Source organism: Panthera leo, chromosome D2, assembly GCF_018350215.1.
Source record: "Panthera leo isolate Ple1 chromosome D2, P.leo_Ple1_pat1.1, whole genome shotgun sequence".
NCBI classification, from domain to species: Eukaryota; Metazoa; Chordata; class Mammalia; order Carnivora; family Felidae; genus Panthera; species Panthera leo.
Window position 1 is genome coordinate 29,568,477 of NC_056689.1, and position 72,089 is coordinate 29,640,565.

General features: G+C 40.2%; 1 protein-coding gene and 1 pseudogene across 1 annotated transcript; both read left to right on the forward strand.

Annotated features, from left to right (window-relative positions):
• Positions 1 to 2,307: 2,307 nt before the first annotated feature.
• Positions 2,308 to 37,183, forward strand: LOC122202439 (kinesin family binding protein). The gene is made up of 7 exons (XM_042908805.1): positions 2,308 to 2,907; positions 13,257 to 13,355; positions 20,591 to 20,670; positions 20,992 to 21,175; positions 23,830 to 23,911; positions 30,790 to 30,905; positions 35,759 to 37,183. Exons 1-7 carry the CDS (start codon positions 2,482 to 2,484, stop codon positions 36,632 to 36,634), a joined length of 1,863 nt encoding a protein of 620 aa, XP_042764739.1. The 5' UTR covers positions 2,308 to 2,481; the 3' UTR covers positions 36,635 to 37,183.
• LOC122202440 lies at positions 14,998 to 15,505 on the forward strand (annotated as a pseudogene).
• Positions 37,184 to 72,089: the final 34,906 nt, after the last annotated feature.

Here is a 72,089-nt window from a genome sequence, read left to right on the forward strand (position 1 = left end):
GGAGGGGTGCCTGGGTAGGTCAGTTGGTCAAGTGTCCCATGCTTCACCTCAGTTCTTGATCTCAGAGTTAGAATTAGGAGTTCTAGCCCCTGTTGGGCTCTGCGCTAGGTGTGGTACCTACTTAAAGGAGTATTGGAGGGAGCATGGCCTTCCCAACCCCTTGATTTTAAGGGGCACCTGGGTGGCTTAGTGGGTTAAGCATCCGACTTTTGATTTCAGCTCAGGTCATGACCTCAGGGTTGTGAGGTCAAGCCCCGCCCTGGGTGTGGAACCTGCTTACAATTCTATGTACCCACCCCTCTCCCACTGGTTCCTGTGTGCTTGCTATCTCTCTCTCTTAAAAAAAAAAAAAAAAAATAAGTGTGGGCTCTGGAGCAAAACTGCCTACTTATATATATGGTAAGTTATTACCTATCTATCTATATATATTTGGTAAATTATTAATCTCTTGGGCCTCGAGTCTTACTTTGCAGGATGGGAATAATAATAGTATCTCACAGAGTTGTTCTGAGGATTAGATGATTTGTTTTCCAGTTTTTATTTAAATTCCAGGTAGTTAACATACAGTGCAATATTAGTTTTGAGGATTAGATGATTTTAATATATAGAATGCTATTTGGCTCATAGGGAGTGATTAGCTACTATTATTAACCATGCCAATTGCTTTCCTTTTTTTTTTTTTTTTAATGTTGATTTTTGAGAGAGGAAGTGTGCGAGTGCAAGTGGGGAAGGGACAGAAAGGGAAGGAGACAGAGGATCCAAGCATGCTCCAAGCTGTCAGCGCAGAGTCTGATGTGGGGCTCGAACTCATGATCTGTGAGGTCATGACCTGAGCCGAAGTCCAATGCTTGATTGATTGAACTACCCAGGTGCCCCTCCAATCACTTTCCTATTCATGAACAGATAGGTACTGAGCACCTACTATGATTATTACAGTAGTTTCTTCACCAGTCTCCCTGCTTTTTCTCTGTTCCCCCTTCAGTTGTCTTGAGAATAATCCTCTAGGGTGCTGGGTGGCTCAGTTGTTGAGCATTGGACTCTTAATTTTGGCTCAGGTCATGATCTCACAGTTTGTGAAATCAAGCTCCAAGGTGGGCTCAACGCTGACAGTTTGGAGCCTTAGGATTCTCTCTCTCTCTGTCCCTCCCCCACTCATGCTCGCACTCTCTCTCAAAATAAATATTTAAAAAGAATAATCCCATAAATCAGATTTTGTCTGTCACTCCTTCAAAAGCATCCAATGGCTCCCACCTCACTCAAAATATCCAAAGTCCCTATAAATGGCCTTACCAACCCTAAATAATAGGGCCCACATTACTTCTCTGATTTCCTCTCCTACTGCCCTCTCCATTCTCTGTTCCAGGCAAGAGGTCTCCTTGTTCCTTGAACAACCCAGGCGTCCCTAGTGGAACATTTAGGTGTGGTGGTTCCAGTTGGGAGATGGATATTACAGTCTGGAGCTCCAGAGGGTCATCTGGCCTGGAGACCAAGTTTTGGAAGTAAACAGGACATGTGATAGAAACGGTGGAAATGCATAAGATCTCCCTGGGACAACGTTTAGGAAGGAGTCCCGGGGGAACACTAACATTCTTCCTTAGGATAATTCTGTAGAGCTAAGTAATATTATTATAACTTATGTTTTACTGTGAGAAACCTGAAGCTTAGAAAAGTTAACTTATCAATTAGAAGATCTGAGAATCAAATTATGTCTATGAGCTTCTAAAATCGGTCCTCCTTTATATATCTCAAAGCGCACATAGCTATCAAGCGCCTAATAGTTAAAACCTCTGTCCCGCCCTTTCAACCCACCCTTCGCATTTGACTTCATAATTTACGAAGGTGTGTAATGGAAAAAGCCACGCCTCAGGTGGTTTGTCACAGCTCTGGGACTTCTGTGTTACTTTGGGAAGTTGCACACATACCTCCAGCCTGTACTTCAGGGCTGAAGGGAAAATATTGGTCGATCATTGAGTTCTTTTTACATAGTGAAAGCTATCTTTCACTCAAGAAGCTATACGTTAATAATAAACGAATCCTTGTTACATTTTCGTCCAGTCATGGGTTGGGTTATACACTAATATCAAAAGGTTTCTGTCATTCAGTGTACACCAACTAACGAGAGTAGTTAGCTATGTTTCTAAACACTATTTCCATGTGTCATGTTAAAGTCAGCCGATACTTACATGCAGGTAGAACTTCACGGCGTCACGCGAGAGAATCCACCACCGCAGAGGGTAGGGCTGGAGGTGTGGCTGCCCTCATTGACAGCTTCGTTTCTACGACAACGGTTGCTGTGGTGCCTACTATGCCTTTCCGTTGGTCACTGCAGAGCATATTGCGGTTCCTCTGGAGGACCTCATTGGTTACGGTTCTGCTGTGTCGGATCTGTCGGGGGCCGTAAGTGAAGTGTCGCAAAGCAGAAAGAAGGCGGGAGTCCGATTGCAAACATCCATCGAGGACGCCCAGGCCGTAGAGGCCGCTATGGCGAGTGCTCCGTGGGCCGAGATTCGTGAGAAATTCCAGGCCGCGCTGGCTTTGTCGCGGGTGGAATTGCATAAAAACCCCGAGAAGGAACCGTACAAGTCCAAATACGGCGCCCGAGCACTGCTGGAAGAGGTCAAGGCGCTGTTGGGCCCCGCGCCTGAGGACGAGGATGAGCGGCCTCAGACCGATGACGGCGTGGGCGCAGGGGACCACGCCCTGGGGCTGCCAGCTGAAGCGGTGGAGGCCGAGGGGCCCATCGCGCAGGGGGCAGTGAGGCTGGCGGTGATTGAGTTCCATCTCGGGGTGAACCACATCGACACCGAGGAGCTGTCGGCGGGGGAGGAGCATCTGGTGAAATGCCTGAGGCTGCTGCGCAAGTACCGGCTGTCGCACGACTGCGTCTCCCTCTACATACAGGCTCAGGTGAGAGCGAGCCGGGCCCGCTGTTGTCGGCCAGAGGCGAGGGATGGAGAGGGCCCCACTCTCGCCAAGGCCAAAGGCAACTGTTATGAGGCACGGTTTGGCCCCGTGTTTTGAAGCTTTGGAATAAACAGCTTGCAAACTCCGACATCACTTGCTGCTTCGCTTAGTCGTGGTCAACACATTGGTTTCCTGAGACCCTACTACATCATAAATGCCCTTTCCAACTCTTCTCCACCAGTCCAAATCTTGTTCATTCTATTAAGAAGAAATGCAGAGTAATTTAAAATCTTAATTTAAGGTCTCAAGGAAATGACAACGAATGACCCGAGTGCATGCTTAATTTAAAACAAATTGTTTAAAAATCTTAGCAAAAAAATATATATTGCAAATATATATACTTGCAATATATATAGCAAAAATATATATTACATATATATATTTGCAATGTATATATTGCAAATATACATATATTGCAAATATATATTTGCAAATATACATATTGAAAATACATATGTTTGCAATATATTTGCAATGTATATGTATATTGCAAAAATAGAAACTGAAGATTTTTAAACAATTTGTTTTAAATTAAGCATGCACTCGGGTCATTCTTTGTCGTTTCTTTGAGACCTTAAATTAAGATTTTAAATTACTTTGGTCTCTCTCTCTCTCTCTCTCTCTCTCTCTCTATATCTCTCTCTCTCTCTCTCTCTCTCTCTCTCTCTATATATATATATATATATATATTCCTTTGCTTCCCAGGGAATTCCTGCCCATTCTTCCAAACCCATCTCAAAACAAATCTCATACTTGAGTAACTTTCTTTGAGCATTTTGTTCGAACTTGTATCTTTGAGTTCTTATGATACTCACTGTTTCCCATTTATATGGCACTTGGTTTATTAAGAAATAAATCTGACATTCTCTTCAGGAACCTAACACTGCAAAATACAAATATGTATGAACTCTTTGTATGTGCCAGGAACTTGGGGTAAGCTCACAAACCAGTTCTTAATACATGTGATCCAGGAACATTTACCAAAAATGATGATGTGACAAGTGGGCCACAAAGAAAAACCTCAGAATTAAAAAGGAAATTGTATATGTCATTTTCTTTTATCATGGCCCAATAAATTTAAAAGCTACATAATCACAGGAACTATATATCTTTTTGCACACTATTTATAACTTAGTACCTCCCTCCTAGTAGGCCATTCTAAATATTTGTCCATTGGATTAATGATCTAATGAAATTCATAAGAGATTAAACTCAAAACCTCAATTATTTGAAATTTTCTTTAACCAGATGGCTGCCTGAGATCTTCATAAACATTAAACAATTTCAACATAGCAAGAAGAGAATTAGAAACCTTCCTAAATGTAATATATAGTGCCCAGTATTTACTGTATTTTTATTCTTTTTTTTTAAGTGTTTATTTATTTTGAGAGAGAGAGAGAGAGTACGAGCAGGGGAGAGGCAGAGAGAGAGAATCCCAAGCAGGCTCTGTGCTATCAGCACAGAGCCAAAAATGGAGCTTAATCTCATGAACCATGAGATCATGACCTGAGCTGAAATCAAGAGTCTGTTGCTTAACTAATTGAGCCACCCAGGTGTTCCAGCTGTATTTTGACTTTAATATGCACACTGCTTCATATCTTAGTATGTCTAAAATCAGGATGCATCTTATAGCTGTGTCATAATTTACCTGGCAGTGTTTTCTTGTTGATAGATAAAATAATTGTGTCTTATAGATGTGACATCTTACATTCAATAAAATACAGTATTTCAAACAGCCAACCTTTTCTGAAGAGTGAATTATTTTAGGAATTCTTACTAAAATCAGGAACAAAACTTTGATTAGAACTTCTGGCCGTTGCAGTAATATAGAAAGCCATAAGAGTTATTAATTTTGGAAAAAATAATTTATCAAAGTAACCATTTGCATATAGGATCCTTGTATACCTAAAAACTAAAGTCATCAACTGAAAAACTATTAGAATGATCAGTTAAATAAAGTGGGGGGATATAAAGTAAATATATAATATCAATAGTGTTCCTGTATATAAGAAACAGTGGTTAAAAGATATTTTTAGAAATTGCATATTATCGGGTAGTAGAATTGATAATTCTAAAAGGAGAGATATACCAAGTCATTGGCTTGGTATGAACGTAATGGCTAAACACAATAGTCATTCTGATACTCATTTGTAGGTTTGTTAGTTTCTGCCAAAATCACAATAATTTTTGTCTTAGAGCTTGACAAAATGAATATGTTTATCTGAAAGAACAAAGAAGAGTGAACATAAAAATATAATAAGAAAAATAATGCACTAAAACTACCCTACCTGGTACTAAAACTATACAGCAGTAGTAATTTACTTAGATTCTCTTTGTGCTAATATGTTTCTGAACTCTACTGTTCAGTTGATCTGTTTATTCCAATAGCATTACCACACTTGAATTTTATTACATCTAGTATTTGCTATACATGATGAGAGATTTGATCTCACTAATAATAAAGCAAACTAAAAGAATGAAATAGAAAAAATTGTATCAGATTGCAGAGTTTATTAAAGATACAAACTAAAAGAATGAAATAGAAAAATTGTATCAGATTGCAGAGTTTATTAAAGATACAAACTAAAAGAATGAAATAGAAAAATTGTATCAGATTGCAGAGTCTATTAAAGATACCGCTTATACTTGTCATTGGAGAGACTATGAGGAAACAGATACTATCCATTAGCATTATTATTAGTGGAAATACAAATTCACAGAACTTTTCTGGAGATCAGTAGGTATTGAAATTCCGGAGTCAAGACTTTAACTTAAAAATTGCATATCAGTATCCTAAAATAATATTGGATCAGGCATGCAAAGGTGTGTCAAAGTGGATGTTCATCACACCATTGTCAATTAAAAAAAACAACAGCATTGTCAATTTTTAAAAAATGAATGAAATAAATATCAGTCAATAGATACATGGTTAAATAAATATGGATACATTCATCCAGAAGAACAGTGTACAGCCATTAAAAATAATGATTTATAGGGGCGCCTGGGTGGCTCAGTTGGTTAAGCGTCAGATCTTGATCTCAGCTCAGGTCATGGTCTTATGGTTCGTGGGATCTGGCCCCACTTGGGATTCTCTCTTTCCCTCTTCTCCCCCCCACCCCCCCACCACTTGTGCATGAGCTCTTTATCTTTCTCAGAATAAATAAACCTTAAAAAAAAATAATGATTTATCTTTGTTAACCAAAAATATCAATATTAAGAGGGAGAGGGAAGAGCATAGGCATGTTTGGAATTAGGTAGAATGATTCCATTTTGTAAAAGACTACATGTGTGTGTAGGAAAAATTTTGAAAGTAACACTTCATGGGAATTTATGATATTCTGACTGCTTTGTCTTAACCTGATATTTACTTCCTGGAAAACTACAAAAATACAAAACCTGGATCCACATTAGATTATTAAAAGAGACTATCCCTTTCTATCTTTGCTGAGTTCTGATGCCTTTAAGAATGATTTTTCTCCAGGTTTTCTTCTAGTTTAAAAAAAAATTAAGTTTATTTAATTTGGGAGAGAGAGAGCATGAACAGGGGAGGGGCAGAGAGAGGGAGAGACAGAATCCCAAGCAGGCTCTGTGCTCAAATCCACAAACCATGAGACCTGTGCCAAAACCAAGAGTCCGACACTCAAGTGACTGAGCCACCCAGGCGTCCCTGCAATTCTTGCTATCAGCAATATATACTTGCATTATCATGTTTTTTTTTTTTTTTAATTAAAAAAAATTTTTTTAAGTAGCCTCCACACCCAACGTGGGGCTTGAATTCATGACCCTTAGATGGAGAGTTGCGTACTCTTCCCACTGAGCCAGCCAGGTACTCCTCATCTTGAGTGAAATTTAACTACTTCACTTTGGTAAATTCCCTAACAAATTGGTAGATTATTCTCCCCCACTCCCAGGATATAGATGTATAAAGAACATGCTTGTGTGTGTGTGTGTGTGTGTGTGTGTGTGTGTGGCTTTATTGAGGTATAACTGACCTACAATAAACTGTACATATCTAAAGTGTACAATTTGATGAATTTTGACATATGTATATACCGATGAAACACTTGGTGTAATCAGCGTATTGACTATATCCACTATCACTACAGGTTTCCTGTGCTCCTGTGTGATCCCTCCCTGCCTCCTTTATTCTCTCTTTCCCTTCTCTTTGGTCCCTTCCCTACATTTTCTAGAATTTCATAATGGAATCATGGAGTGTATACTCTTCTTTTGGTCTGATTTCTTTCACTCTGCAGCATTATTTCATCCCTGTGTCTGAGACATTCATTTTTTTTTTTTTCTTTCTTTTTTAGTCTGTTAATATGGTGAATAACCTTGATTGATTTTCTGGTGTTAAAAACCAACCTTTCCTTCCTGTGATAAACTCCACTTGGAGTTTGTACCAAGTAAAACTTGGGTGAAGTATTACCCTTTTTATGTATTGGACTCAATTTGCTAAAATTTCAATAATTTTTTGTATCAGTGTTCATGAAGGATATCAGGCTATGGTTTTCTTGTTATGTCTTTGGCTTAATATGAGATGGGAAGCGTTCTTTCCTCTAGTCTTCTGGAAGAAGTTGTGTAGAGTTAGTATTATTTCTTCCTTACATGCTTGGTAGAATTTACCGGTAATACCTCTTTAGCTGTTTTTATTTTATATCTAACTTTTTTCCTACCTAGTCTGGTATCCTGAGGCAAGAACATGATGATGCTCTAAATGATATAATAGTTTCTTGTGTATTTTAGGATTTATATTATATTTAAACATAATTTATGTAGAATGTCAATAGTAATTATCTTTGTGGAATAAACATTTAAAAAAAACCCACTAACATGTGTCAGTTATATCTCAATAAAAAGAATTGCAAAACACTAACACTATTAATTTTGAAAAATCAGATCAATTCCAGATCTGTTGCATGGTCCTTCAAGATCTCAAGCAGGTTATAGTTGAAAAGAAAAACCTTAAAAAAGAAAAAAAAGAAAAGAAAAACCTTAGTCATTTCTAGACACACTCTAGGGTTCTCTTTATCACACACCAGAGTCACTGCTTTCTGTGGCACAGCCTACCATGCATCTAGCAGGTTAAATACATGACCATTCATCAGAATAGATGTGGCCAACTAGTTCTTGGTACTAGTAAATCTCTAGGTGAGATTTTTTTTTTTTTTTTTTTTTTTAAAAAATTTTTTTTTTTTTTTTTTTTTTTCAACGTTTTTATTTTTGGGACAGAGAGAGACAGAGCATGAACGGGGGAGGGGCAGAGAGAGAGGGAGACACAGAATCGGAAACAGGCTCCAGGCTCTGAGCCATCAGCCCAGAGCCTGACGCGGGGCTCGAACTCACGGACCGCGAGATCGTGACCTGGCTGAAGTCGGACGCTTAACCGACTGCGCCACCCAGGCGCCCCTCTAGGTGAGATTTGATGTCTAGGCAAGATATATAGTATGCTGGGGTTAGGCTTAGTGGTGTCATGGCTAAATGGAGTTTCTCGATGACTATTGTCAGGAAAAATAAGTTGAACTAGAGAATTAGACAAGGTGACTTGTGGATCCATTTCTAAGATGAGAGAATGAATATTAAGGGAGATTATATTCTCTGAGCCTGGGTGAGCAGAATAATCAGTAAAGTAAATAATCAGTGTGCCAGAGCCCTTCAGATTTCTCCAGTGTCCTGCAAAGGACTTTATAAGTAATAAAGAAGAGGGAACTGTCTAATCTCAGTACGTTATCCCTGTGACCTACAGTGTCAGATACTGAGGACTGATCACTTCACCTAAAAAAAAAAATTATAGAATACATACATTATATGAAGCCAGAAGACCAGAGGTCTGCTGTATTCCAGAGTAACGATCAAGTCACCTTTAAGCTGTAGGGTTTTTAAACAGTTTTTTGTGCCATGTGCCCCTTTTGCGGTCTAGTGAAATCTGTGTTTCATAAAACAGAATAATGATTTTTTAAAAAATTTTTTTTTAATGTTTATTTATTTTTGAGACAGAGAGAGACAGAGCATGAATGGGGGAGGGGCAGAGAGAGAGGGAGACACAGAATCGGAAGCAGGCTCCAGGCTCTGAGCGGTCAGCCCAGAGCCCGACGCGGGGCTCGAACTCACGGACCGCGAGATCGTGACCTGAGCTGAAGTCGGACGTTTAACTGACTGAGCCACCCAGGCGCCCCCAGAATAATGATTTTAAATGCATAGCATAAACTGTAAAGAGTATAAAAGAAACTGATAATATAGAAGTTTATTGAAATATTTTTTAAGAATGCATTATATATGTTTCTTTATTCCCACATTAAATATCTAATGAGTTATTTGATAACTCCCATAATTTTAATGTAGTAGAGAATGTAGATGGTATGTTTGAACTATCTGCACATGAAAAATTTTCAATTCTGTAGGTCACAAAATCTCAGGTATTATAATACTGTTGCATTTTGTTTCCTGCATTTATAATGAAAAGAAATGCCAAATTTTAGAACACAGTGAAATACATTTGTCGTGTTTTGCCATCCATGTTCATAGACTCTGAATTTTTCTTTCTTTTCTTTTTCTTTTTTTTTTTTTTTTTTTTTTTTCACGGAAGGAGTTATTCTAGATTCTGAACTTTTCTTCATGGATGGGCCCATGGGCCCCAGGTTAAGAATCTGCATTAAAATTTTATTTAAAAAAAAAACAAAACCACCCCTGCTTCTTTATACTTTTCTTATACATACTTTCCTATATATCCCTTTCCTAGGGTAGTAGCCAAAGGTGGTAGAAGTATCAGAAGTATTCCTTGTGTCTGAAGCCCCAAGGGATGAGACAGTATAACTCTTGTCTAAAGGGAAGCTAGGCATCCAGTCTTGAGTTCTGACTAATTGCCCTGTAGAAAGCCTGATAGTATAGTCATGTAGCAGGGGACACACTGGCTTTGTTTTCACAGTGTTATTTAAGATATAACCTGTGTCAGGGCGTCTGGGTGGCTCAGTCGGTTAAGCATACAACTCTAGATCTCAGCTTAAGGGCTTGATCTTAGGGTTGTGAGTTCAAGCCCCACATTGGGCTCTGTATTGGGTGTGAAGCCTACTTAAAAAAAAAAAAAAAAAAAAAGATATAACCTTGTATGTAATCAGTTTCTCCTTAGCACCTTCATGATTCCAGAAAGAAGTTGGTGCTATGGAAATCAAAAGGAAGTGCTCAACTCAAAAGGAAGTGATCAATACAAGAAAAGACACTATAAATGAGGCATCTTTGATTGGGTGGATATAATTATAAAGCTATATAATTACAAAAAATTTTTTTCTTTCCTTTTTATTTATTTTTATTTTTTAATTTACATTCCAGTTAGCATATAGTGCTCAGGAGTAGATTCCTTAATGCCCCTTACCCATTTAGCCCTTCCCCCCACTCCCACAACCCCTCCAGTAACCCTCTGTTTGTTCTCTATCTTTAAGAGTCTCTTATGTTTTGTCCCCTTCCCTGTGTTTATATTATTTTTGCTTCCCTTCCCTTATGTTCATCTGTTTTGTGTCTTAAATTCCTCATATGCATGAAGTCATATGATATTTGTCTTTCTCTGACTAATTTTGCTTAGCATAATACCCTCTAGTTCTATCCATGTAGTTGCAAAGGGCAAGATTTCATTTTCTTTGATTGCCATGTAATACTCCATTGTATATATATACCACATCTTCTTTATCCATTCATCCATCAGTAGGCATTTGGGCTCTTTCCATACTTTGGCTATTGTTGATAGTGCTGCTATATACACTGGGGTGCCCCTTCAAAACAGCACACCTGTGTCCCTTGGATAAATACCTAGTAGTGCAATTGCTCGGTCGTAGGGTAGTTCTATTTTTAATTTTTTGAGGTACCTCCATACTCTTTTCCAAAGTGGCTGCACCAGTTTGCATTCCCACCAGCAGTGCAAAAGAGATCCTCTTTCTCCGCATCCTTGCCAACATCTGTTGTTGCCTGAGTTGTTAATGTTAGCCATTGCCATTCTGACAGGTGTGAGGTGGTATGTCATTGTGGTTTTGATTTGTATTTTCCCCTGATGATGAGTGATGTTGAACATTTTTTCATGTGTTGCTTGGCCATCTGGATGTCTTCTTTGGAGAAGTGTCTATTAAAACAATTAAAGCAAGTGTCTTTTGCCCATTTCTTCACTGGATTATTTGTATTTTGGGTGTTGAGTTTGCTAAGTTCTTTATAGATTTTGGATACTAACCCTTTATTGGATAATGTTATTTGTAAATATCTTCTCCCATTCCGTCACTTGCCTTTTAGTTTTGCTGATTGTCTCCTTCACTGTGCAGAAGCTTTTTATTTTGATAAGGTCCCGAGAGTTCATTTTTGCTTTTGTTTCCCTTGCCTCCAGAGACGTGTTGAGTAAGAAGTTGCTGCGGCCAAGATCAAAGATGTTTTTGCCCGCTTTCTCCTCTAGGCTTTTGATGGCTTCCTGTTTTACGTTTAGGTCTTTCATCCATTTTGAGTTTATTTTTGTGTATGGTGTAAGAAAGTGTTCCAGGTTCATTTTTCTGCATGTTGCTGCCCAGTTTTCCCATTTGCTGAAGAGACTGTCTTTATTCCATTGGATATTCTTTCCTGCTTTGTCAAAGATTAGTTGGCTATATGTTTGTGGGTCCATTCTGGGTTCTCTATTCTGTTCCATTAATCTGAGTATCTGTTTTTGTGCCAGTACCATACTGTCTTCATGATTACAGCTTTGTAATACAGTTTGAAGTCTGGAATTGTGATGCCTCCTGCTTTGTTTCTCTTTTTCAACACTGCTGTGGCTATTTGGGGTCTTTTCTGGTTCCGTACAAATTTTGGGATTGTTTGTTCTAGCTCTGTGAAGAATGCTGGTGTTATTTTGATAGGGATTGCTTTAATTTTTTAAATGTTTATTTTTGAGAGAGAGAGAGAGAGAGAGAGAGAGAGCACACAAGCAGGGGAGGGGCAGAGAGAGAATGGGAGACACAGAATCTGAAGCAGGCTCCAGGCTCTGAGCTGTCAGCCCAGAGTCCAACGCGGGGCTCGAACCCACAAACTGCGAGGTCATGACCTGAGCCGAAGTCGGACGCTTAACTGATTGAGCCACTCAGGTGCCCCTATAAAGCTATGTAATTTTAAGAACTTTGGAAAATATAAACAAACATTTTGTTGTTTGAAATGGTAAACATTAGGAATGTTGACTTAACTAATAATGAAAGGTATAATAGCATCTTCAGATTTTCATACCATATAATTTTAATTGTTGGGATTTAAGAGCTCATCACTCTTGCTTCAGGCTTCGACCAACCAGTAATTGTTGGGATACTGCTTTTTAGAGAGGTCCGTGGAAGAGATTGTAGATATTTTGAAAGCATTTTATGTGTCTGGCTCATCTTTGTCTCTATGTATATTATTACCTAGGTAACATTTTACCCCCAAATTTAGCAGCTTGAAACAACAAACTTGTATCAGGAATCTAGGCATGGCTTTGCTGGTTTCCTCTGTGTAAGGTCTCTCATCAGATTATTTGCCTGCTGAAGCTGCACTTGAAGGCTCAGCTTGGGGAGGTCCACTTGTAAGCTCATTCACCTGGTTGTTGGTGTGATTCAGTTTCAGGTCCTTACAGATTGTTGGTCCGAAGACCTCAGTTCCTTGCTGGCTGTTGACCTCCCTCAGTTCTTGCCACATGCGTCTGTCCATAGGGTGGCTCACAACATGTGGTCGGCTTCCCTCAGAGAGAACAAGCAAGAGGGATAGAAGATAGAACCGTGATGCTTTGTAATCTAATCTTGGAATGGACTTCCATTTACTTTTGTTAGAAGAAAGCCACTAAATTCAGCCCATACCTAAGAGAAAGAGATTATATGAGGGCATGAATGTTAGGAGAATCATTGGGGATTCATCTTAGTGGCTGTCTACCACACTACATAGGACAGTATTATTATGAGTAATTAATTCATTGTTAATCTGACTCTAGTATTATTTGATAGGTAAATACTGACTTTGAAACTATGAAAGTTTGGGGCGCCTGGGTGGCTCAGTCGGTTAAGCATCCGACTTCAGCTCAGGTCACGATCTCGCGGTCCGTGAGTTCGAGCCCCACGTCGGGCTCTGGGCTGATGGCTCAGAGCCTGGAGCCTGCTTCGGATTCTGTGTCTCCCTCTCTCTGTGCCCCTCCCCTGTTCATGCTCTGTCTCTCTCTGTCTCAAAAGTAAATAAACGTTAAAAAAAAAAAAAAAAAAAAAAAAAGAAACTATGAAAGTTACTCTAATTGAAAGATTTATGTTGTCATTATTTCTCTTTTCTTTATTTTCCAGAATAACCTAGGTATCTTGTGGTCTGAAAGAGAAGAAATTGAAACTGCACAGGCTTACCTAGAATCATCAGAAGCACTGTATAACCAGTATATGAAAGAGGTATGTTGTATATCATAATTTTAAAAAATGTTTATTTTTATATATTTTTTAATGACATGTCTTCTTTTTAATGTTTATTTATTTTAAGAGAGAGAGAGATAGTGAGTAGGGGAGAGGCAAAGAGAGGGAGAGAGAGAATCCTAAGCTGGCAGCACAGAGCCTGATGCAGGGCTCAAACCCATGAACCGTGAGATCATGACCTGAGCCAAAACCGAGAGTGGGATGCTTAATTGACTGAGCCACCCAGATGCCCCTGTCACGTACATTTTAGATTTTTATAGGAACTAGTCAAGAATTGAAGGCTTTTATTCCTCACTTACATTATTAGTACATGATTGCAGTATACTCGAGGACCTCTGTATAGAGCTGTCTAGGTGGTCACCTAATAGCTGAAATTATTTTATATTAAAGACTTCAGGGTTCTTAAAAATAATCTTTAGTCAGGATCTAATGGCAGTCTTAATCCAAATATAATTGTACAGGAAATATTCTGATTTATCCTAAAATACTGATGTTGGCATATTTTTATTTATAATCTAAAAATTCTATTTTGATTTCCACTGAGAATAGGAGTGCTTAAAGGAAAGCAAACAACTACTTAAGTAAAGTATCTGAAATCTTTGTGGCACTGGTTTTCAGATTTCAGCATGCATCAGTGTGGAGGGCTCTGGAGGGCTGTTAAAAACAGAATACTCACTTCCAGACTTTTCAGTAGGTCTTGGTTGGGGCCTGAGAATTTGCATTTTTAACAAGGCCAGGTGATGTTGATGCCGCTGGTCAGGTACTGAACTTTGAGAACCACTGCTTCAGAGAAAGGTTTTCAGTGATTTTTTTTCCTACCTGTGAAACCCTTTTGAAATGCAATTTGTAAAAAAACTCTTGAGCCACTGTGGTAAGCAGGTCAGCAGTACCGTCAGCTCAGTCCATTACAGATACCTCCCTATCTCCCTACTGCGGTAGTACAAAAGAACTTCTAGGGCTCCAGGGAGCAGAGATGGAAAACTTTTACTGTAGAGGGTCACAGCCCTGAAGAGGGGGCAAATCATTGTGTTACCTTCCATTCCTTACCAAATTTTACCTACTAAAAATTGACATGTGTGCAGGCAAGGGAGTATATGGGGAATCTGTATCATCAGCTTAATTTTTCTGTGAACCTAAAACTGCTCTAAAAAATGCCTAAGTTTTTAAAATGTTGGCAGTCTTCCTTTTTAGAGAGAGAGAAAGAGCACGCGAGCGTGAGCTTAGGGGCAGAGGGAAAGAGAGAGAGTCGTAAGCAAGCTCCATGCTCAGTGTGGAGCCCATCTCAGGGCTCCATCCACAACCCTGGGATCATCACCTGAGCTGATCCCAAGAGTTGGACACTGAACTGACTGAGCCACCCAGGCACCCCTGAATGTTGGCAGTCTTCTAAAATTAAAATGGATTTTAGTTAATTTTGTTTTGAGAGTATGTGTAGCAGTCCTTTAAATAACCAGATATTTTGAGGTTTCTCACATTCAGAGTTAAGAGTTAATGTCTTTTTGGGGCATCTGGCTCAGTCAGTAGAGCATGTGACTCTTGATCTCTGGGCTGTGTGTTCGAGCCCAACATTGGGTGTAGAGATTACTTAAAAATAAAATCTTAACACTCGTGTGTGAGGTGAGCAGAGCCAGTGTCGAGACCAGAGGCCAAACTTGCGATCTGACAAGATGGTCGGGCTGCCCCACAGGATTATCAAGGAAACCCAGCGTTTGCTGGCGGAAACCGTCCCTGGCATTAGAGCAGAACGAGATGACAGCAGTGCTCGTTATTTTCATGTGGTCATTGCTGGCCCCCAGGGTTTTCCTTTTGAGGGAGGGACTTTTAAACTTGAACTATTCCTTCCAGAAGAATACCCATTGGCAGCCCCTAAAGTTTTAGTGTTTCGTGACCAAAATTTATCATCCTAATGTAGACAAATTGGAAGAATATGTTTAGATATTTTGAAAGATAAGTGGTCCCCTGTACTGCAGATCTGCACGGTTCTGCTGTTGATCTCGGCCTTGTTAAGTGCTCCCAATCCAGATGATGCATTAGCAAGGATGTAGCAGAGCAGTGGAAGACCAATGAAGCCCAAGCCATAGAAACAGCTAGAGCATGGACTAGGCTGTGTGCCATGAATAATATTTAAAATTGATCTGATCATCAAGTGTGCATCACTTCTCCTCTTCTGTCAAGACTTCTTCCTTTTTTGTTTGCATTTAATGTACACAGTCTTAGGAACATTACAGAATAAAAGCCCAGACATCTTTAGTCCTTTGGTGATTAAATGCACTTTAGTAAATCTGTGTTTTGTCCTGATTCACTGTTGTAAAACATGAATAGAAGCTAGAAGTATGATCTCAATTATTGTGAAACACTTAATAGCATTGGCCCCTTTCTGCTTTTATTCATTTCCCCTGTCGTGGTTTAAGTATAAAGCACTATGACTGAAGGTAGTTGTCTTGGTTAGCTGCAGGGGTGTGGGTGTTTTTATTATTATTATTTATTTTTTTTTTTTTTTGAGGGGAAGAAGTAGTTTTACTTCAATTTTATGGGCTCCTTTCCCCCTTTTATGGTGATCTACTTGCATTGGTTAAAAGCAGCTAACCAGTTCTTTAGAATATGCTCTCTAGCCAAGTAGATGGACAAACTTGATGGTTTGAAACAAAATGGGGACATTAAACAAACATCACAGCTCTCACTAATAACACTGACTTTGCTGTCAAGTGTAGAATCCTTCCTTCAAGAAAAAGCTTGTGACCATTTTGTATGGCTTATCTAGAAACTTCTGTAAATCTTACGTTTTAGTAAAATTTTTTTTGTTATTCTACTTTGCCTTTGTATAGTTTATTTTACTGTGTTTATTTCATTTTCCCAATGTGACAGTCATACTTAAAAATTACAACTGATGGGGGCACCTGGGTGGTTCAGTCCGTTAGACATCCAACTCTTAGTTTCTGCTCAGGCCATGGTTTGTGGGTTTGAGGCCTGTGTCAGGCTCTGCCTTGCTGGTGCAGAGCCTGCTTGGGGTTCTCTCTCTCCCTCTCTCTCTGTCCCTGCCCTGCTCATGCTCTCTCTCTCTCAAAATAAATAAACTTTAAAAAATCATTAAAAAAATAAAAATTACCATGTGACAAGTTGAATGGCAAGAAGTGGATTTTGCCAGTTTCTTTTCACAAATGCACATTTGTGCTAAGATTTCATTGAGTGGAGTATTTATAAGCCGTCCCTGAGCATGCATAAAGCATTGGTATCTGGTATTTTTTCAAAATTTCCTAGAAATTTGAAATAAATGTGTTTGTGTTGTCTGAAAAAAAGAAAAGAAAAAAAAAAGAATCAAGGTCTTACCAAGTTCACCAGTGCTTTATATGTTTCTAAAATTAGTGGTAAATTTTTAGTCCTCATCTTATTTCACCTATCAGTAGCATTTGATGTAGTTGATCAATCTAGCATTTGGCACAGTTAATTAGTCTCTCTTCCTTGAAACACTTTTTTTACCTACCTTTCACCTCTTTTTCTTCTCAGTCTTTGAGGCTTCCCCTTTATTTCCCCAGCTTCTACACTGGAGTACCCAGAGTGTAGTCTTTGAACATCTCCTCTTTCCATCTTCATCCATTCCCCCCTCCCTTTTTTTTTTTTTTTTTTTTAGTTTATTTATTTAATAAGAAAGAGAAAGAGCGCATAGCGAGTGGTACAGAGAGAAAGAGGGAGAGAGAGAATCTCAAGCAGGATCCGTGCTGTCAGCACACAGCCCGATGCAGGGCTCGATCTCACAAACTGTGAGATTGAGACCTGAGCCGAAATCCAGAGTCGGACGCTAACCAGCTAAGCCACCCAGGTGCCCCTGCATTCATTCCTCTGTTCTAAATATCATCTCTTCTCTGATGACTCCCAATAATATTCTAATCTGTACCTCTTTAATTCCAGACTTGTCTGTCCCACTGCTGATTTGACATTTGCACTTTTTAAGGAGCAGTTGTCTCTAAAACTACTAACATAGAGCTTCTGATAACCTTCCTCTTTCCTCCTCCCTTGCTGTAAATACCAACTTCTTTCTTCCAATTACTGAGGCCTAAACCTTGGAGATCCCTCTTCTCACACACTGTGTAATCTACAGCAAGTCCTGTTGGCTTCACTTTTTTTTTTTTTTAAGTTTATTTATTTATTTTTGATAGAGGTGGGGAGAGAGAGAGAGAGAGAGAGAGAGAGAGAGAGAGAGAGAGAATCCAAGTAGGCTCCTCACTGTCAGTACAGAGCCCGTACTGTGAGATCATAACCTGAGCCGAAACCAAGAGTGGGACGCTTAACCAACTGAGCCAACCAGGAGTCCCAGCGTCACTTTTAAATTATATCTAGAATCAGATCCCCTGCTATTACCTGATCCAAACAACCACCCTCTCTTGCTAAGATTATTGCTGTAGTATCATAACTGGCCTCCTTCAGTCTGTTTGCAGCCTGTTCAAAGGGAGATTACATCACATCATATCACATCACTGCTTCCCTCAGAGTCTGCTAATGCTTTCCCATCTTATTCAGAGTAGACCCCAAAGACCTTATGAAGACTTCAAGTACATTATCTGATTTGGCTACCATTACTTCTCTAATTTTATCTTTTTCTGTTGTCTCCTGTCTTGTTGTGCTCTAGCTACACTGGCCTTCTGGCTGTTCCTGAAACACACCAGACAAGCTTCTGGTTCAGGGTCTTTGCACTGAACTGTTTCCTCTGCTGAGACTGCTCTTCCCTCTGGGATCTACCTGGCTCACTCACTTATTCCCTTCAGCTCGTGACTCATGTCTGCCATCCAGTGAGGACTCATTGGCCACTCCGTTAATGCTACAGACCACCCCTCCAACACTTCCTGTCCTCCTTTTCTACTTTATTTTCTGCTTCACACTTAACATTATCCAACATAAGGTTCATTTTAGTGATTTATCTTGTTTATCACCCATCTTCAGTACCAGAATGCAAGCTCCCTGGGGTGCCTGAGTGGCTCAGTTGGTTAAGTGTCCAACTTGATTTCGGCTCAGGTCACGATCTCACGGTTTGTGAGATTGAGCCCCATGTCAGGCTCTATGCTGACAGGTTGGAGCCTGCTTGGGATTTTCTCTCTCTCCCTCCCCTCTTCAAAATAAAAACAGACATTAAAATAAATAACTAAATAAAATGTGAAGATACCAAACACCTATAATATTTCATTAAAAATTAGTATTAGTATGGAACATAAAACATATATCAAACTCTTTGTACTCAATTATACCTGTGTTTTAATTCAGAGAAGAGAGTGCTTTGACTTAGGGTTATATATGACATGTGGTAGTCCTAACAGTGAAATAGGTATGGAAAACAATACATTCATTCCTTCCATCAAAAAAGAGTAAGCATATTAAACAGTCCTCAAAGTTATTGAGGAGATCTTAGAAGAATTACTTATCTATTGTGTGTGCCTTGGGCCTTACTTCCTGTTTTAGCCGTTTTTACTTTCTGTGAATTCTAGGAACCCTAGTTGTGATACTTTTAGCATTCACATTCAGAATGTAAAATCACATTTTTAAAAATGGAAGACATTTTTGCTATTTGGAGTTTAGTGAATTCACTTTAAAGCAAGGCTGGTCTTGCGGATGGGACTATCCTCATAGAAGTAGAATGAGGCAGAGGTTAAGTAGGTCTGCTTTTTGGAAGGCTCAAGATGGCATCATAAGTGATTTACACATAATAACTCATTGAATCCTCATAACGAAATTATGAGGTAATTTTATAAATGAGGAAACAGAAGCACAAGAGATTGGGTGACTTGGCCAAGGCAGTAAACAATAGAATCACTGGTTTTAATGTCTCTGTATTGAAAGTGGGTAATCGGTATATGTTTCTTATTCTCTCAAAAAAATTAATGGAGCAAATATTTAAAACTTTGATTTGATTTTCATTATTGAGCAGTTTATTGTATTCATTAAAACAATTTTTTTTAACGTTTATTTTTGAGAGAGTCAGAGAGAGCGAGCGAGCATGAGTTGGGGAGGGGCAGAGAGAGAGGGAGACACAGAATCAGAAGAAGGCTGAAGGCCCTGAGCTGTCAGCACAGCTACTTATGGAGTTGGTTTTTTTTTAAGATTTTATTTATTTATTTATTTATTTATTTTTAATGTTTATTTATTTTGTAAAGAGAGACAGAGTGTAAGTGGGGGAGGAGCAGAGAGAGAGGGAGACACAGAATCTGAAGCAGGCTCCAGGCTCCAAGCTATCAGCACAGAGCCCGACGCGGGGCTCAAACTCATGAACTGCGAGATCATGACCTGAGCTGAAGTCGGATGCTTACCGACTGAGCCACCCAGGCGCCCCTTAAGATTTTATTTTTAAGCAATCTCTATACCCAACATGGGGCTTGGACTCACAACCCCAAGATCAAGAGTTGGGTGCTCTACTGACTGAGCCAGCTAGACATCCCACTTACGTAGGTTTTTATTTGTTGGGTTTTTAAAAAAGTTTTACTTACTTATTTTTGAGAGAGAGAGAGAGAGAGAGAGAGAGAGAGAGAAAGAGAGAATCCCAGGTGACAACATGGAGCCTGATTTGGGGCTCAAACTCACAAACTGTGAGATCATGGCCTGAGCCGATAATCGAGAGTTGGATGCTTAACTGACTGAGCCACCCATGCACCCTTGTAGGTTTTTAAGAGATCTTTTTTTTTTACCAAACAAAATTAAGACTTAAAATAGTTAAAGAATTATGCATCTCTAGGGGCGCCTGGGTGGCTCAGTCGGTTAAGCGTCCGACTTCAGCTCAGGTCACGATCTCACGGTCCGTGAGTTCGAGCCCCGTGTTGGGCTCTGGGCTGATGGCTCAGAGCCTGGAGCCTGCGTCCGATTCTGTGTCTCCCTCTCTCTCTGCCCCTCCCCCGTTCATGCTCTGTCTCTCTCTGTCTCAAAAATAAATAAAACGTTAAAGAAAAAATTTAAAAAAGAATTATGCATCTCTAAAGGCAAATTGGTAGAATTTTTTTTTTAGTGTATTTGAGGTTTACCTCCAACAGCAGTTAAAATTTTGTCAAGTGTGAGCTTGTAGCACACTCTAAGATTTTATGGTTAAGAAAATTACTTCTTGGGTAACATGAAAATGAACTAGTAAAAAAAATGAAGTATACTGGTTTTTAAAATTTTGATTTCTCCAGTTTCTCCAGAAGAGGGCGCTTGGTGTTCACAGTTTAAAATTTCAGAGTTTTGTTTTTCTTTAATTGTAGATTGGGAGTCCTCCTCTTGATCCTACTGAGCATTTTCTTCCTGAAGAAGAGAAACTTGCTGAACAAGAGAGATCAAAAAGGTGAGTAGATACAGAAATTAGCCCTCACAGATAATTCTACATAGTATAGATAAGATGATTATTTCAAAAAGCACAGTATTTTCTTTTGAGACCCTCTGAAGGTAATAGAATGTGGTTTCTGAGATGGATTTAAAAACCTCCATTTACTACTTACTAGATATGTGACCCTGTTCAAATAGGAGGCTCTGTTTTCCTTATCTGTCAAATAGATACAATAGCCATACCCAACTCAAAGGGTTGGTAAGAAGATCAAGGTAAATATATATGAAAGTTCCTTATAAAATGTAAACCATTACGCAAATATTCACTTTTTCTTCATAGATTTGAGAAGGTGTATACTCATAACCTCTATTACTTGGCTCAAGTCTACCAGCACATGGAAATGTTTGAGAAGGCTGCTCATTATTGTCACAGTACCCTAAAACGCCAACTTGAACACAATGCCTACCATCCTATAGAGTGGGCTATTAATGCTGCTACCTTGTCACAATTTTACATCAATAAGGTAAGCTTCTCAAATAGTTATCTAACAAAGTTATTGATAGTGTGTATAAAAATACTACTAGACAGAGAGAGAGAGAGAGAGAGAGAGAAGTACCTTGAAAATGTCATCTTTTAAAAACAGGTAGCTTTTATTTTATGGTATAAACTGGACAGAAAAAACCCAGTTTGCCAGTATAGTAAACTTTTGTAGCTTTCTATTGCATTAATTCTTTTGAATTGTAAAATACTGAGTTTTATCATTGTCTTACATGCTGCTAGCCCTAAAAATTACATGTTACCTAAGACCAATTCTTTTTTGATATAGCACACTATCAGTTCATTCTAGTGAGATGTTACCTTAAATTGCAGATTTTATCTGATAGATAAAAGTTTATTTTTATGCAGTGGTAATCTGTTAACTATGAGGATTTGTCTGAGGAAGTTGACTGTTAAATGTGGGCTTTGATAAAAGCATGTGATGCATTTCAGTTATTCTTTAGAATTAACTCCTCTGTAGTAATTTTTCCATGTTGGAAATATCTCTACTCAGTTCCAGAGTTGTAGCTCTTTATGATACATTTCTTCTGGAGTATCCCACAGGAACAAACTTGAGCTTCATGGTTGTTTATCAGAATTATTCAGAATCATGTTGGTATACTTTTAATTGGTCTGTTTATTCCTTTAGTCCCTAAGAGTTTTAATGCTAAAACACTTTTAAGCCACCTTTCCCAGCCGGATTTTCTGTTAATCCTCAATAAGATATTCAGGAATAGAAATTACTTTTATTTGTATTTCTAATTCACTCTGAACTTTTGGTAAATCTTTGCTTATCAGAGTTCCTTCTTAAATCTCTCTGGTTACCTGCTGCCGTATCCTTACTGGGCCTTTATCCTTTCTAAGCTTTTTGTTAGTGCTGGTTCTGTAAATGCGCCCTATGTTTAAAGTATTGTCCCACAGAATTTCATTCAGAAAAGCTATTAGCAGGCGAGAAAGGGCTATGGTGACTGCAGCATCGCTTCTAGGACTTTGGTCTAAGATCAAGCGTGTAAGTAACGCTATTGCATATATTGGAGCATTCGGTTAAATCTAACTCTCATGAATCCATTTCATTGTGGTCATCATCAAAAGTGTTATCCGGTGCCTCTGCTTGTGGCACCTTTTTTAATAGCTTCCAGAGGCCCCTTCTTTGTTTTGTTTAGCAACTTTAAAGCTACATACTCACTGTGATTTTAATTAAGAAAACTCCATCAATATTAATAGTACTAAGATATCTAGATATTAATTTAAAGCGTAATAAAAAATTTAAAGTTGTTAAGCATTGCTTATGTGGAGCATGCAGTAATTTTCATGAGTACCTCCCCCACCCTGTGCTTTTTTTTTTAAGCCAAAATGTTTTATAAGTTTTTGTTACAACTAGCTGATTTATATTGCAGAGATTTGAACCATTTTTACCAAAAAAATGCAGTTGTCATTTATATCATTCTCATCTTCATCTGGTTCCAGTGATGAGGTTTTGCTACTTGATGTGTCCATACCTGGCAGGTGCTAAAGTCCCACATTTACCAGCCACCTAGAGGGCACAAGGCACTCACTGTCCTAGCAGTGGTTGCTTGCAGGAAGGCAATCTGGACAAAGCTGAAGTGATGGGTAAAGGATTGCAGAGGGACAGTTAAAGCTTCTTTATGTAAACTGTAACTTTCTTTGGGTTTTCAAGGTTTAACACCTTCATTTTGGCCTATAGATGTTGCTGGGCTAATACTGTACGTGGTACCCAGCTATTCGCAAGGTGGCTTCTGATTTGCTATAATAGAGAGATGCCTTTTGTGCTGAGATTTTAAAGTCCTAGCCAACCATTAAAAATCTTCTTAGCAAAATCAGGTATTATTAATATGAACTAGACATTTAATTAATGAGGGTGGCTTCCAACTAAAAGTTGGACTTTAACTTTGTATTTCTGCTGGGTTGGTCCTGTGACTTACATGATAAATGCAAAGTGTTTATATTAACAAGGAGATCTTCTCTAAGTGTTTGAGAACTTTACCATGCCCAGATTTGAATTAGGAAGTCTTCAAGTGTGTTGGTAAAGCAGTTCTATAAAGTTCATCTGTGGAAATCTGTTAACTTCAAAACTTGGTGGGAACCCTCATTCATCACATGTAAATTCCAAAAATTCTAGAAGACAGGAATCTCTTCCTATCAAAACTTACCCGTTTTGCCTTTGAATGGTGGGATGTATGAAGATATCTCTAAGAAAATTAAATCTTCAAGTCCTCTGACAGGGTGTGAATGGTCTACAGTTTATCATGCATGGCATTTTGGCTATGTGGACTGAACCTGAAGGACTGTCTGGAACATTCTAAGTCTAGGATTGTAGCCGCTCCTGTGTTGTACCTACTGGTAACCTGAAAGAGCTAACTTTCCATCAGGAGTTGTTTTGCAGCCAGTTTGGATTATTATTAAGAGTTTGGGGGCATTGTTACTTGAATCTTTTAGGTAGCTTTTTAACCAGAGGAAACATGTCATCTACTGTCTTAATGTTCAGCAACCACACAGGGTCTCCTTAGTGGTTTTTACCTGTTTTTATAGCTTTTCCCACACTAGACGACTTTATATAAGTATTAATTGCAGATAAGGCTGTGTGATAATTGCATTTACTCTTGTTTATTTCCTCAACAGCTATGTTTTATGGAAGCCAGGCACTGTTTGTCTGCTGCTAATGTTATTTTTGGTCAAACTGGAAAGATCTCAACAGAAGACAGTAAGTTCATAATGTGCATGTTTTATTATACAACTTTTAAAAAACAGTTTGAAATCATTTTAAATTTTAGAAAATTCAAGAACAGAACAAAGAACTGCCATATACCTTTCTAAATTCACCAATTTTTAGGGGCGCCTGGGTGGCTCAGTCGATTAAGTGTCCGACTTCGGCTCAGGTTGTGATCTCGCGGTCTATGAGTTTGAGCCCCGCGTCGGGCTCTGTGCTGACAGCTCAGAGCCTGGATCCCATTTCGGATTCTGTGTATCCCTCTCTCTCTGCCCCTCACCTGCTCGTGGTCTGTCTCTCTTGTTCTCAAAAATAAATAGAACATAAAAAAATTTTTAATTCACCAGTTTTTAATAGTTGCCTCATTTGCAATCACATTTTATTTTTCATTCAGAACCATTTGAGAGAAGATTGCAAATATTAGGCTCCTTTACTCCTTTAATACTTTAGTGTATATTTCCTAGGAATATTTTCCTACCTAATCATAGAACAGGAAATGTAACATTGATACAGTTCTTTTCTCTATAATGCATATTTCTATTTTATTAATTATCCCTGTAATGACTTTCACAGTAATTTTTCTAGTACTGCAGTATCCAGTTCATGATTTCATATTGCATTTAATTGTCACATCTCTTTATTGTCCTTTAAAAAAATTTTTTTTTTAAATTTTATTTATTTGAGGGGCACCTGGGTGGCTCAGTCGGTTAAGTGTCCGACTTCAGGTCAGGTCATGATCTCGCAGCTTGTGAGTTCGAGCCCTGCATTGGGCTCTGTGCTGATAGCTCACAGCCTTCAGCCTGCTTCAGATTCTGTGTGTCCCTCTCTGCTCCTCCCCTGCTTGCACTCTATCTCTTTCTCTCTCAAAAATAAATAATAAACATTAAAAAAATTTAATAATAAATTTTATTTATTTTGATAGAGTGTGCATGCATGCACATGCATGTGGAGGAGGAACAGAGAGAGAGGAGAGAGAAAATCCCTAGCAGTCTTCGTGCTATCAGTGCAGAGCCCGACACTGGGCTCAGTCTCACAAACCGTGACATCATGACCTGAGCTGAAATCAAGAGTTAGCCACTTAATCCACTGAGCCTCCCAGGCGCCCCTCTTTACTGTCCTTTAATCTGGAACAGTTCCTCAGCCTTTCTTTCTCTTTCATCACACAGATATTTTTGAAAAATATAAGCCAGTTATTACACTGGATTTCCATCAGTTGGTGTTTGATGTTTCCTTAGGCTAAGAATCAGAGTACAGGGTCACCTGAATGGCACAATTGGTTAAGTGTCCGACCTCGGCTCAGGTCATGATCTCTCAGTTCATGAGTTCGAGCCCCACATCAGGCTCTCTGCTGTCAGCGCCAAGTCTGCATCAGATCCTCTGTCTTCCTCTCTTTCTGCTCCTCTCCCACTCGTGCGTGTGTGCTCTCTCTCTTGAAAATGAACATTAAAAAAAAGAATCAGATTATACATTTTTGGTTGGAATACTACATAAGTGATCTATCCAAATGTCTAGTTTTTTAAGTATAGTGTTTTATTTAGTCTTAAAAATCACAGTTAACATGTGTATTTGAGCACATCAAAACCACAGTGCGATACTGTCTCATAATTGTGAGAATGGCTTTTACGAAAAAGACAAGAAATAACAGGTGTTGGCAAGGATATGGATAAAAGGGAACCCTGTGCACTGTTGATGGGAATGTAAATTGGTGTAGCCACTGTGGGAAACAGTATGGAGGTTCCTCAAAAAATTAAAAATAGAAATAACATATAGTTCAGTAATTCCACTTCTGGGTATTTACCCAAAGAAAAAGAAAACATTAATTTGAAAAGATATATGCACCTCCATGTTTATTACAGTATTATTTACAATCACCAAGACATGAAAACAACTTAAGTGTCCATCGATGGATGAGTAGATAAAGAAAATGTGGTGTAGCAATCCCTATCAAAATAACACCAGCATTCTTCACAGAGCTATAACAAACAATCCTAAAATTTATGTGGAAACAGAAAAGACCCAAATAACCAAAGCAATCCTGAAAAAGAAAACCAAAGCTGGAGACATCATAGTTCTGGACTTCAAGCTGTAGTACAGAGCTGTAATCATCAAGACACTATGGTAGGCACAGAAACAGACACCCAGATCAATGGAACAGTATAGAGAACCCAGGGGCACCTGGGTGACTCAGTCGGTTAAGCGTCCAACTTTGGCTCAGGTTGTGATCTCATGGTTTGTGGGTTCGAGCCCTGCGTTGGGCTCTGTGCTAACAGCTTGGAGCCTGGAGCCTGCTTGAGATTCTGTGTCTCCCTTTCTCTCTGCCCCTTCCTCGCTCACACTCTGTCTGTCTCTCTCTGTCAAAAATAAATAAACATTAAAAAAATTTTTTTTAAGAATAGAGAAACCAGAAATGGACCCACAAACATATTTGACAAAGCTGGAAAGAATATCCACTGGAAAAAAGACAGTCTCTTCAGCAAATGGTGTTGGGAAAACTGGACAGAGACATGCAGAAGAATGAACCTGGACGACTTTCTTACATCATACACCAAAATAAACTCAAAATGGACGAAGACCTGAGCGTAAGACAAGAAGCTGCCAACATCCTAGAGGAGAAAACAAGCAAAAACCTCTTTGACCTTGGCTGCAGCAACTTCTTAGTTGACATGTCTCCAGAAGCAGGGGAAACAAAAGCAAAAATGAACTGTTGGGACCTCAGCAAGATAAAAAGCTTCGCACAGTGAAGGAAACAGTCAGCAAAACTAAAAGGCAGCCGACGGAATGGGAGATCGTTGCAAATGACATATCAGATAAAGGGTTAGTATCTAAAATCTATAAAGAACTTACCAAATGCAACACCCAAAAAACAAATAATCCAGTGAAGAAATGGGCAGGAGCTCCTGGGTACCTCAGTCAGTTAAGCATTCGATATCAGCTCAGGTCATGATTTCATAGTTCGTGAGTTCAAGCCCCACATCGGGCTCTGTGCTGACAGCATAGAGCATGAAGCCTTCTTCAGATTCTGTGTCTCCCTCTTTCTGCCCCTCCCCTGCTCACTTTGTCTGTCTCAAAAATAAATAAACATTAAAAAAAAAAAAAGAGGAGTGCCTGGGTGGCTCAGTCAGTTGAGCATCCAACTTCGGCTCAGGTCATGATCTCGCAGTATGTGAGTTCGAGTGCTGACAGCTCAGAGCCTGGAGCCTGCTTCGGATTCTGTCTCCCTCTCTCTCTGCCCCTCCCCCGCTCATGCTCTGTCTCTCTCTCTCTCTCTCTCTCTCTCTCTGTCAAAAATAAACATTAAAAAAAAATTAAAAAAAAAAAGAAATGGGCAAAAGACATGAACAGACATTTTTCCAAAGAAGACATCCAGATGGCTAACGGACACATGAAAGAATGCTCAACATAGCTCATCATCAGAGAAATACAAATCAAAACCACAATGAGATACCACCTCACACCCATCAGAATGCCTAAAATTAACAACTCAGGCAACAACAAGTGTTGGTGAGGATGTGGAAAAAAGGGAACCCTTTTGCACTGCTGGTGGGAATGCAAACTGGTGCAGCCACTCTGGAAAACAGTGTGGAGGTTCCTCAAAAAACTAAAAATAGAACTACTCTACAACACAGCAGTTGAATTACTAGGTATTTATCCGGAGGATACAAAAATGCTGATTCAAAGGGGCGCATGCACTCCAATGTTTATAGCAGTACTATTGATAATAGCCAAAATATGGAAAGAGCCCAAATGTCGATTGACTGATGAATGGATAAAGAAGATGTGGTATATATGTTCAGTGGAATATTACGTGGCAATCAAAAAGAATGAAATCTTGCCGTTTACAACAGCATGGACAGTGTATTATGCTAAGCTAAGTAAGTCAGAGAAAGACAAATATCATATGATTTCACTCATATGTGGAGTTTAAGAAACAAAACAGATAAACATAGGGGAAGAGAAGCAAAAATAATACAAAAACAGAGGGAGACAAACCGTAAGAGACTCTTAAATACAGAGAATAAACCGAGGGTTGCTGGCAGGGTGATGGGTGGGGGAAGGGCTAAAGGGGTGAGGGGCATTAGGGAAAACATCGGTTGGGATGAGCACTGGGTGTTACATGTATGTGATGAATCACTAAATTCTGTCCCTGGACATAATTGAATGAATGAATGAATGAATAAAGCGTGATGTATATATACAGTAGATGATTATTCAGGAAAAGAAGGAGAAAAAAATCCTGTTTAGTGGAAGGTATAAACTTCCAATTATGATTAAGTCATGGGATGGTAATGTATAGCATGGTGACTATAGCTAATATTGTATTGAGTATTGGAAAGTTGCTAAGAGGGTATATCTTTTTTTTTTAAGCTTATTTATTTATTTTGAGAGATAGCGGGAGCAGGGGAGGGGCAGAGAGAGAGGGAGAATCCCAAGTAGGCCCCGCGTTGTCAGCAGGGAGCCTAATGCGGAGCTCAAACCCACGATGTGTGGCCCAAACTCACAAACCATGAGATCATGACCTGAGCCAAAATCAAGAGTTGGATGCTTAATGGGCTGAGCCACCAAGGCGCCCCTTATAATAAGACGTTAAAGATGTACCTCTTGGTGTGCCGAGAGTTCAAGCCCTATGTCAGGCTCAGAGCTAACAGTGCAGGGCCTGCTTGGGATTCTCTCTCTCCCTCTCTCTTTCTCTCTGCCTGCCCCTCCTCCGCTTGCACTCTCTCTGTCTTTCAAAATAAATAAATAAATAAACATTAAAAAAAATAGTCTCATTACAAGAAAAACTGAATTGTGTATGGTGATAAATATTAACCAGACTTACTGTAATGATCATTTCACAGTACATACAAACATCAAATCTTTGTGTGTATAACACTATAGTTGATCCTTGAATAATGTGGAGTGTCAGGGCGCCTATCTTCTGTGTAGTTAAAAATCCATGTGTAACTTTTGACTCCCCAGAACTTAAATCACTAAGAGCTTACTGTTGACCAGATGCCTTACCATAACAATTAACACATATTTTGTGTATGTATTATATACTCTAATCTTACAATGAAATAAGTCAGAGTAAAGAAACTGTTCAGAAAACCATAAGAAAGAGAAAATACATTTACAGTACTGTACTAAAAAAATTCATGTATAAATAGGACTGTGCAGTTCAAACCTGTGTTGTTCAAGGCTCAACTAAAATGTCATATGTCAGTTGTACCTCAATTAAAAAAAATTCGTACTTTTTATTATTATAAAATCAGTAACATACTTACACAGGGCCCCTGAGCACATTTTACTAAATTTTCAACCGGGTAATTTTTGCTTCCAAACCTTAACGAAGTCAAGTACCCAGATCTACAAGCTATTTCTGAAAAAGAAAGAAAAAGGACTTCATATCTAAGTACAAGTTCCAAAGTATAGTCAGTCCTCATTATTTATGGATTCCAAACTTGCAAATTCACCTGTCGCTATGATTAACTTGTAACCCCGAACACAGTACTTGGGGCACTTCTGTGATCATTTGCAGACATTTGAGTCACCTGAGATGTGCATTCCCAGCTGATGTTGAACAAGGCAACACTCTGCCTTCTTGTTTCAACTCTCATACAGTAAAGAAATGTCCTTTTTGTGGTTTATTTGGTACCCCATTTTTCACATTTTTGGTTGTTTTTTTTTTGTTGGCGATTTCACTGTTTAAAATGGCCTCCAAATGGAGTGCTAAAGTGCTGTCCAGTGTGTGTAAGCACATGAAGGCTGTGATGGACCTTATGGAGAAATGACAGTGTTAGCACAAGTTGTAGTGCTGTTGGTTATGAGTTCAATGTTAATGAGTCAACAATATATATTAAATAAGGAATCTTTAAACAGAAACACAGTCAAAATAATCAGTTAATAAAAATGCGACCAGAAGCTCAAAGGAGTCTAACCGTGTATTTTCCTGAGAAGCAATGTTTTAGCATTTGCTAATTCAGTGTTCACGGTGACTTCTTGGAACACGACTACCACAGATAATGAGAATCGACTGTACGTTGTTTCCTTAGTTTTACTGTTGGAGACAAAAACTACTTTTTCTGCTGAAACAAATGTTCATCTGAAGGAGATAATCAAACCATCAGTGACTTGTTTCAGTGCCATGTTTCTGTGTTGCACGGGATGTAGTGACTTGATTCTCTCCTTGGAGAGCTGGATACTGGGTTTGCTCTACTTGGTGTTGGTGGCACACCGTGTTGATGGGAAAAGGTGGACTACAGAGGAAAGTACACAGATTCATAGTAATATTGCATTAAATCTAATATGGTGGTGGAAAATGTTGCTTCACGTTACAAAGGATGTTACAAACTCTGACCCAGCAAATTCTCCTTCTAGGAATCTGTCCTAAGGAAATAATCCAAAATTCAGACAGGTTTATGCACAGAGATCTTTCTGTTTAGACTTGCTTGCTATAGAAGAATTGGAAACAATGCATGCCCAGAAGTAAAAGAATGGTTATATAAAGTAGGGAGCATCTCTTTAATTTTATATAATTCTGTACTTGAAAATGTTAGAGTTGATAAGATATGGGTAAAATGTTAGTGGTATAATATATAAGGAAAAAAGCTGTATTCAAAATGGAATATACATTGTGACCTTAGTTTTTGCCTACAGATAATACATAAGAAAAAATTGGAAAGAAATATACAAAAATAATAGCAGAGATTATTCCTACTTCCTCTGGTAGTAGGAATTTTGGGTGGGTTCCCCCCCTCCTCTCCCTCCCTGTTGCTTCAGTGAGAATCTGTTCCTCTTAAATTCAGGAAGAAGTGGTGTAAAAAGAATGTCATACACAATGCAAATTACGATTGTGACCATTAACTTAGATAAATCATGTTATGTGATTTTAGCTACTGAAGCTGAAGGAGATGTGCCAGAGCTTTATCATCAAAGAAAAGGAGAAATAGCAAGATGCTGGATCAAATATTGTTTGACTCTCCTGCAGAATGCCCAGCTTTCCATGCAGGTAATGCCTTTTCTTTCTTAAATAAGCAGGATATAAGTAAAAGCCTAAACTGGTAATTATGCCCATTGGGCTCATTGCATGTTTATTATGCAAAGCATGCAGAATGCTCTCAAATATTTCTAGCTCTCCCATCTCTGCCTTTTAGAATCTTAGTGTTCAGGGTCCATCTCAAATACCACTTCTTCCTTAGAGACTCTTCTTTGGATAGAATATAAATTTCTTGAGAGGTGGGGACTGCATCATATTCATATTATCATTATCTCCAGGCATTATAGGTTCTCAATAAATTAATTGTTCAGTGAGTAATTCTTCATATTGTACAGATATCATTTCTCTCCTTTAAACTCCATTGAACTTTCATTGCCTTTCATAAATCACTTAGATTTTGCTTTGTATTAGCTCTGTTCATATTCGTATCTTATTCCTTCACCTCTTTTTAGACTATAAGCAATTTGAGGGTAGGAAACAATTCTTACTAACCTTTATACACTTTATACAGTATATAAGTATATTTATATTATTTTTAGAAAAATATATATCTGGAAACAGCCCTGCCAGTTTATAGCTGTTTGTGTGTGGCAATTTACTTAAACTCTCTTTGTCTCAATATTATCACAAAGAAGATGGAAATAATAATAGTACTTACTTAGGGCTCCTGGGTGGCTCAGTCGGTTAAGCATCCTACTTTGGCTCAGGTCATGATCTCATGGTTTGTGAGTTTGAGCCCCATATCGGGCTCTGTGCTGACGGCTCAGAGCCTGGAGCCTGCTTCTGATTCTGTGTCTCCCTCTCTCCCTGCCCCTCCCCTGCTTGTGCTCTGTCTCTCTCAAAAATAAATAAACATTAAAAAATTTTTTAAAATAATAGTACTTAATATTGTTATCAGAATTAAATTAATATATATGCAAAGGGCTCAGAAAAGTGCCCTAGACATACTAAGTCCTCAATAAATGTTAATGGTTATCATCATCATTACTAATCTGTACTGAATCCTAGTTTCTAACCACTAAGGAGAAAAATAAATCATTTGGTTGCAATATACTAAGTGTAGATACATAGAAGACTTTCCTGGAGGAGTAACGCTTTTTTTTTTTTTTTTTTTGCATGCATGCATTAAAGTACAATAAGTTTTACTAGCACTAATATAGAACCTATTAAACCAGTAGATGAAATGAAACTAAACAAACAAATCACAAAACCCCAGAAGGATATGTCATGCAAAGATTAGAGCATTTTAGAGGTAGAGGGTAAAGATGAGGCTTATTTGGGAAAGAAAGGAAGTGGGGAGAACTGGGAGTCTTTCGTCTAGAGAAGTTGGAGCCAGGAAGAGCTGTCGGCTTTCTTCTGCTCAGAAAGTGGTCTAAAAAACATGTAAATAAACAAGCAGCCTGAAAGCAAGTGAGTAAATACAATTTTGGAGACTTAGGGCTTGGGTTTGAAATAATTGTGTGAGGCAAAATACACTGTAATTTAACTCATACCCTTCATTTAGTTGATATTTTCCAGACTGGACACTAGAACTTATCACCTGCTTACTTTAAACTCAAATAGTTGCCAGCTATTGAATTAGTCAGATTTTCCTTAATCTGACTGTTAGTTTGATTTCATCCTTCGATCATCTTTTTACCTGAAAAGTGTTCTTCAATCCAAGCTTAAGACCTACACAAATTTATTTATGCCAGCTCTATGCTAGTCATTGTCCTGTGATGAAGAAGAATAGACCTGGCTTTTTACTTCACGTAAAAGTGCAACTTTGATAAGTCCACAGAGGAGAGACCCATGATGGAAGACAACAGGAGGAAGTAACATTTGAAGGAAGCTCTGGGAATGAGTAGAAATTAGTTAGACTGGAGAAAAGAAGGCACAGCATTCCAACCAGCCGAAACAGCATGTTCTGTGGCACAGGGAGTGTGAATTAGACGGGATGGAACAAAGGCCTGTGAGTCTGGAGTGGAGTGAGAGAGCAGAAGATATAAGACAGAGGCAGAAAGGAGCTGGAATGAGCAGGGCCTTCGAGGAATGAAGACTTAAAGGGTTTGGGGACAATCATTTAGGTAGCAGAATGGAGAATAAATTGGGAAGCAACAGTGGAGGAGGGTGATTAGTTAGAAGACCACTGGAACAGTCTAGGTGAGGTGTGAAGGGAGCTTGATCTAGGATGTTGGCAGAAGAGATAGAAGAAAGAATGGATTCCAGAGGTATTTAGGAAGCAAAGGACTTGGTGATAGATTGAATGTGAAGGATAAAGGGGAGAGCAGAGGGACATCTCAAGGAGGATTCCTAGGTTGTTGGCTGTCCGTGTTCATGGAGGCTTCTTCACTAAAACAACACTAGGATGGGAAACTGCTGAAGAAGAATAGAGTTCCATTGTGGACATCCCGTGGACGCAGAACCTCTGAGTGTTCTTAGAGGAGAGGTCATACAGGGAGCTGTGGTTACGGGTCTGGAGCTTGAGAAGAGGTGTGGGCTGTAGCTATACATTTATAGCTATACATCCTCCCATGGATGGCAGTTGCAGCCATGGGTGTGAACAGAGTCACCTGTAGAGCAGCGCTGTCCAATAGCAATAGAATACCAGCCATGTATGTAATTTTCAAAAAATTTTTTGGTTTATTTATTTATTTTGAGAGAGTAGGGGAGGGGCAGAGAGAGAGAATCCTGAACAAGTTCTGTGCCCTCAGCACAGAGCATGATGCAAAGCTCAGACTCACAAACTGTGAGTTTAAGACCTGAGCTGAAACCAGGAGTTGGACACTTAACCAACTGAGCCACCCAGGCACCCCTGTAATTTTCAATTTTCTAATAGCCACGTCATAAAAGAAAAAAAGGCGAATTAATTTTATATTCTTTAAGCCCAGAATATAAAAAAATTGTTATTTCTATAAGTCATCAGTATTAAATTAAAGAGATTTAAAATTATTTTTGTATTAAGTCTTAGAAATTGGGTGTATATTTTATACATACAGCCCACATCTCAGTTTGAACTTCCCACATTTCCAATGCCCAGTAGTCATCCAAATGTGGCCAATGGCTACTGTTCTGAACAGTGCAGATCTAGGGATAATGTTGAGTGGAAGGAACAAAGGGCTTGGGGGTTGAGCACAGAGGGATCTGATGTTCATGTTCAGTTTGATTGAGAAGGATGAGCTTAGTCTATTTTTTTTTTAATTAAAAAAAAATTTTTTTTTGTTAACGTTTATTTATTTTTGAGACAGAGACAGAGCATGAACGGGGGAGGGTCAGAGAGAGGGGGAGACACAGAATCGGAAGCAGGCTCTAGGCTCTGAGCCATCAGCCCAGAGCCAGACGCGGGGCTCGAACTCACGGACCGTGAGATCGTGACCTGAGCTGAAGTCAGACGCTTAACCAACTGAGCCACCCAGGTGCCCCAAGCTTAGTCTATTTTTTAAACCATTTTACTTTTTTTTTTTCCCTGAGAAGTAGGGGAGATAACTTTAACTATGATGGTAGATTAAACTGTATCTTCACTTTAGTGTCTTTGAGACCTAGAACGTTTCTCTGTATTTCACTGAATACCTTCTAGCATAAATATATCATTAATCTTAATGGCATCTCTGCGAAATATTAAAAAAAATTTTTTTAATGTTTATTTTTGAGAGAGAGAGTGTGTGTGAGCAAAGGAGGGCAGGGAGAGAGGGAGACACAGAATCTGAAGCAGGCTCCAGGCTCTGAGCTGTCAGCACAGAGCCCAACAACGGGGCTCGAACTCATGAACTGGGAGATCATGACCCGAACTGAAGTCAGAGGCTTAACCGACTGAGCCACCCAGGCACACCTCTGTGAAACATTTTAGGATGTAGATTATAGTCTTACATATGTATAATGTTTCAGAGTCTCTAAAGTTCTTTCATTTGCATTTGTCTTACCTGAAGAAGAAACTATAAATGAGTTTTAGTTCTCCAAAGAGGAAAGTCATATATAAGCAGCTTAATTTATTTAAATAATTTTTCCTATTTCCTGCATTTTTAAAAATGTTTATTTGTTTTGAGAGACAGTGCAAGCAGGGGTGGGGCAGGGAGAGAGGGAGACACAAAATTCAAAGCAGTTTCCAGGCTCTGAGCTGTCAGCACAGGGCCTGATGCAGGGCTCGAACTCATGAACTGCAAGATCATGACCTGAGCCAAAGTCGGACGCTCAACGGACTGACTGAGTCACCTAGGCGCCCCCTCTTACATTTTTTTAAATTTACCACTTTAACCACTTTTTAAAGTTTATTAATTTATCTTGAGAGAGACAGAATGAGTCGGGGAGGGGTAGAGAGAGAGAATCCCAAGCAGGCTCCACACTGCCAGCGCAGAGCCTGATGAGGTGCTCAAACTCAAGAAACTGTGAGATCATGACTTGAGCCGAAACCAAGGGTTGGACCCTCAACCTACTGAGCTACCCCAGCGCCCCTGTTTCTTACATTTTTAATACAATTGAAATATAATTAGAAGAAAGTTTTAAAAGGTATTTAAGATTATAGTACTTCCTGGGGTGTGTGGGTGGGTCAGTTGGTTAAGGATCCAACTCTTGATTTCAGCCTAGGTTTTGATCTCACAGTTTGTGAGTTCGAGCCCCGACTCAGGCTCTGTGCCGACAGGGCAGAACCTGCTTGGAGGAGTTCTCTCTCTCCTATCTCTCTGTCCCGCCCCCTGCTTGCATGCTAGCATGCATGTGTGCTCTCTCTCTCTCTCAAAATAAATAAACATTAAAAAAAAAAAAAAAGATTATAGTATCTCTTTAACTCCAGCTGGAAGAGGGCTTTCTTTTCTTTACTCTTAAGTTTGCCATATTATTTGAGAGCAGGAGATCAGTGTCCTACCTAACCATAATTTATGTTTTTGTTTCAGGACAACATAGGAGAGCTTGATCTTGATAAACAGTCTGAACTTAGAGCTTTGAGGAAAAAGGAACTAGATGAGGAAGAAAGCGTAAGGAAAAAAGCCGTGCAGTTTGGAACCGGTGAGCTGTGTGATGCCATCTCTGCGGTGGAAGAGAAAGTGAGCTATTTGAGACCTTTAGATTTTGAAGAAGCCAGAGAACTTTTCTTATTGGGTCAACACTATGTCTTTGAGGCAAAAGAGTTCTTTCAGATTGATGGTTATGTCACTGACCATATTGAAGTTGTCCAAGACCACAGTGCTCTGTTTAAGGTGCTTGCATTCTTTGAGACCGATATGGAGAGACGGTGCAAGATGCATAAGCGTAGAATAGCCATGTTAGAGCCCCTCATTGTAGACCTGAATCCACAGTATTACCTGTTGGTCAACAGACAGATTCAGTTTGAGATTGCACATGCTTACTATGATATGATGGATTTGAAGGTTGCCATTGCTGACAAGCTGAGGGATCCTGATTCACACATTGTAAAAAAAATAAATAATCTTAATAAGTCAGCACTGAAGTACTACCAGCTCTTTTTAGACTCCCTGAGAGACCCGAACAAAGTATTTCCTGAGCATATAGGGGAAGATGTTCTTCGCCCTGCCATGTTAGCTAAGTTTCGAGTTGCCCGTCTCTATGGCAAAATCATCACTGCAGATCCCAAGAAAGAGCTAGAAAACTTGGCAACATCATTGGAACATTACAAATTTATTGTCGATTATTGTGAAAAGCACCCTGAGGCTGCCCAGGAGATAGAAGTTGAGCTAGAGCTTAGTAAAGAGATGGTGAGTCTTCTTCCAACGAAAATGGAGAGATTCAGAACCAAGATGGCCCTGACTTAATAATCCTTGTTTTTCATGAAAGAAAATGTGCAATATTAAAGAGAGTTTCTCCCTTAGTCAAACAGGCTCAATTCCATTGTGAAGTTTACCTTTATAGCCAGGTGAGTGTAGTTTGAACTTGAGATAACAGACCAATTGAGTTTTTGCTAGGACCTTAATCAACATAAAGATAATAATTTATACCTAATTATGTAAATTGCCTTGTTAAGGTGATGTGTGATTGGTATGTTAGATTGCTTATTTCCTATTTAAGTAGAAACTTTCTGACTCCGTTTTCTAAAGGTAGGTTCTTTGTTGGCTAGTACTTGATAGCTTTATTAAGAAGAAAAATTATGTAGTTATATACCAGTAGACAAGCCTGTTAATTGAAAAGTAACTTCCTGTAGTTATTCTTCCCAAAATATTTACTTTCCTAATTTCCAGAGAAATCTTTCGTTTTCTGAAAACATCAAAAAACTAAGTTATGTTGTAAAGTACTGTAAAGTAGTCGTCTCATTTATAGAGGGAAAAGGCCTTGCTGGAAAATAATAAATTGACTTGTTTCACTAATAAAAGCTTCCATTTACTCTTTTGTTTTCTTACAAGAATTAGTTTTATTTTTGATACTTCAAAGGTATTCCTTTATTTGAAGCCAGAGAATAATATTTCTTTGGCATCATTGCATAGTTAGAAAACACTAAAAAACACTAGAAAACACTAAAATCTCATCCATTGAAGAATATTTGAGATCCTGTCTGTGCCAGAAAAATCTTATTGGTTGAGTTGCTTATCAGAGAATTTTGGTAAGTTTATAAACTTTTAAGCACTATTAAAAAAAGGATATGTACTACAAAATAACATTGATAATATATGTTAGTCATTTCAAGAAATGCAGAATTGAAATGGAGTCCCTATCCAGCATAAAAATCAAGATCAGTTGTAAGATTTGATACAGAGGATAGCTCTGAATTTGCCTCAGAAAGCCTAGGATTCAGTCAACTCTAAGATTCTATAACATTTATGTATGTGTGATAAACACCTTGCTTTTCCTCTGAGATCAATTTGTCAGGAAAAAAAATCTGAGTATAAAAGCAATGTGTAACTCACTCAGTATTTAATATTCATTATTAAATGTTTACTGTGGATCAGGTACTGTTCTCACTTTTCTAAGCATAAGGGATACAGTGATGAACAAGATAAAGAAGGTCCTGCTCTCATGGAGCAAGCAAACAAATAAGCAAAATGATTTCAGGTCATGAGTGCTGTTAAGGAAGGAACCAGAGTGATGTGGTAAACATTTAATGAGAAGGGGTGCCTACTTTAGCTATAGAGATCTGGAAAGGCCTCTGAAAATGTAGAAGGTGACATTGAGAACTAAATGGGGAAGAAAGGCAGTAAAGATTCTTTGGTAGAGTATATTCCAGAGAGTGCTAGGCCCTCAGGCTGGAACAAATTTAGGAAAGGATTTGGGAAAGGCCACTGTGGCTAGAACAGACGGGGGTAGTGGAGTGAGGTGGAGTGGGGCAGGAGTAGAGAGTCCAAATAGAGACGGTTTTATAGGGGAGAAGTTTGAATTTTATTCTAGGTACAGTAGAAAACCTTTGTAGAATTTTTAAAGGAGCGTGGCATGATCCGATTGGCATATGTAAGAAACCACTCCAGGCTGCTAGGGAGGGAATAGATTGGAGGAGTAGGGGAAGACACCAGAGAGGTAAGAGGGAGACAAGCTAGATTCTGTTAAGATTAATTTGAGTGGTTTGGACTAGGGTGATAAAGTAGGAATGGAGAGAAGTGGATAGATTCGTTATGTACTTTGGAAATAGAATCACATGACATGCTAAAGGATTAAATGTAGGTCATGAGGGGAAAAGAAGAATCAAGAGCCATATTAAGTTGAAGTGTGCAGGAGAAGCATGTTTTTAGGAGGGAATGGGGAGTTAGAATTAAAGAGTTCTGCTCAGGTCATGTGGAGTTTAGGATGTGAAGATGCTTGAAATAAAATGATTTCTGATAATATTCCTTAATTAGACTTGAAAGTGAAGAGGATCCAGATGGGAGGGAGGGTTCCTGGGGGTGGTGACAATGAGTCTGCATCTCAACTACTCTGAGTTCTTCAACTCTCTTGTGAGGACTGATTCTAGAACAGATCCCTCTGTTATAAGCCTCTCTTGATCTAGACATTTTGCTACCAACCTTACTCAACTTTGTAACTTCATTTATCTAGTCATTCATTATTTGTTTAACAAATGCTGAGGTCTTTCTGTGCACTAGTCATTGTTTTAAGCTCTGAAAATATGGTCTGTAAAGACACAGCCCCTTCAGCCTTGATCATTCTTCTTCTTCACAACTGTGTTTTTCAGCTTGAGTTCAAAAGATAAAACCCAGGGCGCCTGGGTGGCTCAGGTCATGATCTTGCAGTTCCTGGGTTGGAGCCCTGCACTGAGCTGTGTGCTGACAGCTCAGAGCCTGGAGCCTGCTTCAGATTCTGTCTCTCTCTCTCTCTCTCTCTCTCTCTCTCTCAAAAATAAACATTAAAAAAAAATTTTGTTAAATAAAATTCAGTTTTAACAGGCACTGGTTAAAACCAGTCTTTATCCTACTAGCCATCAACATATTCTACTATTTGTCATTTGCTGTCTGCAATGACTGTTCATATTTTAAAACTGCGTCCTTAGTTACCAGCAGAAAAACTAACTGGCTGTTTTGTGATCCTGCATTCTGTATGCATGGCCTCCTCTACAAACTGCTTTTCCTGAGCCTGGCTTCCCAAAGACAGCTGTTCATTATTCTAGGCTAATTTTACAAAATCTTACATGAAATATTTATAACCCAGAATCCTTAGCAGTGTTGGCAGCATGATAGAATTTGGGCTAGAGGCAGTGACCTATCAAAGCCATAGATTTATTTCAAATAACCTTTTATTCCTCTTTTCCTCGTCCCTAAAACCAATTACTGGGGGCAAAGACTACATGCTGAATAAAAAAATTGCAGGGTTTGGGTGCCTGGGTGGCTGTCAGGTGGGCATCCAACTTTGGCTCAGGTCATGATCTCATGGGTTGTCAGTTCGAGCCCCATGTCCCTCTCTGTGCTGACAGCTCAGAGCCTGGAGCCTGCTTCAGATTCTGTGTCTCCCTCTCTCTCTGCCCCTGCCCCCCTCATTCTCTCTCTCTCTCAAAAATAAACATTAAAAAAAATTGCGGCTTGGGCTCCTGGGTGGCTCAGTCGGTTAAGCATCCCATTTCAGGTCAGGTCGTGATCTCTTGGTTTGTGAGTTTGAGCCCTGCATTGGGCTCCACACTGTCAGTGCTTGGAATTCTCTCTCTCTCCCTCTCTCTCTGCTCCACTCCCGTGGTCTCTCTCTCTCTCTCTCGTTCTCTCTCAAAATAAACTTAAAAAAATAAAACTTTAAAAAAATTGCATTTTTTTGGGACATAGAAGTCCTTTGCAATTGTCTTTTCAACCTTGCTAAATTTAGACAACTAGTAAGATGAAGGCATTGTTCATTCATTCACTTATTCAACAATTGTGTATTGAATGCCTGCTATCAGAAGACTGCATGGTACCTGTCAGTCCTGAACAGTCATCTGAGAAGAGCACTGAAATCTATATGATTTTAGGGTCTTCCAGACAGTATAGGTTATGTTTTGGGGGAAATCCTAGTTATTAAGCACAGGTATTTTCTTTCATTCCAGTTTAGTTAACATACAGTGTTATATTAGTTTTAGGTGTACAATATAGTGATTCAACAATTCCATACATCGCTCAGTGCTCATCATGAAAAATGCACTGCTTAATCCCATTATCCATTTCACCTATCCCCCCCTACTTCTCCTCTCCTAACCATCAGTTCTCTGTTGTTAAGAGTCTGTTTCTTGGTTTGTCTCTTTTTCAATTTGTTTGCTTGTTTTGTTTCTTAAATTCCACAAATGAGTGTGAGTGAAATCATACTTGTCCTTCTCTGACCAACCTTTTCTATTCAGCATTATACACTCCAGGTCCATCGATGCTATTGCAAATGATAAGACTTCCCCCTTTAAAAAACAAAGATTTTACCAATTATTTTTAAGTAATCTCTGTACCCAGTGTGGGGCTCGAACTCAAAATCCCAAGATCAAGAGTCACATGGTCCACCAAATAAGCCAACCAGGCTCTAAGACTTTAACCTTTTTAATGGCCAAGTAGTGTTCCATTAGATAGATAGATAGATAGATAGATAGAGATATATCTCACATCTTCTTTATCCATTCATCAATCAGAGGGCACTTAGGCTGCTTCCATAACATGGCTCTTGTAAATAATGCTGCAATAAACATAGGGGTGTGTATATCCTTTCAAATTATTATTTCTAAATGTTTATATATTTATTTTCAGAGAGACAGCAAGCACACCTGTTCAGGTGGGACATAGGGGTGTGTATATCCTTTCAAATTATTATTTCTAAATGTTTATATATTTATTTTCAGAGAGAGAGCAAGCACACCTGTTCAGGTGGGAGGGTCAGAGAGAGGGGGAAAGAGAGAATCCCAAGCAGGCTCTGCACTGTCAGCACAGAGCCCAATGTGGGGCTTGATCTCACGAACTGTGAGATTATGACCTGAGCTGATACCAAGAGTCGGATGCTTAATTGACTGAGCCACCTAGGTGCCCTGCCCTCTTTTTGAATTCTTTGAGTAAATAACCAGTAGTGGAATAAGTGGCTCATATGGTAATTCTATTTTTAATATTTTGAGTGACCTCCAAACTCTTTTCCACAGGCTCTGTACCAGTTTGCATTCCCACCAACAGTGCCCGAGGACTCCTTTTTCTCTACATTCTCGCCAACACTTGTTTCTTGAGTTTTTTATTTTAGCCATTCTGACAGGTGTGAAGGTGATCCCTCACTGTGGTCTTGATTTGTATTTCCCTGATGATGAGTGATGTTGAGCATGGGAACAGGTTTGTTTAAATGCTATTCTCATACCTTTGCTGTTATTCTCAGGGAGACTTCCTTTTCCCTTGCTGCTCCTTGGAGAAAGTTTTGTTTTTGTTTTGCTTTGTTTGCTTATTTGTTTTTTTAGAGACAGTATGAGTTTGGGGAAGAGGGGAGGAAGGAGAGAGACAGAGAATCTTAAGCTCCACCCTCAGCATGGAAACTGACTTGGGGCTTGATCCCATGACCCCGGGATCATGACCTGAGCTGAAATCAAGAGTCGGACACTCAATTGACTGAGCTACCCAGGCACCCCTCGGAGAAAGTTTTTGCAATTGTCTATAACTTAGTGGAGTTGTCTGGGTTATCTATATTTGTTCATCTCTGCTCCTCAGATCACAATTAAAGGCAATGCTCAGTGTCTCCCAGAATCATGTGAGAGGAAAGGCTTGATATGTATTTTTCTTTTTCACTAGAAAATAGACCTGTCCACATTTCAAATGCTATTTTGTCCAACTAAATTTCTTCTTATACTCAGGGGTTGGCAAATTTTCTGTAAAGGGCCAGACGGTAAATATTTTAGACTTTTTCGGTCGTATAGTCCATTGCAACTATTCAATTCTGCTATAAAAGCAGCTGTAGACACTACATAAATGAATAGATGTAGCTGTGCTCTAATAAAACTTTACTCCTAAAAACAGTGGCAGCTGGATGAGCATAGTTTGCCAACTCTTGCTTTTACTGGTTTATTTTTGGAGTTTCTTCATACCTTATATATAACATACCTATAAAAGCTAGTGTTACCGAGCACTATCTAATAATCTATTTCAGGGGTCCTCTAGTAACACTTTATATACATAATTTAATAGAATTGCCTCAAGAGCTTTATGACATGGATACTATAACCCTCCTTTTACAGAATGTGAAACTGAGGTTTAGAGCTTTAATGACTTACCCAGGGTCACATAGCTCTTAAGTGGTAGAGCTATTATTTAAACTAAGGTCAATATTCGTATCTTTTACAAAGTTCACAAACTGCTATCAGTTTTAGTTTGAATGAACAACTACATTTCAAGTAAAACTGCTGATAACCCATTAAATTAGTCAGATTAACCAAAAATCAGATATGTAGTTACATCTATATAGATTTTTTAAAAATTATCTATTTTGGGGGTGCCTGGGTGGCTCAGTCGGTTAAACATCCGACTCATGATTTAGGCTCAGGTCATGATCTCACAGTTTTGAGTTCAAGCCCCACATCAGGCTCTGTGTTGACAGTGCAGAGCCTACTTGGGATTCTCTCACCCTCTCCCTCTCTACCCCTCCCCCACTTGTGCCATCTCTCTAAATAAATAAATAGACTTTTATTTATTTTTTTTTTTTATTTTTTATTTTTTTTATTTTTTATTTTTAAACGTTTTATTTATTTTTGAGACAGGGAGAGACAGAGCATGAACAGGGGAGGGTCAGAGAGAGGGAGACACAGAATCCGAAACAGGCTCCAGGCTCTGAGCTGTCAGCACAGAGCCCGACGCGGGGCTCGAACTCACGGACCGCGAGATCATGACCCGAGCCGAAGTCGGACGCTTAACCGACTGAGCCACCCAGGCGCCCCAATAAATAGACTTTTAAAAAGGTATAAAAAAATTGTCTATTGTAGCAGTATAGCTGTTGCGGTATTTCCAAACTTTTCAGAGCTGCCCACATTGCCTGTCTGTTTTCGATTATCACAATCAGTTACTAATGATGAGATATGAAGAGAGAAAACTCAAGTATGTTAGGGCAACAATATTTTCGAAATGTCCTAGTTGACATAGGTGTACTCGTATTGTAGGTGGCAGTATATAAATAGGCCTTTAGTCATTTTCCATTCCAGAGACGTGTAATCTTCTTAGGGAGAAAAATCAATTGGGGCCATAATATCTGTTCAAATTGTTTTTATTATGACTTATTATTATTATTGGTCTTTGAAAATACCTGGAATGGGAAGACATTAAAGAAGGCATCCAGGAACTATGTGTCAAGGAGGAATCCCAGAAAAAGTACAGCTCTCAAACCCTCACCTAGGTAACCCATACAGCTCGTGTAATCCAACCAGACTTTAAGCCAGTAACTTCTTTCTCAAGAAAGGTCATGACCTAATATGAATTTTTCATCTACAGGAAGTGACAAGAACATGTTCTGTATGAAAATAGGGTTCAAAATTATAGTTCAGAAAATCAAAAAACCAGGGTGCCTAGCTGGCTCAGTCATTGAAGCACATGACTCTCAATCACATGACTCTTGTAGGTTTGAGCCCCACATTGGATGTAGAAATTACTTAAAAATGAAATCTTAAAAAAAGGGAAGAAAGAAAACCAAAGAACCTACTGGATGATAATGAGTTTCTGAGTCAGACATGACCCATGGCAGCACCAGCTATCAGCACCGAGCTCTTTCCCCCCAACTTCCTTCTGAATTATCTCACTCACTTTTCTCCACTGGTTATCTTAATCACTTTGCCTTTCCTGTTAACATCCTCAGTCGGGTTTGGTTATCAAAAGACTCATCACCCTTGAAAGTCATCTATAATCTCATTTAGATGAGTTTTTATGCTTTTAATTTTCATCCAAAACCTATTGCTTGGGCACTAAGAAGATGGTATACAGTCATGTAAGGAATTGTAAAAATGAGAAGAGAATAATCTCAATCTGTTCTACTGATTATGCAAAACTGTGGGAAGGCTTTATGTAAAGAACTTATTGTCCTTTTAGACTCAAGAGTTTTAAACTCTGCTTCTGAATATTTAATCCTTCACGGGTTTTTCTGTGCATGGAGACCATAAAATCTCATTATGTTTATCTTAAAAACAAGGAGAAATGACTCCCAAGTGCCTCTGGAAGAATAGCTTAAGTTTCAAAGTTTCACTTGAGGACGTGCCAGAGTGTTCTCTCTTTTTTTTTTAAAGTTTATTTATTTTGAGAGAGCATGCGAGCAGGGGGAGGGGCAGAGAGAGACGAAGAGAGAATCTCAAGCTGTTAGCTCAGAGCCCAGTGTGGGACTTGATCTCATGAACCTTGAGATAATGACCTGAGCCAATATCGAGAGTTGGATGCTTAACCAACTGAGCCACCGAGGCACCCCTGTGCCAGAGTGTCCTAAGTTGTAATTGATTCTATGGGGCTGCTTTTACCTTCTTACTTTGAAAATAATATGCATATCTTATCACATGAAGTCAGTAGAGCATGTATACCAAATATAGAAGGTATGTTTGGAATGATCTGACCTGATATATGATCATGCATTATAAATCATTATAAATAAAAGTCCCTTTGGGATTCCTTGGGGTGCTTAGAGAACTAGGCAGACACCCTCCAGGGAAGCTGATAAGGTAGGAGAGGCCTGGGTGACTACTGTTCAGCAGAAATGGTACTAAGCAGCCAGAGACAAAATAAATAGGTTTCACATATGAGCTCCATATTCAAGTACTGATTGCTAATTAAGCAGCTTCTCACATGGGCAGCTGTGTTGTTCTGGGGTCAGAAGCAGGAATTTATTATTTAATGATAGTTGATGAGTGTTGAATAATTGGAATCATTATACTTAAGATCGTATTTAAAAAAAAAAAATTTTAACGTTTATTTATTTTTGAGACCGAGAGAGACAGAGCATGAACAGGGGAGGGTCAGAGAGAGAGGGAGACACGGAATCTGAAACAGGCTCCAGGCTCTGAGCTGTCAGCACAGAGCCTGACACAGGGCTCGAACTCAAGGACCATGAGATCATGACCTGAGCCAAAGTCGGACGCTTAACCGACTGAGCCACCCAGGTGCCCCAAGATCGTATTTTTAATAACAGATTGTATTAGCATAAGCTGTAGGGCAGTGTGTCCTAAAGTCCCAGGACCACCTACATCAGAATTATTTATAGGTACTTAGTAAAATGCATATTCCAAGGCTCTAGCCCAGAGCTAATCTGAAACTCTGGGGGTGGGATCCAGGATTTTACATTTTAATAGAACTCCATATGACTCTTATGTGTCGTATATGCAGGAACCCGTGCTCTTAGAATTAAGAGAAGGAAGCTAGAGTGTACTGGAGCAACTTTTCAGGGAAAAGCATCCAGAACCAGAAAGTTATTCTGTGCCTTTGGTTCCCAAGGACAACCCAGCCTAGGGACAGAGGGACAAAATGAGCATTCCCAGCAGTTTTAGGTGACCAAGAAACTGCAATTCTCTCTTCCCACTTCCTGAGCACATCCCTGCAGTAGGAGAATTCTGCTGGGTGCATGCCAGTGACGCATCAAAACTGGTAACCACAGCTGTAGTTCTCTCAGGGCCCAAGGGGAAGCCTTCTAGTTGAGAGTTAGGGACTTTCTGATGACCCTTGAAGAATACTCTCGAATGCCACTAGGGAGGTGAAGAAAAGGAAAGGAAAGGTTATTTGGCAAGCAGCAATTCTTGGAGGATTTGAATGGAAATACCCAAATGGTTTTTCCAGTGGTGTGATATTAGCTATTCTGCATATAGAGCCAGGACCCTGTCTCAGGAAACTGACAAGTTTAGGGTGAAACAGATACACAGATTACTTCAGTCTCATATCCTAAGAAAGATTGTGTTCTGGTGACTTCTGGTTAAAAAGAAAATTGAGTGCCTGCTTATGAGGATGCAATCCTTTCTCCAATAGTAGACAGTGTGGCTTTTCCCTTGGGAAACCCCCAACTTGCAGAATGGAGACACAGGTTTGTAACTTGGACCTGCCATTAATACTGTCGTTTTTTTTTTGTTTTTTTTTTGTTTTTTTTGGAGGGAAGGAGATTCACATGCCAGGTGAATGAGAGCTTAGTACACTGTGAATGAGAAAAATACAATCATCCCCTCATATTTCTGTAGCCAGGTAGTCCAAGACACCAATATACACACGTACAATCACATACAGTGCATATAATTCAATATAGCCATTGACCAGAAATCTAGGGACCTCCATTCTGCTGAGCCCAATGGAAACTTTTCAGTCTTTATCACTCCTGACTTCTTGCTAGTATAGCATTTGACAGACTGACGTTCCCTCCTTGAAACACTTCTGTCCCCATCCTTCCACAACACTGCACTACTTGTACCCTGCCAGCCATTTCTTGTGTTTTCTTTAACAGCTTTTTATATTTCTCCCTTCAATATGATGACACTTAGGGTTTGACCTAGGTTCTCAGTCTCTCCAGGCTCCCTGGGGCAATATCATCCATTCTTAAGATATTGCTATCATCAATGTGTAGTTCTTAGTCTTTTTAGTTCACTGATTGCCGAGTGTTACTTACACTCATACACAATTGCATTCATTTCCTTTAAAAAAAAAAGTTATTGTTATTCTTTTACAAGTTTTTATTTAAATTACAGCTAACATACAGTGCAGTATTAATTTCAGGTGCAGAATTCAGTGATTCATCACTTAAATACAACACCCAGTGTTTGTCACAAGTGCCCTCCTTCATACTCATCACCCATTTAACCCATCCCCCCCACCCATCTCCCCTCTGGTAATCATCAATTTGTTCTCTATAGTTAAGAGTCTGTTTCTTGGTTTGCCTCTCACCTTTAACCCTCATTATGTTCATTTGTTTTTTTAATTTCACATGAGTAAAATCATGTGGTATTTGTCTTTCTCTGACTTATTTCGCTTAGTATAATACTCTCTAGTTCCATCTACGTCATTGCAAATGGAAAGATTTCATTTGTGTGTGTGTGTGTGTGTGTGTGTGTGTGTGTGTGTGTGTGTGTGTGTGGCTGAGTAATATTCCATTGTATATATACCACATCTTTATCCATTGATCAGTTGATGCACATTTGGGCTCTTTCCGTAATTTGGCTATTGTTGATAAGCTGCTATAAACATCTGGGTGCATGTATCCCTTCAAATTAGGATTTTAAAAGTTATTTTAAATACTACCTTAAAAAATCAATTTAAGAAATATGCTTGGGCACCTGGGTGGCTCAGTTGGTTGAGCATCTGACTCTTGATTTCAGCTCAGGTCATGATCTCAAGCCCCCATGTTGGGCTCCATGCTGACAGGTTGGAGCCTGCTTGGAATTCTCTCTCTCCCTCTCTCTCTTTCTGCCCCTCCCCTGCTTGCACTCACACATACACTCTCTCTCTCTCAAAATAAATAAATAAACTTTAAAAAAGAAAAGAAATATGCTTAGTTTAAAAAATAGTTTCAAGGAGTTTAAAATGAAAAGTAGCAGTCCCTGGTACTGTCCTTGCCCACACAACACCCTTAACCACTCCCAAGAGGGAACCTGTTTAACTGTCTTTTGGTGGCTACTCAGATATGTGGTAATAAAACCTTCATATCACCATTTCTTGATTTATCAATTTACAGCATTATCTATTCGCTTATTCCAATGACAGTGAAGAATTTAGCTCACTTACAGCACCTTCTTCCCTTCCTCACCTCCTTAATATCTCTCAATATTACACTGTTTTTGGTTAAACTGTATATGTATTACAGGTGTACCTTAGAGATATTGTGGGTTTGGTTCTAGACCATCACAATAAAGTGAGTCAAATGAATTTTTTGGTTTCCTAGTACAGTATAAAAGTTATGTTTATATTCTTATGTAGTCTACTAAGTGTGCAGTAGCATTATATCTAAAAACAAAACAAAACAAAACCCCAAAACCCCAATGTCCACACCTTAATTAAAAAAATACTTTATTCCTGGGGCGCCTGGATGGCTCAGTCAGCTGAGCATCCGACTTCAGCTCAGGTCATGATCTTCCGGTTCGTGAGTTTAAGCCCCGCAACGGGCTGCCTGCTGTCAGTGCGGTGCCCGCTTCGGATCAATCCTCTGTCCCCACCCCTCCCCCTCCCCTGCTTGTGCTCTCTCTCTCCCCAAAATAAATAAACATTAATAAAATACTTTATTGCTAAAAAAAATTCTGACCATCATCTGAACTTTCATCGAATTGTAACCTTTTTTTGCTGGTGGAGAGTCTTGCCTCAATGTCAGTGGCTGCTGACTGATCAGAGTGGTTGTCGCTGAGGTGGTGGTTGCCACATTTATTGACTTCCTTTAATGGATGATTTCTCTGTAGTATGTGATGCAATTGGATAGCATTTTATCCACAATAGAACTTCTTTCAAAATTGGAGTCACTTCTCTCAAACCCTGCCCCTGCTTGATCAACTAAGTTTATGTAATGTTCTAAATCCTTTGCTGTCATTTCAGCCATCTTCACGGCATCTTCACCAGGAATAGATTCTGTCTCCAGAAGCCGCTTTTCTTTGCTCATCCCTAGAGAGCAACTCCTCATCTTCAAGTTTTATCATGAGATTGCTGTGATTCAGTTCCATCTTTGGGCTCCACTTACTGTTCTCTTGCTGTTTCTACCACATCTGCAATTACTCCACTGAAGTCTTTTTTTTTTCAATATATGAAGTTTATTGTCAAATTGGTTTCCATACAACACCCAGTGCTCATCCCAAAAGGTGCCCTCCTCAATACCCATCACCCACCCTCCCTTCCCTCCCACGCCCCATCAACCCTCAGTTTGCTCTCAGTTTTTAAGAGTCTCTTATGCTTTGGCTCTCTCCCACTCTAACCTCCTTTTTTTTTTTTTTCCTTCCCCTCCCCCATGGGTTTCTGTTAAGTTTCTCAGGATCCACCTAAGAGTGAAAACATATGGTATCTGTCTTTCTCTGTATGGCTTATTTCACTTAGCATAACACTCTCCAGTTCCATCCATGTTGCTACAAAGGGCCATAGTTCATTCTTTCTCATTGCCACGTAGTACTCCATTGTGTATATAAACCACAATTTCTTTATCCATTCATCAGTTGATGGACATTTAGGCTCTTTACATAATTTGGCTATTGTTGAGAGTGATGCTATAAACATTGGGGTACAGGTGCCCTTATGCATCAGTACGCCTGTATCCCTTGGGTAAATTCCTAGCAGTGCTATTGCTGGGTCATAGGGTAGGTCTATTTTTAAGTTTTTGAGGAACCTCCACACTATTTTCCAGAGCGGCTGCACCAATTTGCATTCCCACCAACAGTGCAAGAGGGTTCCCGTTTCTCCACATCCTCTCCAGCATCTATAGTCTCCTGATTTGTTCATTTTGGCCACTGACTGGCATGAGGTGATATCTGAGTGTGGTTTTGATTTGTATTTCCCTGATGAGGAGCAACGTTGAGCATCTTTTCATGTGCCTGTTGGCCATCCGGATGTCTTCTTTGGAGAAGTGTCTATTCATGTTTTCTGCCCATTTCTTCACTGGGTTATTTGTTTTTCAGGTGTGGAGTTTGGTGAGCTCTTTATAGATTTCGGATAGAAGACCTTTTTCCGATATGTCATTTGCAAATATCTTTTCCCATTCCGTTGGTTGCCTTTTAGTTTTGTTGGTTGTTTCCTTTGCTGTGCAGAAGCTTTTTCTCTTCATAAGGTCCCCGTAGTTCATTTTTGCTTTTAATTCCCTTGCCTTTGGGGATGTGTCAAGTAAGAAATTGCTATGGCTGAGGTCAGAGAGGTCTTTTCCTGCTTTCTCCTCTAGGGTTTTGATGATTTCCTGTCTCACATTCAGGTCCTTTATCCATTTTGAGTTTATTTTTGTGAATGGTGTGAGAAAGTGGTCTAGTTTCAACCTTCTGCATGTTGCTGTCCAGTTCTCCCAGCACCATTTGTTAAAGAGACTGTCTTTTTTCCATTGGATGTTCTTTCCTGCTTTGTCAAAGATAAGTTGGCCATACGTTTGTGGGTCTAGTTCTGGGGTTTCTATTCTATTCCATTGGTCTCTGTGTCTGTTTTTGTGCCATTCACTGAAGTCTTGAACCCACAAAGTCATCCATGAGGGTCAGAATCAATTTCTTCCATACTCCTGTTCATGCTGTTCATGTTCCTACTTTGATTGCTTTCCATGAATCACGAAATTTTTTTTTTTAGATTTTTAAAGATTTTTTTATTTTTAAGTAACCTCTACACCCTATGTGAGTCTCAAACTTACAGCCCGAGATCAAGAATCACATGCCTTACTGACTGAGCCAGCCAGGCGCCCCTAGCATGAATGTTCTAAATGGCGTCTAGAATGGTGAATCCTTTCCAGGAGTTTTCAATTTACATTGCCCAGATCCATCAGAGGAATTGCTATCAATGGCAGCTATAGCCTTTAAGAAGTGTATTTCTTAAATAATAAGACCTGAAAGTTGAAATGATTCCTTGACCGAGGGCTGCAGAATGGATGTTGTGTTAGCAGGCATGAAAATAACATTAATCTCCTTTTACATCTCCATCAGACCTCTTGGGTGACCAAGTGCTTGTCAGTGATTACCAGCAATATTTTGAAAGAAATCTTTTGCTGAGCTGTAGATCTCAACGATGGGTTTAAAATATTCTGTAAACCATGTTGTCATCTAGGCTTTGTTGTTCTATTTATAGAGCACAGGCAGAGTAGATACAGTATAATTCTTAAAGGCCCTAGGATTCTCAGAACAATCAAGGAGCATTGGCTTCAACTTAAAGTCCCCAGCTGCATTAGCCCCTAACAAGAGAGTCAGCCTGTCCTTTGAAGATTTGAAGCCAGGCATTGATTTCTCTATGAAAGTCCTAGATGGCATCTTTTTCCAGTAGAAAGCTCTCTTGTCTATATTGAAACTCTTGCTTAGTGTAGCTACCTTCATTGATTATCTTAGCTGGATCTTCTGGGTAACTTGCTGCAGCTTCTACATCAGCACTTACCTTGTACTTTTATGTTATGGAAATGGTTTCTTTCCTTAAACCTCATGTACCAACCTCTGCTAGCTTCAGACTTTTCTTCTGCAGTGCCCCTGTCATAATCAAGCTCTTATATCTTTGTAAGATTCTAAAAGTTAATGAATAAACTACATTAGGGGCCCCTGCATGGTTCAGTTGGTTGAGCACCCATCCGACTCTTGATTTCGGCTCAGGTCATGATCTCCCGGTTTATGGGTTTGAGCCCTGCGTTGGGCTCTGCGCTGACAGCACAGAGCCTGCTTGGGATTCTCTTGCACACGCTCTCTCTGCCCCTGCCCTGTGTGTGCTCTCTTTCTCTCTCAAAATAAATAAATAAACTTTGAAAAAAAAATAAACCACATTACAATGAATATGTAACATCACCCACTGCAGAATTAAGTAAAATATACTGTGATTATATTCTTTTTTGAGGGGGTACAGATTTATGTTCTTTTGGAGTTTCTAACTGCCTTCCCTGCCCCCCATCAGTATCTGCCCTTATATTCTGGTTGTCAGACTCACCATCATAATCATCTATTCATTCTTTTTCCCCTCAAAGACCTCCCTCCAGGATCCCTTCTTCCTGCTTCAGTCTGCAGGGATTATTCTTCAGATTCCATGCTCAGCTGTCATCCCTGGACTTTCTTCGGTGCTTTTTCAGGGTGGAGCCGCTCTTTCCTAGGTCCCATATCTGCCTTTTTCTTGGTTTATTAAATTTTTAAAATTAAAATAATAGACGCTGGTTATAACCAGTCAAGTATGGAGACAAATGAAAACCTCCCTTCGTTTTTCTCCAGCCTTGAACTCCTGAGGGAATCTAAGTTAACAGTGTGGTGGGTGCCCTTCTACCCCTATCTATGCTGAAGTACATATATTCAAACATATGAACACGGATGCAAGTTCCTTCTTTTTGTTCTCCTACAAAAATGGAATCATACCTTTTACTCTGCAACTTGCTCCTCCCCCCAACTCAATGATTTATCATAAACCTTTCTCCAGCTCAAGACAGGTTGATACAACTTTTTTTTATAAGCTGCATCTGATTTCATAGCATGGATATAACTTGTCTATTCACCTGTTTCCCTTGGTGAACAGTCAGGTTGTTTTCAGTTTTTATGTAAACCAATAAACATGCTTGTGAACGAATCCTTACGTATTGACACATATTGATGGTTTTATTTTTATAGGATATATTTCTAAAACTAGAATAACTGGATCAAAGGAATTGTATATATTATTTTAACTTTCTATTGAAGTATAACGTATGTACCCAAAAATGCATCATAAGAAATGTGTGATTTAATGAATTCTCACAAATAGAACACAAAAGTGTGATCAGAACTCAGATCAAGAAGCAGAACAGGGGCACCTGGGTGGTTTAGTCAGTTAAGCGTCCGACTTTGGCTCAGGTCATGAGCTCATGGTTTGTGAGTTCGAGCCCGTGTCAGGCTCTGTGCTGATAGCTCAGAGCCTGGAGCCTGCTTCAGATTCTGTGTCTCTCTCTCTCTCTGCCCCTCCCCTGCTCACACTCTGTCTCTCTCTCAAAAATAAATAAACATTAAAAAAAAAAAGAAGCAGAACATTGGGGCACCTGGGTGGCTTAGTTGGTTATGTGTCCAGCTCTTGATTTCGACTCAGGTCACTATCTCATGATTCATGGGTTTGAACTCCACACTGGGCTCCGCCCTGTGAGTGCTGAGTCTGCTTGGGATTCTGTGTCTCCCTCTCTCTCTGCCCCTCCTGCTCGCTCTCTCTCTCTCTCTAAATAAATAAATAAAAATAAAATAAAAGATAAAAATAAAAAAGAAGCAGAACATTGATTCAGAGCAATCCCTATCAAAATACCAATAGTATTTTTCACAGAACTAGAACAAATAATCATAAATTTTGTGTGGAACCACAAAGACTCCACCAGCCAAAGCAATCTTGGGAAAGAACAAAATGGGATGTATCACAACGCCAGATTTCAAGATATACTACAAAGCTATAATAAAACAGTATGGCACTGGCACAAAAATGGAGACATAGATTGATACAATGTAATAGAGTCTAGAAATAAACCCATGCTTATATGGTCAATTAATCTATGACTGAGGTGGCAAGAATATGCACTGGGGAAAAGACAGTCTCTTTAATAAATAGTGTTGGAACAACTGGACAGCTACATGCAAAAGGATGAAACTGGACCACCTTCTTCAATCACACACAAAAATAAACTCAACATGGATTAAAACCTAAATGTGAAACCTAAACCCATAAAACTTCTAGAAGAAAACTGAGGCAGTAACCTTTTTTGACATCAGCCTTAGCAACATTTTTCCAGATAGGTCTCCCCGGGCAAGGGGAAATAAAAGCAAAATAAACTATGGGACTATACCAAAATAAAAAGCATTTACACAGTGAAAGAAACCATCAGCAAAATGAGAAGGCAACCTCCGACTGTATGGGAGAAGTTCTAAGCAAATGATATATCTGATAAAGAGTTAGCATCCGAAATATAGAAAGAACTTATATAACACTAAAAAAGCAAATAATCTGATTAAAAACAGAGGACCTGAACATTTTCCAAGGAAGACATACAGATGGCCAATAAATACATAAAAAGATGCTCTACATCACTAATCAGCAGGGAATTGCATATCAAAACCACAGTGAGATATCACCTCACACCTGTGAGAATGGCTAGTATCAAAAAGACAAAGAAATAACAAGTGTTGGCAAAGATGGAGAAAAAGGAACACTTGTGCACTGTTGTGGGAATGCAAATTGCTGCAGCCACTGTGGAAAACAGTGTGGAGTTTCCTCAAAAAGTTAAAAATAGAAATACCATACAATCCATTAATTCCACTACTAGGTATTTATCCAAAGAAAGAAAACAAAAACATTAATTTGAAAGGATAAATGCACTCCTATGTTCATTGCAGCATTATTTACAATAGCCAAGATATGGAAACAACCTAAGTGTCCATCGATAGAAAAATGAAGAAAGAATATGTGATATGTGTGTAGACACACACACATACAATAGAATATTATTCAACCATAAAAAGAATGTAATCGTGCCATTTGTAACATGGGCGAAACTAGAGGTATTATGCTAAGTCAGAGAAAGACAAATACCATATAATTTCACTTATATGTAGGATCTAAAAACCCAAACAAATGAACAATAATAATAACAACAACAACAAAGCAGAAACAGACTCATAAATACAGAGAACAAACTGATGGAGGGAGTGGTTAAGGGGATGGTCAAAATGGGGGGAGGGGAGTGAGAGGTAGAGGCTTCCAGATAAGGAATGAATAAGTCAGGGATGAAAGGTACAGCATAGGGAATATAGTCAGTGGTATTATAACAGCATTGTATGGTGACAGATGGTAGCTACACTTGTGGGGAACACAGCATGATGTATAAATGTGTCAAATCGCTGTTATATACCTGAAACTAATGTAACATCATGTGTCAACTGTACTTCAAAAATAAGATAAAACAAACCCCCAGAACATTGCCAGCACCTGAGAGGCCTGCCTTGTCCCCCTGTGGGTCAATAGTCCCCTAACAGTGCACATATTTTTCATTTTAAGATATTGCCACATTATTCTCCCCAAGAGTTGTAGCAATTCACATTTTCACAAGTAACACACAAATATATCAATTTCCCCGCATCTTCTCTGTTAGATGTCACTTTTTGCAGCTTTTTGCTTATCTGATGGATGAAAATGGGATCACAGTGTTATTTTAGTTTGAATTTTTCTGACCAAGCTGTGAGACGGAACAGACAGCACAAGCTCCTGACCTTACAGATGGAAAAAACCAAGGCCCAGAGAAGAGCACTGATTCTCCCAAGTCACTTTAACTTAGGCTTCATTTCTGTGGTTAGTGGTGTCGTGGGACTCAGGAAGAATCACAGATCACTCCCTGGTTTGCAAAGCATCCATCATTCAAGCTCTAGAGGGTACAGGGGAAAGAGGACACACACACACCTCATTTTACTCTGCTGGGCCTGGAAGACAAAACTCCGTTCTGGTCAAACCTCCTGTGATTTTGTAGACTTGGCTCAAGGGGCCGTTTAGGGCACAGAGAAGCTTGGTCTCCACAGAGATCACACTAGGCTGGTCTGAGCCTCACATGGAGCTGCTCAGGCTGTTGTGTCACTATGCGGGGAGACTTCCTTCCTGAAAGCAGAGGTGACATGAGGAAAGCAGAGCCCACAGATGCAGTCAGATTCCTAATGGTGATGGTGACACCCAGCTGAACCCAGCTGTGCCTAAAGCCCCGATTCACCCAACAAATTGCCTCTCATGCTTAGATTGAGTATCCATCATCTTTTAAATTTAGAAGAGTGCAGACCAATAATAATAATAATAAGGACTCCTTATGCCATGCCCATGGTGGAGGAAGATATCAACTCTCAGTCACCAACCTCTTTGAGCTACCCATGTGTTCTCTAAGCTTCTCAGTTCCGGTGTCCAGCTTGAATGAGATGATATTGCTGTGCACATGAAGTTCATGTGAAGCAAACTGTGTATGGCAATTTGATTTAATAGAAAATTTAAATTGGAAGTTATTTCCTTAAAACAGTGGTTCTCAGAGTATGGTCCCTGGATCAGCAGCAGTAGCAGCACCTGGAAACTTGTTGGAAATGCAGACTCCTAGGCCCCACCCGGATCTACTCAATCAGAAGCTCTGGGGTGGGGCCCAGCAATCCAAATTTTCATCAGGAGACTCCCCCAAGAGGCAGCTGAGAGGTGGCGGGGGCAGGGGTGCCGGGTTGTTGGAGGCAGGGGCAGAGAGGTGCAGAGGAGCGTGTGGCCACAGCCACAGGCCCTTGGAGGGGAGGGGCCAACATGGCAGAGCAACATGGAAGTTTTCTGCTTCTCTTGTCCCTGAAATGCAGCTAGATCAACACCAAACCATCTTGCACACCTAGAAAATTTATCTGATGATTAACACAATAATCTACACAACTTGAGCCACAGAACTTGGCAGGTACATGGCACAGAGAACTGGTGGAGAGAGAAGCCATGGAGGGTAGGGAGCTGTTTTTGCTTGTGGAGAGAGGATGGAGACAGGAGTGAGAGTACAGGAAAAGCACTTCCCCTGAAAGTACCTGGAGAGAAAGAGTGGAAACACCCATAAAGGACTGAACAAGAAAGGGAGAAAGGAGAAAGGAGAGGGTTTAAATACCATCAAGACTCTATAAACAGGGGAAGTGCAGAGTCTGAAACTCTGCAGCCCGAAACCTGGTGGAGCTCTGCCGGGAAGGGTGAATCCCCAGGAGCAGACAGCGAGGTCTGAGGGGTCCTCAGGCCACATGGGGAAAGGTGGTTCCCTTGCTGAGAGGACATATGGCAGAGGCTGTGTGGCCTCCCTACAGGCAAAGGTCCCAGCGGACCCTGGAGAACAGCCACGTTTGCTAGTGTTGCAGTAAGAACATTAGCAGGTGGTGAAGACTGGCACTAAATGTGTGTCGTGATTTACCATAATCCCTGAAACGCTGCTACTACATGATCGTGTGAACTTTTTCTGGGGCGGGCTGGCACCCAACCCACAGTCTCTGGGCATCTGCAGCAGCAATGTCAGGTGAACGTTCCTGTGGGCAGCTGGCACCTGGCAATTGCTCCACGAGACTCTCCCCCAGAGGGTCAGAGGCCCCTCAGAAGTGAGGGGTTTGGAAGCACATCGCCATCTGAGATAAAAACTCAGGAGGGAGGTGCCGTCTGGCAGGCTGACAGCTTGGTGGTGGACAACATAGAAGCAGGGAGTGGACGGAAGCCAGGGACAAAGGAGGGGTGCTTGATTGCCAGTGAGTGAGAGCATGGAGTTCTGATGGTAGAGACTGAGTAGTTGGGTGATGCCATTTTCACCTCTCTGGAGCATGGACATACATGCATACATGTGCCACAACTACCCACCCCAGTAAGCAAAGAAGCACCATCTAGTGGAGAATGGAACCGTTACACCAAGCCCTATCCAACTGTGCCAACTGTGCTCTAGAGGAAAACCACAAGTCTCTGCCTGGATAGTTTATGGACTATAAACTGCTTCATAGTTTGACTTCTAGGGAAAACTGGATGTAATTTCAATTGTATTTCATTCTGTTTGCTGGTCCATCTATTCATTTTTTTTTCCTTTTTCTTTTCTTATTATTGAATACAGAAAGAGAAAAAAATTATTTTCATTTTCCTTTTTTATAAAAAATATTTTTATTTAATTTTTTATACTATTTTTTGTAAATTTTTAATTCTATTTTACTTTAATCATTTCATTTTATTCTATTTTATTGTATTCATTTTTAAATTTTCAAAGTTTTCCTACTATTTTTCCCTCTTTTCCCCTGTTCTTTTCTTTCTCTTTTTTCTCTATTCTACCAAGCTTCTTTCAACAAGCAGACAAAAACACACCTAGGATCTAGCATCCTTTATTTAATTTGTGTGTGTGTGTGTGTGTTGTTTTTAATTTTTTAATTTTAATTTTTTATTTTATTAATTCTTTTCCTTCCTCCAAAATGATGAAATGAAGGAATTCACCCCAAAAGAAAGAACAGGAAGAAAATGACAGCCAGGGACTTAACACAGAAACAAGCAAGATGTCTTAACCGGAATTTAGAATCACTATAATAAGAATACTAGCTGGGGTTGAAAAAAGCATAGAATCCCTTTCTGGGGAGATAAAAGAAGTAAAGTCTGGTCGGGACGAAATTAAAAATGTAACCAAGATACAATCTCGAATGGGTGCCACAGTGGCAATGACAGATGAAGCAGAGCAGTGAGTCAGCGATATAGAGGACAAACTTATGGAGAATAATGAAGCAGAAAAAAGACGGAAACTAAGGCAAAAGAGCATGAATAAGAATTAGAGAACTCAGTGACTCATTAAAAAGGAAAAACATCCAAATCATAGGGATCCCAGAAAATGAAGAGAGAGAAAAAGGGGTAGAAGGTTTATGTGAGCAAATCATAGCAGAAAACTTTTCTAACCTGGGGAAAGACACAGCTATCAAAATCCAGGAAGCACAGAGAAGTCCCATTAGGTTAAACAAAAACCAACCGTCAACAAGGCATATCATAGTCAAATTCACAAAATACACAGACACAGAAAGAATCATGAAAGCAGCAAGGGAAAAAATGTCCTTAAACTACAAGGGAAGACAGATCACATTCACAGCAGACCTATCCACAGAAATTTGGCAGGCCAGAAAGGAGTGGCAGGATATATTCAATGTGCTGAATTGGAAAATTATGCAATCAAGAGTTCTTTATGCAGCAAGGCTGTCATTCAAAATAGAAGGAAAGGTAAAGAGTTTCCCAGACAAACAAAAACTAAAGGAGTTTGTGACCATTAAACCAGCCCTGCAAGAAATTTTAAGTGGGACTCTCTGAGGGGACAAAAGATGAAACAAAACAAAACAAAAGACCAAAAGCAACAAAGACTAGAACGGACCAGAGAACACCACCAGAAACTCCAACTCTACAGGAAACACAATGGCAATAAGTTCATATCTTTCAGTATTCACTCTAAATGTCAATGGACTAAATGCTCCAATCAAAAGACACAGGATAACAGAATGGATAAGAAAACAAGATCCATTGGTATGCTGTTTACCAGAGACTCATTTTAGACCTAAAGACACCTTCATATTGACAGTAAGGGAATGGAGAACCATCTATCATGCTAATTGTTGCCAAAACAAAGCCAGAGTAGCCATACTTATATTAGACAATTTAGATTTTTAAAATAAAGACTGTAACAAGAGATGACGGGCATTATATCATAATTAAGGTGTCTATCCACCAAGAAGTCCTAACAGTTGTAAACACTTATGCCCCCAACATGAGAGCACCCAAATATGTAAATCAACTAATCACAAACATAAAGAAACTCATTGACAATAATGCCATAATAGTAGGGGGCTTCAATACCCAATTACAGCAATGGACAGACCATCTAAACAGAAAATCAACAAGGAAACAATGACTTTGAATAACACACTGGACCGGATGGACTTAACAGATATATCTGGAACATTTCATCCTAAAGCAGCAGAATACACATTCTTCTTGAATGCACATGGAACATTCTCCAGAATAGGTCACACACTGGGACACAAATCAGCCCTCAACGTGTACAAAAAGATCGAGATCATAGTGTGCATATTTTCAGACCACAATGCTATGAAACTCTGAGTCAACCACAAGAAAAAATTTGGAAAGACAACAAATATTTGGAGACTAAAGAACATCCTGCTAAAGAATAAATGGGCTAACCAAGAAGTTAAAGAGGAAATTAAAAAGTACATGGAAGCCAATGAAAATGATAACACCACAGCCCAAAACTTCTGGGACACAGCAAAGGTGGTCATAAGAGGGAAGTATATAGCAATCCAGGCCTTCCAAAAGAAGAAAGAAAGGTCTCAGAAATACGACCTAACCTTACACCTTAAAGAGCTGGAAAAAGAGCAGCAAATAAAACACAAAACCAACAGAAGACAGTAAATAATAAAGATTAGAGCAGATATCAATACTATTGAAACAACAACAACAACAACAACAACAGTAGAACAGATCAATGAAACCAGGAGCTGGTTCTTTGAAAGAATTAACAAAATTGATAAACACCTAGCCAGTTTGATCAAAAAGAAAAAGGAAAGGACCCAATAAATGAAATCAAGAATGAAGGAGTAGAGATGACAACCAACACTTCAGAAATACAAACAATAATAAAAGAATATTATGAGCAATTATATGCCAATAAATTGGGCAATCTTGAAGAAATGGACAAATTCCTAGAGACATAAACTATCAAAACTGAAACAGGAAGAAATATAAAATTTGAACAGATCCATAACCAGTAAAGGAATCGAATTAGTAATCAAAAATCTCCCAAAAGACAAGAGTCCAGGACTGAAATGGTTTTCTGAGGGAATGCTACCAAACATTTAAAGAAGAATTGATACCTATTCTTTTGAAGCTGTTCCAAAAAATAGAAATGGAAGGAAAACTTCCAAACTCATTCTATGAAGCCAACATTACCTTGATTCCAAAACCAAAGACCCCACTAAAAACGAGAACTATAGACCAATTTGCCTGATGAAGACAGATGCAAAAATCCTCAGCAAGACACTAGCCAACAATACATTAAAAGAATTATTCACTATGACCAAGTGGGATTTATACCTGGGATATACAGGGCTGGTTCAATATCTGTGAATGAATCAATGTGATACATCATATAAATAAAAGAAAGGACAAGAACCACATGATCCTCTCAATAGATGCAGAGAAAGCATTTGGCAAAATACAGCATCCTTTCTTGATAAAAACCCTCCAGAAAGTAGCAATAGAAGGAACACACCTCAAGAGCATAAAAGCCATATATGAAAGACTCACCACTAGTATCATCCTCAATGGGGAAAAACTTAAAGCTTTCCCCCTAAGGTCAGGAACACAACAGGGATTTCCATTCTTGCCAATGTTATTCAATGCAGTATTGGAAGTCCTAGCCTCAGCAATCAGACAACACAAAGGTATAAAAGGCATCCAAATCAGCAAGGAGGAAGTCAAATTTTCTTTTCACAGATGATATGATACTCTGTATGGAAAACCCAAAAGATTCCACCAAAAAAACTGCTAAAACTGATCCATGAATTCAGCAGTTACAGAATATAAAATCAATGTACAGAAGTTGGTTGCATTCCTATACACCAATAATGAAGCAACAGAAAGAGAAATCAAAGAATCAATCCCATTTACAATTGCACCCAAAACCATAAAATAACTCGGAATAAATCTAACCAAAGAGATGAAAAATCTATACACTGAAACTATAGAAAGCTTATGAAAGAAATTGAAGAAGACACAAAAAGGTGGAAAAATATTCCATGCTCATGGATTGGAAGAACAAATATTGTTAAAATGTCAATACTACCCAAAGCAATCTACATATTCAATGCAATCCCTATCAAAATAACACCTGCATTCTTCACAGAGCTAGAACAAACAATCCTAAAATTTGTATGGAACCAGAAAAGACCCCAGATAGCCAAAGCAATCCTGAAAAAGAAAACCAAAGGTGGAGGCATCACAATCATGGACTTCAAGATGTATTACAAAGCTGTAATCATCAAGACAATATGGTGTAGTAGACTCTGGGTCTGGAGTTCTCTCTTGTCCAGCAAGAAAGCGGGACGCAGGATTAAAAATGAGAGAGGCTAATGTCCAGGAGTAGACAACAGCCCTGAGTAAGTGTCCTTGCTCTGTTTTTATTAGGATCAGAAGGTTTACAAACGTGGTGATGGGCGTGCGCAAAGAGACAATGAAATCGTGAACATTAACTCATGAGCATGAGGGAAAGGGAGTATGCGGTGTTAGTGGTTTGGGTTAATACAAAACAAAATCCTGGCACCAGGCAGAAGGTTGGTTACAGCAGACATGAAGCACCACCTCTGTTTACCTAAACTGGTTTAGGGGACAAGAAAGAGCATGCCACCTCAGGGTCAACAAGGCACCTTTCTTTTGCTAATTAGCTCCACTCTGGGCGACTTCCACCCCGCAGTGGTCTATAGTCCTATTTACCTGTTTACTTAATTTGGTCCTTCCTTCCTGTGAAAGCAGCTTTCTGCTATTGTACTAAATTGGGGAGGTGTTTCTGCCCTGAATACCTAATCTTGTTTACCTCATCTTGGATGTTTTCATCCTGAGATTTCCTATTCCTATACCTTTGTCCTGTACTGGGACCTTTGCCCCATTTACCTATATTAGGGGTCTTTGCCCCACTTACCTATACCGGAGGTTTACCTAATCTTATTTACCTAATCTTGTTTACCCAAACTTGGGTGTGTTCATCCTATGGCTTTCTAATTCTTTATGTCTTGTTAACCCATTGGTGCAAGCTTAGGGAATTCCTAAACTTATTCCCCACAGTATGGTACTGGCACAAGAACAGACACTCAGATCAATGGAACAGAATAGAGAACCCAGAAATGGACCCACAAACGTATGGCCAACTAATCTTTGACAAAGCAGGAAGGAATATCCAATGGAAAAAAAGACAGTCTCTTCAGCAAATGGTGCTGGGAAAACTGGACAGCAATATGCATAAAAATGAAACTGGACCACTTTCTTACACCATACACAAAAATAAACTCAAAATGGATGAAAGACCTAAACGTAAGACAGGAAGCCATCAAAATCCTAGAGGAGAAAGCAAGCAAAAACCTCTTTGACCTTAGCTGTAGCAACTTCTTATTCAACACGTCTCTAGAGCAGGAGAAACAAAAGCAAAAATGAACTATTGGGACCTCATCAAAATAAAAAGCTTATGCACAGTGAAGGAAACAATCAGCAAAACTAAAAGGCAGCCAACGGAATGGGAGAAGATATTTGCAAATGACATGTCAGATAAAGGGTTAGTATCCAAAATCTATAAAGAACTTATCAAACTCAACACTCAAAAAACAAATAATCCAGTGAAGAAATGGGCAAAAGACATGAATAGACACTTCTCCAAAGAAGACATCCAGATGGCCAAGCGACACATGAAAAGATGCTCAACATCAGTCATCATCAGGGAAATACAAATCAAAACCACAGTGAGATACCACCTCACACCTGTCAGAATGGCTAACATGAACAACTCAGGCAACAACAGATGTTGGCGAGGATGTGGAGAAAAAGGATCTCTTTTGCACTGCTGGTGGGAATGCAAACTGGTGCAGCCACTCTGGAAAACAGTGTGGCGTTTCCCCAAAAAGTCAAAAATAGAACTACCCTACGAGCCAGCAATTGCACTACTAGGTATTTATCCAAGGGATACAGGAGTGCTGTTTCAAAGGGGCACATGCACCCCAATGTTTATAGCAGCGTTATCAACAATAGCCAAAGTATGGAAAGATCCCAAATGTCCATTGACGGGCGAATGGATAAAGAAGATGTGGTATATATATATATATATATATATATATATACATACACACACATATACACATACACACACACACACACATACACACACACACACACACACACACTGGAGTATTACTCAGCAATCAAAAAGAATGACATCTTGCCATTTGCAACAATGTGGATGGAACTGGAAGGTGTCATGCTAAGCGAAATTAGAGAAAGACAAATATATGATTTCACTCATGTGGAATTTAAGATGCAAAACAGATGAACATAAGGGAAGGGAAGCAAAAATAATATAAAAACTGGGAGGGGGACAAAACATAAGAGACTCTTAAATATAGAGAACAAACTGAGGGTCTCTGGAGGGGTTCTGGGTGGGGGGATGAGAAAAATGGGCAAGGGGTATTAAGGAAGACACTTGTTGGGATGAGCACTGGGTGTTATACATAGGGATGAATCACTGGGATCTATTCCTGAAATCATTATTGTGCAATATACTAACTAACTTGGATGTAAATTACAAAATAAAATTAAATAAAAGTAAAAATAAAACAAATTTTCACCACCCCTTCAGGTGACTCTGATGCAAGTTCCAGTTTGAGAACTACTGTCTTAAAGAGTTCTTTGTTGTATAGTTCTCCTGAGTACTTTAAATATGATTCACTTTGAACAAATGGATTGAACTATAGATTTTCAGGGGATATAAATTATTGCATAAAGTGCCATATGATATACACATGGGAACACTATGTGGCATATTAAATTATTTGCCTTAACATTTTTAAAATAAAAATAATATGTAACCATAATTAAAAAAAAAAAAGCACAAGGTATGTTGGGTAGAAGACAGCAAGAGAAATCCACAAATAGCAGCTGCTGGACAAGATGGATCAAGGGCAGCCCGGAGGCCAGAAATCATCTGGAGGTTCTAAACAGACTTAGATGTGAGATGTTGAGGGATAAGAAGGAAAGGCAGTAAGAGAAACTTTAAATTTTTTTAATATTTATTTGAGAGAGAGAGAGAGAGAGAGAGAGAGACAGCATGAGAGCAGGGGAGGGGCAAAGAGAGAGCGAGACAGGGAATCTGAAGTAGGCTCCAGGCTCTGAGCTGTCAGCACAGAGCCCAATGTGGGGTTCGAACCCATGAACAAGGACATCATGACCTGAGCTGAAGTCAGATGCTTAACCAACTGAGCCACCCAGGCACCCTGAAACTTGAATTCTTAGGGAGAGAAATTTCTTTTGTGCTTTTGCTATAAGCTGTGTATTTTTAGACTTAGCTTTCTCGTACAAGGTGAATTCTGGTGAGAGCCTCTTAATGATGGCTCATCCTTCCTGTAGGGTGACAAAGGGCACAGAGACAGGTCACTGGAGTTGGCTCTCCTCAGAATGGAATATGGTCTCCCCTCAGCTAGTGCATTAGCATCACTGCCCTCAGGGAGGACTCAAAAGTGACCTTATGGTCAGGCCATGTAGAGAGAGACGACTCCTACCTGTGGCTTCTGTGTTGCCAGAAGGAGTGAGTCATGAGGATGTGTCCCTGCTACTGAGCCCCACAGGAGGTGTGTACCTGGTTGTAAAGGTGGCTCAGCTGCTACTGACACATTCATGAGAATCCAGAGGCCTGGCCTCCCTTCCTAACTCCACTGCTGGGGCCCCACTCAGACCCGACCCCTCCACCATGTGCTGGGTGCAGCACTCATGTATGGGCCCCTGCCTGACCCTGCCAACAACTTTACGAAGCAGGTATTGTCACTGAGGCCCAAATCGCAAAGCTAGTAAGTGTTCAAGAGAGTTAATTTTATGTGTCAGCTTGGCTGGGTGTTTATTTGGTCAAACACCAGTGTAGATATTGTTGGGAAGCTATTTCTGAGATGATGCCTTAGTCCATTGGGGCTGCTATAACAAAGTACCATAGACTGGGTGGCTTATAAGCAATAGAAATTGATTTCTCAAAGTCCTGGAGGCTGGAAGTCTGAGATTAGGGTGTCAGCATGGCTGAGCTCTGGTGTGAACCCTCTTCTGGGTTGCAGGCGGCCCTTTTCTGGCTACAGGCTCAGAATGAGACAGCTCTCTGGTCTGCTCTTATAAGGGCATTAGTCCTATTCATGAAGGCTCTACCCTCATGATTCAATTACCTCCCAAAGTCCCCAGCTCCTAATACTCCGATACCATATCACTGGGATTAGGGTTCCAACATATGAATTTTGGGGGGTGCACAATCGGTTTATGGCAGATGAGATTAATAGTTAAATCAGTAGACTTTGAGTAAAGCAGATTACCTTCCATAATGTGGATAGGCCTCAACCAATCAGTTGAGATCTTGAAAGAAAAGACTGAGGTCCACTAGGAGGAAGGAATTTAATTTCCAGACTGCCTTGAACATAGCCCCTCCCTCTCTCTCTCTCTCTCTCTCTCTCTCTCTCTCTCTTTCTGTATATATATGCACATTCTGTTTCTCTGGAGAACATTCACTAGTACAGTGTCTGAAAGGGGAACTGAGCGCAGTTTGGACTCCAATGCCCTGGAGTTTACTCACTATGCTATTCTGCCTCCCAATTGTTAATAGCGCTTATTGACTAGAAGCGTAATCAGGGGCTCAATGGAGCAAAAATGCTGGGAGTGAAAAGTCCAGAGACTCCCATGGCCTTTCCTGGTGACGGGCTCCCCAGGAGCTGATCCCCCGTGTCTTATTGATTCCATGTCAGCCCGGGCTCTCCTGACTGGCAGAAACCAATGTCCCAACCATCTAAATATGAACTGCCTACTTAGGCCCCTGGAATCTTCTACTTTACCGTAGATATAAAATAGCTTACTATTTTTTCCCTTTTCACTAAAATTTGAAAAACTGTGTAGCACTTATGTGAGCAATGTTATAATGGAAAAGGCAGGGCCATTGTAGGAACCTGTGAGGACTGAACGTGTCTGTGTGTCTGTGTTATGTATGTGATCAGAATACATTTATGCGGGTTTGGGTATAGCTCTCTTCATGCGCACAGTGCCAGAAATGATTGTGAAGTGTCTGTGAACTTGTTCACACATTTATTTATTTTTTAATTTTTTTCTAATGTTTATTCATCCTTGCGAGATAGAGAGAGAGACAGAACATGAATGGGAAAGGGGCAGAGAGAGGGAGACACAGAATCTGAAGCAGGCTCCAGGCTCCGAGCTGTTAGCACAGAGCCTGATGTGGGGCTCGAACTCACGAACTACGAGATCATGACCTGAGCCGAAGTCAGACGCTCAACCGACTGAGCCACCCAGGCACCTCTCACACATTTATTAATTTAACACTTATTATAACAGCCCACTTCGGGCCAGGTGCCGTGCTGTCTTGACACAGTCCTTGTCTTCAGGGGGTGTGCAATCCCAGTGTCACTTCCAAGGTGTGGGTTTGGGAGCAATGGGTGGCATTAGAGTTGGGGGACCCATAGGCTCTTTTGATCTTAGCTATTTGTCATTACAACTCAGGTACCGAGAACCTAGTGATATTTCTCTGTGACATTCAAAGATATTGGCAGACTTTAGTCTTTTTAGACTTTTAGTCTTCTTTCTAGACTTTCCAGAACTCTCTAACCCTTAATTCCACAGACTCTCTGTGAACTTCAAAAGGCTCCTTCACTCACATGTGATTTTGTAGATTTGGTGCCTTTGGTGTCACCGAGACCTGGGCTTGGGTCCCAGCCACACCATTCACCAGCTGTGTGATGCTGACCTCTCTCAGGTGCCCTTTTCTTATCCATAATACTAATTTGGGGGAAAATAATAGTTCTGTACTTATCTGGGGGCCTGTTGGGGACTTTAGTGAGATGATATATATCATAGTACCTTGCATACATGCTACATAAATGTTAACTTCTGTAATATTTTCATTATTGTTACTTATGCCTTTATATTGGATATATTCTCAAGAATATCTATTCTCGATTCCTCAAGGATAAGGACCATTTTTTTCCCTTCCTCCTCTTACCCTCCTCCCTATTCTAAATAGGACTTAAGGATGGTGTGCCTGGGTGGCTTGGTTGGTTAAGCTTCAGACTTTGGCTTAGGTCATGATCTCACGGTTCATGAGTTCAAGCCCTGCGTCAGGCTCTGTGCTGGCAGCTCGGAGCCTGGAACCCGCTTCAGAGTCTGTCTCTGACTCTCTCTGCCCCTCCCCCACTTATGCACGGTTTCTTTCTCTCTCTTTCTCAAATATAAACATTTTAAAAAATTTAAAACATAGGACTTAAGGCAAATTTCAGCAAGGTGATGAGCAAAATGGAGGAAAAAGTGAATATGGGAATATAAAATGGAGCCAGTCAACAGACTAATACAGAAGTGGACAGTCTCACTTTGTGGGTCACAGGATTGACTCCGAGCTTCCCAGCAGCCAATGAGAAAAGGGTAACTAAATCAATACACAGTTCAACACTGTGTCCATAAAGTAAAACAAGCTGATGACTCAGGAAAAACACACCCTGGACAGGGTTTTTCCCTTCTTAATATAGTTCCTCCTTGATTTTGTGATTCATTTTACTGAAGGGAAATCCCTTTATAGAAATGTGTTTCTGAATGCGACAAGGATCCAGACCCTTAGTAGAGGCCCACTCCTCACTGTCTCCAGCTGATTCAGTAAAGATGAACTAGTTCCTGGCCCAGAGAACTAATCTTGCAATAGGTCTATGTTTCTGAAACCAAAAGCGTCACATACAGATAACAAACAAGATGTGTGCGCACTGTGGTTAGGCTGTTTTGTAGTAACCCTTGTTTCCTCTCTTTTGCAACTTCAAATTCAGTGGGACTGGACCTAAACATGAGTCACACAGGCCCAGTTCTTAGGCTGATATAATTTATGTCTAGGCTCTAAGTTATTTGAATGTTCACTGCTCTTCCTTGAAGCAGCATATTCAAACCCAGTGATCAGTAAAACCGTACTGAGGACTTCTTTTGTGCGGGGGTCTCCACCCTGGCCCTGCCTGGGAACTCAGGCTTCCAGCTTCCAGCACAGAGGCCAGGAGAAAGTGCAGGTAGTCCAGGCTTGGGGAAATCAGAGGAGGGAGCCTGTAAACTCAGGAGATGGAGTGGCCTGGAAACTTCTTGAAGGAGGTGGGACTTGAAGGCTGAGAAGGGGCAGAGAGGAAAAGGGGGACAGTGATGATGAGGACTCGGGCTAGGGCAGTCTAGCAGTACATAGGCACCAGGAGGAGCCTGGCCTGCCTGGAGTGGAGGTCCACAACGAGGGGGAGGGGAGGAGAGTGGGGATGTCAGGACTTCCCAGGACATCAAGCCAGCTAGAGCTTCTCCCTGCTCCCCCATTATCTACCCAGCAAGAGGGGAATCCAGGCTTATTTCTCATGTCAACCCCCTCAGGGGATCTTTCTGAAACAATTTGTTACTTGGGAATTTATCGACCTTTACAAGTAAATCATCCCTACGTGAATGTGGCTGATGGTCAAGGTTAACATTTTTGTTGATGGAAATCATAGGATCCCACACACTGGCTTTGTGGGAAACCTGCAGTGTTGGCTTGGGATCACATCAAGGCTATGAAATTGGTTGCACAAATATGCTTTTTCCATCCTTTGGGGGAAAATAAACATGGTTATCTTTATTTTGGCATCTTTGGAGGAACTCAAGGAAGTGTCTTGACCGTAAGTGAGCTGGTGTCTGAAACATTTGGTTCTTCTTCAAGCCACTGAGCTTGAAAGGAACTTCCCAGTTAGATAGGGGAGAGTGGGAAGTCGGGGGGGGGGGGGGGGGACAGAGGTGGAGGGGTGTGTGTGGGGAGAGCTGGGCCCAGAAAGCTGGCATCCAGGAGGACTGACAGCAGGGGTCCTACAGCTATGGATGATTTAATGTCACAGTTTATCTTCATTCTGCATGCAAGGAAATGGAGAGGCAGAGAGGTTTAAAAAAACTTGCCCAAAGTCACAGAGCTAGACTATGGCAGGAGTCCAGCTTCAAAATTCAGGTGACTGCAAAGTCCAGTTCTCGCTCATGCCATGCCACTTCCCTTAGGAAAAAGAAGCAAGTCCAAAGTCCCCCGCCCCGAAAAACTCAGTATCAGTAGAGGGCCCCTGGGTCCTTTCCCCAGAGACTCAGGTTTAATAGATCTGGGGCCCAGGCACCTGTATTTTCAACACCCCGACTCCAGGTGATTCTGATTTGGGGACCCTCTCTGTAAAGAACCTTCCTCGTAGGCCCGCCTGGGGTCGGGGCGAAGGGTTGCTACAAGAAGCCTCAGAGGCCAGCGGAAGCAGGACAGACTCTTGAGGAGGAAGGTGAGGCCAGAGCAAACAAAGAGGAAGCCGTTCTTTCCGTGGAAACTTGTGTGACAACTAAGACGAGCGCAGAGATGTGTCACACGTGTCGCAAGAAGCCGGGGAAACTGCTGCTTGCTGACTTCGGCTCACGCCCGCGCGCGCCCGCGCGCCCCCCCCCCCCCCCCCCCCCCGCCGCTGACATCACCCGGCGCGGGGGCGGGGCAGCGGGGGGAGCGCGTCCAGTGAGGCGCGCGGCTTCCAGTCCCCAGACGCAGGTGCTCCCAGAGTGCCGCGCCGCTCTCTGCTGCAAAATGAAGGAGCTGGCCTCAGGCTTGGGCCTTTAAGTCTGCACCTGCTACGGGGGTTCCTAACCTGCTTGGGGCCCAGGCACCTTTGAAAGACTAATAAAGCTATCAGCCCTCTCCTCTGGAAAAAGCATATACACCCCGATTTTGGCTAACAGTTTCAGGGAAATTAATGGACTTCCCAAAGTTCTTTCGCGAAGCCTTAGGGGTCCGTGGGCCCCAAGTTAAATACTGCGCGTCTGTCTGGAAGCCTCTGACTTTGTTAGCCGCCGTGGCATCTTCTAGCGCCGTGCGGTCACCGAGCGCTTGAAATATGTCTGGTCTGATTTAAGATGGGCTCGAAGAGCAAAGCGCACCCTGGATTTTGAAGACTTAATATGGGAGAATGAAAATATCTCATTAGTAATTTTTATTTTTATTATTTTTTTCCTTCCCAGTTTTTATTTAAATTTAAGTTAGTTAACATATAGTGTAGTACTGGTTTCAGGAGTAGAACTTAGTGATTCATCACTTACCTGTGACACCCAGCGTTCCTGCCAAGTGCCCTTCTTAATGCCCATCACCCATTTGGCCCATCTCCCCTCCCTCCCCCCCCCCCCAACCCTCTTTTCTCTAGTTAAGAGTCCCTTATGGTTTGCCTCCCTCTCTGTTTTTATCTTTTTCCTTCCCTTTCCCTGTGTTCATCTGTTTTGTTTCTTAAATTCCACATAGGAGTGAAATCATATAATATTTGTCTTTCTCCGAAGGACTCATTTTGCTTAGTATATCATTAGTAATTTTTATGTTGATTACATATTAAAAGATATATTTGACATTTGGGGTAAGTAGAATATTTTATTTATTTATTTTTTATTTTTTTAACGTTTATTTATTTTTGAAACAGAGAGAGACAGAGCATGAACAGGGGAGGGGCAGAGAGAGAGAGGGAGACACAGAATCTGAAACAGGCTCCAGGCTCTGAGCTGTCAGCACAGAGCCGGACGCGGGGCTCGAACTCACGGACCGTGAGATCATGACCTGAGCCAAAGCCGGACGCTTAACTGACTGAGCCACCCAGGCGCCCCAATAGAATATTTTATTAAAATTGTTTTTACCTGTTTCTTTCTGCTTTTTAAAAATGTGACTACAACATTTGAAATGACATATGTGGCCAGCACAGTGTATCAATTGAACAGCGCTGGTCTGGGATGACATCCTGTTGGTGGGAACTCACGGCCCTTTCCCCTCAGGTATCACGTGCTCGTCACAACAAGTATGGCATGCTTCACATACAAGGAAGTGATGCAAGCTTCACATCCTCTTTCTGCAGGAAGCAGTTACAAGAATGGGCAGAGAAATCTTTGCAGGAACAAGCTGTAAGTCATGTCTTCTCCAAACTAGACTGAAGGCTCCTTGAGGGCAGGGGCAGGTCTGATGTTTCTGGGTCTTTCCAAGGTTGGGCATCCAGCAAATGAAGTGGCACTTTTGGGATCAGAATTCCCGGTAACACTGGTATATTAGTATCCCAGGGCAGCCCTAACAAAGTTCCACAAATTGGCTGGCTTAAACAAATGTATTCTTTTACAGTTCTGGAGATGTGAAGTCAGAAATCAGGTGTCAGCAGGGCCGTGCTCCCTTTGAAGCCTCTAGGGAAGGATCCTCTGTCCTTTTCCCAGCTTCTGGCGGTGGCCAGCAATCCTTGGCTTGTAGATGCATCACTTCAGTCTTTGCCACCGTGAACACATGGCCTTCTCCCTCTGTCTCACATCTTCTTCCCTCTGTGTCCAAAATCTCCTCTTCTTATAAGGACAATTGGCATAGGGCCCATCCAAATCCAGTATGACTTCATTTTAACTTGATTACATCTGCAAAGACCCCATTTTCAAGCAAGGTCACTTTCTGAGGTTCCAGTAGATACGAATTTGGGAGGGACCCTATTCAATCCAGTACAGTTGGTGAGTATCTTTTGTCAGGAAAATATTTCCAAAGAATCTGGTTAGTGCTTGGGTAGTTTCCCCATCATTCCCTAACCCCAGGAAAGGCAGAACAGAGTGCTTAGTGTATGTCAGGCACTGGTCTAGACTCTAGGGACACAATGATGAATGTGGCACAGTCTTTACCTCCATGGAGCTCACTTTCTAGTGATGGAGACAATCAATACATCGGTATATAATACAATGCTGGGTTGAGGTAAGCAGCGTGTGTAGTGGGGCAGAGATGAACAGGTGGTAGAGGTGCTGGGTAGAGGGGATGGGCAGGAAAGACCATTCGGAGGCAACACTTGGGAAAAGCACAGTGAGTTACAGAAGTATCGGGTCAGAGATTCAGGGCCCAGATAAGAGCAAGCACGAAGTCTTTGGATTAGGACAGTGCTGAATTAGCTCAAGGAACACAGGGAGAGCACAGGTG

Coding starts and splice junctions, on each gene's coding strand:
- LOC122202439 (XM_042908805.1), top strand. CDS start 2,482: ATGGCGAGTGCTCCGTGGGCCGAGATTCGTGAGAAATTCCAGGCCGCG. Junction 2,908..13,256: donor CCCTCTACATACAGGCTCAG/GTGAGAGCGAGC, acceptor TTTATTTTCCAG/AATAACCTAGGTATCTTGTG. Junction 23,912..30,789: donor AAAGATCTCAACAGAAGACA/GTAAGTTCATAA, acceptor ATGTGATTTTAG/CTACTGAAGCTGAAGGAGAT.